Source organism: Natator depressus, chromosome 1 (genome assembly GCF_965152275.1).
Source record: "Natator depressus isolate rNatDep1 chromosome 1, rNatDep2.hap1, whole genome shotgun sequence".
Taxonomy (NCBI): Eukaryota; Metazoa; Chordata; order Testudines; family Cheloniidae; genus Natator; species Natator depressus.
In genome coordinates this window covers 90,063,669-90,135,757 of record NC_134234.1, presented here as the reverse complement: position 1 = coordinate 90,135,757, position 72,089 = coordinate 90,063,669, and the positions used below count along the sequence as shown (strand labels likewise).

The window sequence follows — 72,089 nt, the reverse complement described above, 5'->3', positions numbered from 1 at the left end:
GATAAAAGGGTTGAGTAGGAGTGAATTTAAAATGTTATAAGCTAATATTATATTATAGGCTATCACTGTATTAGAAGAGGGTTATCACTAAGGATTTGAGGAACCAAAGAAGGCAACACTTATTTTAGCATGGCAGGACATACTGATCATTGTCAGATTGGGCCAGAATAGTTTTCAATGTAAGGAGAATAAAGGCGATCATAGCCTGAATCCATATGGGAAAGGAATGCATTAAGCATAATGTAGCACTTATAAGATGTCTGAGGAAATTACCAGTTAACATACAAAAATTATAAATTTGTGCTATAAATGCAGATAAATGCCAAGTTGTATTACAGTTGTTCACAGTGTGATACAAGCATGACATTTGGCATAGACCAAGGTTTTGGAGCTGCAAAACAGGAAATAATGTTTGCCACCTGGATAGCTGCTGTTTTCCAAGATGACCAATTTATAATCTCTGTGCTGTGTTTTTCATCCTTAGCAGGGAACATTATGACTAATTTCAAATATGCAGTCATCTTAATTCGTGTGCTTGCGATATTATAAATCCACTGGTGGTATTTCTAGTTGAAGCAAGATGTTATAATATCAAATTAGACATTAAAAATATCCAAATAGGGAGATGGGGAATATAATAAAATGCAATATGAATATGTACCAATAAGAGAGTGATGTCTATGTGTTACTATGGACACACTGGTTGAATTCATTACTGCAAAATTCTGCCTAGGAGTTCAATTTCAGATAAACATGTTTTATCTCGTCTCTCAGATACTTTGGAACAGCATCACCTATACTGATGAAATATATGGCACATGAAAAGGATCTGATTGTGACAATCAGGGTGCAGACACCAAAAGGGGATAACAGTGGTCTGAACGCCAAAGAATGAGCAATTGAATCAACTGGTTTATACAATGTTATTGTGTGTAAAACTATGTCTAGTTAGGTCTTTTATGAAAGCTTGTAATATTCCAAAATTGATGGTCATTAGAAGATATGTATGGAGCCTATGTTATGAAACAATATATTTGTGTATATAAAATACTATGCTCCTGACCTGTACTACAATTTCAAATACTCTTCACAGCACAGAGGGGCTCCCCTCAATCCAGGTGTTTATGCAAAACCAGACACAAATAATAATCCATGTAAAAGAAAAATGATAGACCGTTACAGTTAACGGGAAGACACTGAGATGCCCCACCTATCAAGTCAAGAGGAATTCCCCCTCCCACACCCCGAATAACCATGAATTATCATATAGTGTTGGTGCTGCAGAGTGCTGCTACTGATGTACAATTGTTAGTGCTACTGTTTTTGGAGCTCCAGTGTTAGCTGCACAAGCAGAGAGTGCAGCATGCTGATTCAACACACCTCGAGGTTATTCATAAAGAAATATCACAGATTAGATTTTGTGGCGAGGGTGCTTGGCCAGGTATATTGTTGACAAAGCATGGTACTAGTACCCCATAGAGCTATAGGTAAACATGTGTACCCACAACAAAGTACCAACTCAATGCTGTCCCCTAGGTTAGCACAAAGATGCCCCTCCTATGATTTCTCCTTTTATACATTGATACACACAAGTTTACATATTACACTCCAGGTGTTGTTAGTTACCACCCTTTGATATTGTACTTGCTAGTTCAAACAAAACATCCTTCTCCATTTTCCTGTCATCCCCTCCTTATCTTTGTGAGGAGTCAGAGTGTTCTTGTACTATCTTTTAGGAGTTTGTTTATGTTGTTACTTGAGAGATCTGAGTGTTTTTGTTCCTTCCTCTCCAGTCAAGAATGTGCTTACTTGGTTAGATGACACCTAGTGTGTTACTATTCTGCCAAGGCAAGGCCTAGTCTGGTTCACAGCCTTTGGTTCGCATTGCCTAGGGCTCCAGTCTGAGAGAAAGAAAAAAATCCTGAAAGCCCTGTTAAAAGGGTAGGAGTTTGAAGTGAAAGGTATACAGAAATTAAGGGGCAGCCTCTAAGGGGGAAACTGTCTGTGAAATACTCGATCCCCTCTATGGCTGGGAGTACTCTGGGAAACTGTTCAGAGGCAATCGGTAATGTATTAGAAAAGGGTATTCATCAAATATAGAAGTGTAAAGCCTCATGTTGCATCTTTATGTTTATTTTCTGTGTAACATGTATGTGTTTGCTTCCCTTGCTGTTTCATCTTTGTGATTTTTCTATTAAAGAAATGTTTTGTTTATTTTTACCCCAAGCCAGGCTGTGGTGTGCAGACTATGTGGAATGTATGTCCCAAAGGGAAGTGATAACTGCGGGCTGTTTTCACACCTTCAGAGGTGACAAACCAGAGGGGAAAAGCTCTGCCTGACTGGTATTTAAAAATTCGAGATAGATAGATTTCGAGAGAGTTGGGACTGGAAAGGCTTTTAGGGGTCATCCCATAAAAAGTAATTAGGTTGGTGGAAGCGAGGGTGAGACTTTTATATTTGAGTACAGTTTTAAAATATTTGGTAGAATCTTTAACTAGCATGGATTGGCACAGCACTATTGGCCCATTATTTTGATAATTGACATGGTGCCCTATCTTGGAAAATGTCAGAAATAAGATAGCTAAAAGTTTGTTTCCATTTACAAAGCCAGCCTTTTCGAACCCCTGATTTGTTAACCAGTAATGTGTCAGTGCTATTGTCAGCTTTCTTCTTTTAACACAGAAAGGTTTCTAGCCCCTTTTCATGGACAGGTTTCAGAGTAACAGCCATGTTAGTCTGTATTCGCAAAAAGAAAAGGAGTACTTGTGGCACCTTAGAGACTAAGCAATTTATTTGAGCATAAGCTTTCGTGAGCTACAGCGTGGAGGCTGCAGTGAGCTGTAGCTCACGAAAGCTTATGCTCAAATAAATTGCTTAGTCTCTAAGGTGCCACAAGTCCTCCTTTTCTTTTTTCATGGACAGATCCTTCCAAATATAAACCCCGCAGTAGAGGTGAAACTCCATTATGATCAGCCTTTGGGATCAAATAAGGTTGTGCTTACAGACACCCTGATTTTATGGAGCTGGAAAGAAGGGAACCTTGATTGTTCTGTGACTGGGGAGGAGCCTCAGACAGTTGTGTGTATAGAGCAAAAAGGAAGAGAAGTCCCATCCACTCCTTACTATCTGAACAGCAGGAATGGCAGCAACCCCAAGTCTGAGAGAAAAGAGATAACACTAGGAAATTGTCCTTCTCACCCCCAGTAGTTGCACTCCTCAGGGATCTAGAGGAAGAATGGAGGAAGTGTGTTCCCATGTTGGAGTTTCTTGAAACAGGCAAAGAAAGGAGGGCTTCAATGGGGAATAGTGACATTTTTGGTAAAAGAAGGGAGTTCACCCCAGTCAGAATTACTACACATTGCTACTAATTCACTATAAAATATAATTCTGCCATTTATTGTTTGTCTTCATTTATACATAATGAGACAAATTCCTCCCCATAATTTTTCAGTGTCTACGATGGAGTTATGCTGGAGATGAATTTGGCACAATGTGCTTACAAACAATTTTCTTTTTTGAATCTGCAGATTCCATGACTTGGTGTAATAAATTCTCTACCTGAACACTTGTGAATCCTGGCAAGATCCCAGCCTGGCAAGGTCATTTTCAAGTTGCATAATTACAATACAAATTGGTTTGCAACTACTGTTCAGCATTGTGACATCGAGCTAAGAAAATAATGCCAATGGCTACACTTCACTTCAGCAGCATGTCAAGAGCAGTAAAATTAGTAACAATTATAAGTAAAGAGGTCTTGGTGGTGTCTAAAGCAAGAAAAGCTGGTGGAAGGCTTGATTAAAACTAACTTTTAGAGCAAATGGAAATCTTGATCAAATGACACTAATGAAAAGCAAGACTCAATCTACATAACAGTAAAAATTATTCAGAATTGTGTCAGCTCAATTTCAAAGCTCTGTAAATTCATAGTGCTAGTTCTTGTAGAGTTATGAATATTCACACTTAAACATTATCAATTTACAGACATATAAAACTGTTCTAGTTGGTATGGGTTTAATTGTATGTATTGTGTTTCATTCTAACAGCAGGTCTATTGAACCAAAGAACGTGACTAGGTCAGGGGAATATTCCCTGGTGATTAGCACTTGAACTCACTTCACTCCAGGCCATAATTCATTTACCAGAAAGCTTGCTAAAGCACAAATTTTAAATTATTTTATCAGTGAATTTCTAGATCTTGACATGTCAGAAAAGAATGCCTTGCATTGGAGCAAATGTCAGAGTGCAAAGATAATCTCATGAGTTTACCCACTGAACACAAATAAGTTCACACTAGTGAACAACAGTGTTCTGAAAGGAATTTCCACATTGAATATAGAGAGGCCTGGATAAGTTTTGAAAGGGTAGATAAAGTGTTCAATATGTGAATCTGTATGTGGGGCCTTTGGCTAGGACAGGCAAACCCTGACTTTTGGAATCCAATTTTATCACTGTTTAACCCGAAGTGACTGTGCCCTCAGTCTGGCAGTAAGTTAATATTTATTCTCCCAGTTTTGCAATCCCTTGATTTGCAAAAGTTTTGGGTGTTCTCTAAGACATTTATAAGTCTGAGTTTCTACTGTAATTGGCCACACAAAAGTGAGGTGTTATGATCAAATGCATGGCATTTCTCTGTTTGTCTAGGTATGAACTTCTGGGGTCAAATGGTATAGGGATATGAGGCAGGTTAATGAATAAATGGAAGGTAAAAGACAAAGCAATTTTGAGTACAGGGGCTGGTGTGTGTTTGTGTGTTGTACACTACCCCCTCTCCCACCAGTCCCCCTCACTGTCTCTCCCTTCTAATCCTTGTTACCCCTCCCCAACTCCTGACACATCCCAGGCACCACTACAACCTCTTTACTGATTGCTAGTGTTACTGCTATTGAAATGCTGCTGAAGTGAAGTGCAGCCATTGGGATTATTTTCTTAGCTCTACGTCAGACTCGGTCTACAGAAGCAATGCAGAGGTAACCCTCTCGTTTAATACTGTCAAAGATAGTTTCCTAACAGGTACAATAAAGGTGATACAGTTAATAGGTATGTGAAAAATACAATTTAATGTCCTCTGGAATGGTGGTTGAAGCATGAAGGGACATATGACTCTTTAGCGCATCTGGCATGTAAATACCTTGCAATGCCAGCTAGAACAGTGCCATGCTAACACCTGTTCTCATTTTCAGGTGACATTGTAAACAAAAAGCAGGCTGCATTATCTCCTGCAAATTGTAACCAACCTTGTTTGTCTGAGTGATTGGCTGACCAAAAAGTAGGACTCAGTGGACTTGTAGGCTCTAAAGTTATACATTGTTTTGCTTTTGAATGCAGTTCTTTTTCTACATAATTCTACATTTGTAAGTTCAACTTTCATGATAAAGAAAGTGCAGTACAGTACTTGTATGAGGTGAATTGAATTTTTTTTTGTTTTTTACACTGCAAATATTTGTTATCAAAAATAAATATAAAGTGAGCACTGTACACTTTGTATTCTGTGTTGTAATTGAAATTAATGTATTTGAAAATGTAGTAAACATCCAAAATATTTAAAATAAATAGTATTCTATTGTTGTTTAACAGCATGATTAATTGCACGATTAATCACAATTAATTTTTTAAGACCCTCTAATCCCTTCTAAGCCAGTTTTCAGATAACATAAAGATTGGCAGAATGGTAAAGTAATGATGAGCAATCTGGGTTGTGTGGTAAATTACTCCTGTTCAAACAAAATGTGTTTTAATACTGTCAAATGAAAAGTGATACATCTAGTACAGATCATATCTTGTTGCTGATGCCGCAAGGTCAGGATGATCTCTTTCACAGGTTTCATTTTCCATGGGTCCTCCGGTGACTGAAGAGTCCAATCCTTGAGCCACAGGCTTGTTGGCAGACATTGCAGGTGGTGTTGGAAGACAGGGTTGGGCCACGATTGCTTTGTGACCATTGTCTTTCCTTTCTTTTCTGGCATTTTTCTGAGACCAGGGAAAGGTGATTTTCCTCAAACGTGGACGTTCCCTCTCTGACAAGTCTTCACCAGTTATCCCTATCCTGAGCTGCTGTCTCCCAGTGTGAGATGTCAATGCCACATCTCTTGATGTTTATCTTCAGGGTGTCTTGAAAGTGTTTCATTTGGCCTCCCTGTTTCCTTTCTCCTTTGGTGAGTCGGGCAAACAGCAGTTGTTTTGGTAAGTGTACATCAGGCATGCGCACACCATGCCCGCTCCACTTCAGCTGGTGCTGAATAATCAGGGCCTCAACACTGAAGATGTTGGCCTTTGTGCAGACACTGACATTAGTGCGATGATCCTCCCACTTTATGTTGAGGATCTTCCGAAGAAAGTGCTGCATGGAGAACTGTATATTGGAAAACAGTTATTCTGTAAAGGTTTAAGGGTAGAACCTAGGAAATTCAGCATGAAATACTCAGCAAAACTGAGAGCATGCTATGTAATTTATTAAAATCCAGATGGGATGGAGATATTTATACACAATTGGAGGCTAGAAACATTGAATATGGTGTCAAAATCAATTTCTGACATCCTTACATTATAACCAGGATAATGGATACTGACTTACAAAGCAATTAAAGCCAAAATAATATGCATACATCCAGAATGGTTGGCCCTTATACTGTGATGAGTCTAATGTATATCAGAAAACCACAGTTGTGCCAGTGATTGTAAGCCAGTAGATTATCACCCTTCCAGCACCACTGATCTTTGAGCTGGCAGTCTACAATTACATGTAGGCTATGCTTCTTTGGCAGGAGAACACTACAGCACATGCAAAAGAATGCAGTGGTCTGCAAATGTTGGCTTTTTTTCCCTTTATTTTACTGGCTGCTGTGCAAAGTGACTGTTTAGAGGGCAAGAATAGTTCTATGCTTAATGTGTATGCAGTAAGAACTGCAATAATTTTAAAAACTTCTAAAAGGGCCAAATATTTCCAGTTATTAATAGATACAGTGATGAATGTAACAACAGTTAAAAGCACTCTAGGTATGGAAAAAGCTAGAGCCAGAAACCTCCCCTTTGGCAAATTAGAATTTCACAACAGAAGAAATTGCAGTAGTCACAAAAAGCAGCTTGTTCAAAGCAAAGGAATAAGAAAGGAACCGGATGAAACTGAAACAAGTTAATAGTTAACTGGTTTAAAAAAGAAGAAGAGATAGACAAAGAAGTGGGCATGTACAGAAAATATGTGCCTGACAACGGCAGAAGTGGAAGATATACATGAGATGTATACTTGATGCCAACTATACATATTCTCCTTCTAGTATATGCTGAAAGCCAAAAATTCCCATTATGGGACTAGCTTAACTCTGGGCACACAGCCATGTGAGTTCTAATTCCAAATCTACCATCAGCAGCTCTTGCCTTCACTAGACCAATCATTTGTACCACTGCAGCTATTTTGAATTATGAATGTGTTTGCTGAAAGAATTTAGAGTGGAATTAACCAGGATTGCCCTTGGCAATGAGTAACATAAGATTGTTACTGTATTTGATGCTTTTTGGTTGGTTCTTTTTAATATGCTGCTGTTATTTAAGTAATTAAAAATAAAACAAAGGAAGCTGCTTTTAGGATGAGTGAAGCTCTTAAGGTAAAATAAGAACCTACATAAACCTTTGACCAAAACAATGCAAATCAGACCTAGGGCCAGATTTTTAAAGGTATCTAAGTGGTGTTCTGCTCAGCATTGCAACACCTACCAGATGTAGGAACCTAAATATCATTTTTCAAAAGTGAGTTAGGCACTGTGAGCCAAAATCCCATTGGAAGTAAATGGGATTTTGGCTCCTAAGTGCCTAAATTCCTTTTGAAAATGACTTAGGCTCTTGAATCAGTTAGACACTGCAACACTGACCACAGCAACTCCTACACACTTTTAAAAATCTGGCCACAAAACATTTCCAAGGTTTGAGAATGTGCCACTAACTATATTGAAAATAATATAATAAGTCCCTCTGTATTTACAAGCTAAATATGTGGATCCATATTTTCTTCTCTCACTGCAGTATGTGATTCAGCAGGAAACAAAATTGAATGGAAAGACACAATAGGTCTGTGTGGACTGAAAAAGTAACTGCTGTTCCATTCTCTCTATCCACTCTATGAAAAATTGACACAGCCATTTAGCCTTCTGAAAAATTGGAGTGGGACACTTTGAAACTTACTTTCTTCTTCTTCTCTTGCACAACACCTTCAGAAGATTTACAAATGTGCAGTATTAACGCTGTTTGAAGCAGCATTATTTCCCTCTGTGATAGTCTCAATAGTTTTGCAGTCTAGGGGGAGATTTGGGTATCTTGAACAATCCTGGAACATGGATTTTCCCAGTATCATTCCTTTTGTGAGGTAGTTGTCCTGGGAGATCTGTAAAGGGTGCTCAATACACACTGCCAACCATCCAGTTTTCTATTGTCAGGATCATCCCTGATGTCTTGGTTTTGCATATCAGAGGTGGCAGTCTCTGACTCTCTGTACAACATACACCTCCATGTTCATCTTTATAAAATGATTGTGTGGTATCCAATGCAAAGTTTGTCATGTCGGGTGTCTTCGGAAGGCTCATGATGTACTGAGCATTGTTGTTATAGTGATGTTATAGTGATGTTAAAGGTTATAATTTCATGTATATAGTTATGAGGCTGAAAATGTACCCTCATGGCTTAAAGGAAATGTAAACAAAAACTCTCCTGAAGCAGAGGGGCAATTCACACCTCATCAGGGTGTGGACGGGAAAAACCCAGCCCAACCTCATGGGAACAAAGGGCGCTGGCCTAGGCAGCAACAAAATAATCTTTCAGAGTCTCAAGGGAGTAACCCCCCACCCTTCCTTTAGGCAGTTTGGAACTGCAATGAGGTAATGCCCACCAGCCTCTGAAGTGGGGGGGAGGGGCAAAGCCAAGAAGGAAGAAAGGACATGATAAAAGGGAGAGACATTTGCCATGCTCTCTCTCTCTCTTCCACCTACATCTATAGACACCACACCAAGCAACTGAAGCACTGATCAAAGGGGAGAGCCTGGCTGAAGAGCAACCAACCAGCCTGTGGTGAGAAACATCTAAGTTTGTAAGGATATTGAAAGTGTTAAGATCAGCTTAGAATGCGTTTTGATTTTATTTCATTTGACCAAATCTGACTTGTCATGTTTTGACTTATAATCACTTAAAATCTATCTTTATAGTTAATAAATCTGTTTGTTTATTCTACCTGAAGCAGTGTGTTTAGTTTGAAGTGTGTCAGAGGCTCCCCTTGGGATCACAAGCCTGGTACATATCAATTTCTTTGTTAAATTGACTAACTCATATAAGCTTGCAATGTCCAGTGGGCATAACTGGACACTGCAAGATGGAGGTTCCTAGGGTTGTGTCTGGGACCGGAGATACTGGCTAGTGTCATTCGGTTGCAAGTAGCTGGGAGCAGCTTACATGCCAGAGGCTGTGCTTGAACAGCCTGGGAGTGGGGGTTCTCACAGCAAAGCAGGGTAAGACTGGCTCCCAGAGTCAAGTATTGGGGTGAACTAGCAGATCACCGGTCCAGATAACACCAGAGGGGAATGTCACACAGCCCATGGGATATAGAGGGCATGTTGAACGTGAGATTCATCAGGAGGAATTCTTCCCACATCTGGCTGGAGTGAAGGGGAGGGGCAGAATTATCAGGCACCTATCTCCTATTGAGTGTGAAAAAGAAGCACTCCCTTGACGGACTGCAAAAATGTGGTCTTTAATCTTTCCTCATAAGCCAATCCCTACTTACTTTTGTTTCTCTTCTTTGAAAACCTTCTACTTTGTCAATATATTTCTGGAATTGAAAAGCCCATAACTCAATGTGTTATATTACAAGTGATTTCACCAGCATTTTACAGACTATCAGCATCTTGTTCCATGACTTCATCCCTCTACATCTCCAGCTCAAAACCCATTTTTACCTGTTATACTACATAGCAAACTCTGATTTAATTTCCTGTCAACTGGTACATTTCAGGCCACTTTTAACATTCTGAGCATTCCCCTAAACTTTGTGTTTCACTGTTTCTGATTATTTTCCCTATGGTTTTTACCCAATTGTGTAATTATACAAATAAAACAAAACATGCCAATTAGAGATTTTATTAGTGCAGCCCCACACTAACTCCTTATCTCCTTAAGTAATTTTATCCAAAAAAGGCACATTCTGATAGTGGTATATGTTGTTCATCTTAAGATTTCTCAAAGTCCTATTTTATATGTAAAAAGAAAAGGAGTACTTGTGGCACCTTAGAGACTAACAAATTTATTTGAGCATAAGCTTTCATGAGCTACAGCTCACTTCATCAGATGCCATGAAAGCTTATGCTCAAATAAATTTGTTAGTCTCTAAGGTCCACAAGTACTCCTTTTCTTTTTGCAGATACAGATTAACACGGCTGCTACTCTGAAACCTATTTTATATGTGTGGATGTGCTACTCAATTGTACATAGTTGCTAATACAGAGCTCACCCACAAGTCTGGAAATAAGTGCTTGCAATACTTTGACCACTTTATCAATACTGGTATTTTTGTCTTCTACTCTCTAATTAGTGATTAATAGAAATAAAAAACCAGAGGAGCAAAGTTAAATCTAGTCTATTGATCACTATCCCAATCAACTTAGAAATCCATCTTTAATATCTGTTCTTTTTCTGGATTTGAAATTTGTAAGTCATTTGGGTTTTGGTTTTGTTTTCCCTTGGACATTGCATGCTGACCTGCTTTTGTGTTAAATAAATAAAATTATGTGCCTGAGTTGTATACCGATGAGATGATATTAATCTAAAAGTAACAAGAAATCAATTTAGAGAAAGTAGCTCATTTTCTTGTTTCAGTAGTACATTTCTGATATTTATTGTACAGCTGCATTGTACCATAGCTCCAGTTATCTGGCCAACTTTGCCTAGATGGTCTTTTGAAATGTTAACAATTGACCTACAGTATTAGGCCATCCTGGTGGCAAAGGCAGGCTCATGCCGTAGAATGCCGATTCTGGGCCCGTGAAAAAAGCACAGACTGGTAGGACCGCATAGTGTTGCAGGTCTGGGATGATTCCCAGTGGCTGAAAAACTTTTGCATGTGTAAGGGCACTTTCATGGAACTTTGTGACCTGCTTTCACCTGCCCTGAAGTGCACAAATACCAAGAAGAGAGCAGCCCTCACAGTTCACAAACGAGTGGCGATAGCCCTCTGGAAGCCTGCAACGCCAGACAGCTACTGGTCAGTTGGGAATCAATTTGGAGTGGGCAAATCTACTGTGGGGGCTGCTGTGATCCAAGTAGCCAACACAATCACTGAGCTGCTGCTATCAAGGGTAGTGACTCTGGGAAATGTGCAGGTCATAGTGGATGGCTTTGCTGCAATGGGTTTCCCTAACTGTGGTGGGGCGATAGATGGAACGCATATCCCTATCTTGGCACCGGACCACCAAGGCAGCCAGTACATAAACTGAAAGGGATACTTTTCAGTGGTGCTGCAAGCACTGATGGATCACAAGGGACATTTCACCAACATCAACATGGGATGGCCGGGAAAGGTACATGATGCTCGCATCTTCAGGAACTCTGGTCTGTATGAACGACTGCAGCAAGGGACTTACTTTCCAGACCAGAAAATAACAGTTGGGGATGTTGAAATGCCTATAGTTATCCTTGGGGACCCAGCCTACCCCTTAATACCCTGGCTCATGAAGCCGTACACAGGCAGCCTGGACAGTAGTCAGCAGCTGTTCAACTATAGGCTGAGCAAGTGCAGAATGGTGGTAGAATGTGCATTTGGATGTTTAAAAGAGCTCTGGTGCAGTTTACTGACTCGGTTAGACCTCAGCAAAACCAATATTCCCATTGTTATTACTGCTTGCTGTGTGCTCCACAATATCTGTGAGAGTAAGGGTGAGACGTTTTTGGTGGGGTGGGAAGTTGAGACAAATCACCTGGCGGCTGATTACACACAGCCAGACACCAGGGCAGTTAGAAGAGCACAGCAGGGTGCCCTACGCATCAGAGAAGCTTTGAAAACCAGTTTCATGGCTGACCAGGCTATGGTGTGACAGTTCTCTTTGTTCCTCCTTGATGAAAACCTGCCCCCTTGGTTGACTCTACTTCCCTGTAAGCCAACCGTCCTCCCCTCCCCCCTTTGATCACCACTTGCAGAGGCAATAAAGTCATTGTTGTTTCAAATTCATGCATTCTTTGTTAATTCATCACACAAATAGGGGGATAACTGCCAAGGTAGCCAGGGAGGGGTGGGGGAGGAGGGAAGCACCGGGTGGGGTGGTGGATGAGGGGAGGAGGGAAAGACAAGGCCACACTGCACTTCAAAACTTATTGAACGCAAGCCTTCTGTTGCTTGGGCAGTCCTCTGGGGTGGAGTGGTTGGGTGCCCGGTGCTGCCTCCCCGCCAGCGTTCTTGGGTGAGGAGGCTATGGGACTTGGGGAGGAGGGCAGTTCGTTACACAGGGGCTGCAGTGGCGGTCTGTGCCTTTCCTGCACCTCAACCATACGCCGGAGCATATCAGTTTTATCCTCCAGGAGCCTCAGCATTGCATCCTGCTTCCTCTCATCATGCTGCTGCCACCTTTCCTCTTGATCCCACCACCTCTCCTGTTGCTCCAGCCATCTGTCTTCTCATGCATCCCTCCTGCCCTCACGGTCATTTTGTGCTTTCCTGGACTCTGCCATTGTCTGCCTCCACACATTCTGCTGGGCTCTTTCAGTTTGGGTGGACTGCATGAGCTCAGAGAACATTTCATCGTGAGTGTTTTTTTCGCTTTCTTATCTGCGCTAGCCTCTGGGACGGAGATGGTAGTCGCAGTGTTGAAACATTTGCAGTTTTGGGAGGAAAAAAAGGGAGATTAAAATTGAAAAAGACACACTGGCCATTTAAAAGGAGGGCTGATGTTTTCAGGTTAACATGCAGCACAAACCCAACTAAACCCCACCCCCCACACCCAATTCTCTGGGATGATCGCTTCACCCCTCCCCGCACCACATGGCTAATAGCGTGGATGATTTCTTTTCAGCCACAGGCAAACAGCCCAGCAGGAACGGCCACCTCTGATGTCCCCTTAATAAAATTCCCCTATTTCAACCAGGTGACCATGAATGATAACACTCTCCTGAGGATAACACAGAGAGATAAAAAAAGGATGTTGCTTGAATGCCAGCAAACACCGGGACCACACACTGCCATGCTTTCTTATGCAATTATTCCAGACTACGTGCTACTGGCCTGCTGTGGTAAAGTGTCCTACCATGGAGGACGCAATAAGGCTGCCCTCCCCAGAAACTTTTTGCAAAGGCTTTGGGAGTACCTCCAGGACAACTTCATTGAGATGTCCCTGGAGGATGTCTGCCCCATCCCTGGACATGTTTACAGACTTTCCCAGTAGCTGTACTGGCCATGAATGCATCCAAAGTCTTCAGGGCAAATTAATAATTAAACACACTTGCTTTTAAACCGTGTATTATATTTACAAAGGTACACTCACCAGAGCTGCCTTCTCCGCCTTCAAGGTCCAGAGCCAGGGTTGGCAGGATTGGGAGGATATTGGCTCCAGGGTGATAAACAGTTCCTAGCTGTTGGGGAGAACAGTTTCTCCGCTTGCTTGGTGTGCGTTATCTTCAACCTCCCCCTCCTCATCATCTTCCTCGTCCCCAAAATCCTCATCCCTGTTGCATGAGACTCTCCCCTTGCAGGAGTCCACATACAGGGGTAGGGCAGTGGTAGGGGCACCCCCTAGAATTGCATGCAGCTTATCATAGAAGCGGCATGCCTGGGGCTCTGACCCTGAGCGGGCGTTTGCTTCTTGGGTTTTTTGGTAGGCTTACCTAAGCTCCTTAAGTTTCACATGGCACTGCTGTGGGTCCCTGTGATAGCCTCTGTCCTTCATGCCTTTGGAGATTTTTTCAAATATTTTGGCATTTCGTCTTTTGGAACGGAGTTCTGATAGCACAGATTCATCTCCCCATACAGAAATCAGATCCAGTACCTCCCGTTCAGTCCATGCTGGAGCTCTTTTGCAATTCTGGGACTCCATGGTCACCTCTGCTGATGAGCTCGCCACACTGGCCAAACAGGAAATGAAATTCAAAAGTTCGCGGGGCTTTTCCTGCCTACCTGGCCAGTGCATCCGAGTTCAGAGTGCTGTCCAGAGCGGTCACAATAGAGCACTGTGGGGATAGCTCCTGGAGGCCAATACTGTCGAATTGCAACCACACTACCCCAAATTTGACCAGGTGATGTCGATTTCAGCACTAATCCCCTCGTGGGGGAGGAGTACAGAAATCGATTTTAAGAGCCCATTAAGTCAACAGAAATGGCTTCATTGTGTGGATGGGTGCAGGGTTACATCAATCTAATGCTGCTAAATTCAACCGAAACTCGTAGTGTAGACCAGGGCTTAGAATGTGTCTGTATAGCTCCAGCCCAAACCTTGTTCAATACTAAGGCCTCATCTACATGACAAAGGTTTTTGTGTGGGGGATTTTTTTAGTATAACCTTAGTTTTCTTTCCAAACAAACCCTCTTGTATCCACAAGGAAACTTTTTTAAAAAATTATCTGGTATTAATTTATCTGCTATAATTAATCCACTCCAGAGGCAACATAACTCTACCACATTGTGTTAAATTTGCATAAGGCTCATGTAGACACTTGTTAAACTATATTTTATAATTTCAACTATACTGCTTCAGGCTATCCTTCCACTGCTTTCCCACAATGCACTGCCTGTTAGTTAGACAAGCCTGACAATTTACCTGTGTGCCTTCCATGACTCTGGGTTCATTTTGATCAGATGTCACTTCCCTGTTTAAATGCTGGAACACAACCAGATGCACTGTTCCATGATTCCAGATTGTGTCAAAGTTCACATACATGGAGTCCATTATTGCAGCCAGATCCCATGCTTCTGCACAGACCTATGTGGAGGCCCTATACTTCCTTTCCTTCTGTGTAGGAGAGCGCTTCTAGTCCCATCTTAACAGGAGTCACTGTAATGCAAAGATCTACAGGTTTCTAGCATAACAAAGTGCAGGAGCAGAGTGAATCATGGGGCATGGTCCAGTGCTGTGCCAAATCCAAAGAGCTCCTGTGGAATTATAAAAGTGCCAAGGACAAAAACAAGATCTTCCATAATGCTTCCTGTGCACATGCATACTATGAGGAGCTGGAGAGAATTTTTGCTAGGGAGGCCTCCCCAGAACAGTTGTTCTGTTCTTTGTTGTGAACAGTTTGGAAGGCACCCAGCCCACCACAGACTCCATTGAGGAGGAGTCCTCTGGATAACCAAGATCTCTTTGATCTACCTAACTTTGAACCAGAGATCCAGCCAGAGATGGTACCAAAGATGGGACCCAAAACTCAGGCAAAGAGCCAGTTGGAAGAGGGGAATTCAACCAGTAAATATTATATGCTGTATTACAATAAACTGCTCAGATACTAACTGTACAGCGGGATTTAAACAACTTTTTTCTGGGTGCTGGACGGATGTGACTGGACAGATGTGCCTCTCTGCCTTCTTTGGCTTTTATTCCTCTCCTCATCTCCCTAGCATGCTCAAAATGGCATGAGCTCCAGAAATCTAAAGGTTTATTTCCCTGAAATATCAAAAATCTCAACCATGTGCCAACCCCCAACCTTTTTACTACCTTTATATTTACAAACATGAACTGGAATATGAAGCAAATTGCTCAAACATGTCCCTAGACACTTTTCTTAATGCACACAGATTACAAGGCATTTGGGACTACACAAAAGTTACAGAAGGACATGATTATTTACTTTCGGATTCCCAGCATTGTTGACCCCTGTGATCTTGTGCTTTGTGGGATGTAAACAGTACAGGATGCTTCTATAGTCTATAAATCTCATTATGTTGTATGTGGTATGATTAAGTGAGTGAATGTGATGCAGATAGAGTATGAAAGGTCATTTTGTCTTTTCTTCCTTCTGCTTTACATCTATCTATGCTTCAGCATTTTTTTTTGTCTGAGTTCCTTTCTCAATTTCTTTTAGGAATCAGGTGACCATCAGATAGTCTTGCCACCTGGGGTATCAGTTTTGTTGCCTTAACAACAATTGGCCAGGAAAGATAGGGGCTACATTGCCTTGGTTTAATTCTCAAAGGCCAGGTGAAGTACACTGAGGAAAGTAGACTCTGGGGCCAATCAAAAACAGAGAAGAGGCAATTCAAACACTGGGAACTACTGGTCTCTTACACCTGAATGCTGAGGTAGTTAAACTATATTGCTGGACTTAAAATTTGGAGAACTGTAGGCCGAAAACCCTGGGCAACAATAGCGTTCCCTTTTTGGCACACACATTGCACAATGCAGCCATCTTTGGCTGTCCATAGATGGAGTGTTTCCCTTCCACTCTTGCACCAGATGAGGGGTACCATCCTAGGAAATAGCAGTGCTGGAGATCTTCTTGGATGTGGGTTTCCCTTTTTAACAGGATTATTCTCTGCCTCCTAAGGATATGGCTCAGGCTAACATTCTCTAATATAAGGATAGCCCGGAAAGTTACACATGCAATTACTAACTTCCCCCTTCCCCCTATGGCTATCCTGTTCTTGCAGTTTGCATTTTGTTAAAGCTGGCAGCATTGCCAAACTCACACAGTTCAGGTTCAGTTTAACTCAGATGCAGCTCATTAAAGTAGGTTCAAAATTCCTCTTGCACCATTCACTTGTCCCTACTCTCTCTCTAAACACGCATAACAGACACCACTAGTCCTACAAGAAAAAAAAAGGTACTGTTAGAATTCTAACTAGCACCATATAAACTGAAGGCATAGATCGAGTTCTGGCTTAGTTGCTGTGACTGTGTACAATTGAAACATGACCATTTATGTCATTAATAGTGCCACTGTTAGACAATTGCAACAAATCTTTTACAAAGTGTGTGATGTAAGGTATCAATGAAAAAGGTACAATCTATCAAATATGATTATCCTGTTTCAATCCACATATCGTCACTGTATCTGAAGTTATGAATATTGGCTATATATCTGTATTTCAAATGTGTTTGTTCTTGGGGTAATACCCACAAGGTGGTTTACATCCAGTCTAGCCAGCACATTGTGAATGGGCCATTCAAGTTGATGTCCTATTAAAGAACACTTAGGTCCCACAGTGAACGATAGAAGAAGCTTTTTACCACCCAGTGAGTTTCCTGTGGACACTTTAGCCAGAATATGGGTAAAGTTAGCTCCTATGAGTCATCAAGCCATGTAAGTGCATGTGACTTGCTTGTTTGACATCTTGTGCCTGTAATTAAGACTGATTAGATTGAGCACATTCCCTCCACATAGGAGAAGTTATAAAGGACCCAGACCATTTTGCATCTTTCCTGCTCTGATATCTGGACTATGGATCTACACTAAAAGAAGCATATTGACTATGGACTGAGAACCTTTCAATCTTTTGGAAGTTACCAGAGCTAGCAGTCTGTAACATCACTGCTACAAACCTGATCCAAGAACTTTACAATAATTGTATGTATATGATTTCTTTGACCATTTTAACTCTACTCTTTTTTTTTCTTAAAAATAATCCTTTAGATATTAAAGGATTGGCAACAGTGTGATTTTTGGATAAGATCTGAGTTATATATTGACCTGGTGATGTGGCTGATCTCTTTGGATTAAAGGACCCTATACATGATGACATTGTTTTTCAGTGACCACTGATCATAGAGTCTAGTGTCTGGGTGGTGAAGCAAGGGCTGGAATGCCTAAGGAGACTGTATTTTTGACTTCTTGTTAAACAGTGGTTGAGAAAGAAGTTTACTTTTGTCCCTGGTGTGGTATCTAATGATACAATAACCACCAGTCTGGGGGTGAGTCTGCCCTATTTCTCAGCAGTTTGTATTGACTCTGGTATTCTCAGCTGTGACCCACTGAGGCATGGTGACAGTTGTACTGGGTACCAATAAGAAACTGTATTAACTCAAAGTTATCTTGACCTAAAGATCCATTTAGAGTGTGTGAGTGAGTGAGAGAGAGAGAGAGAAGACTACACACATACACACACACACGCATCTCTGATTGCTTCAGCCTTTACCCACTCCACTAACAGATCATATCTGAGGCTGTGCTAGGTACAGTACTTCTTCCACCAGTATCTGTCTACATGTGTTGCTGTTGCTTCAGTCTTTTACCTGGAATTCCTGGCCCAAACATATCAAGGATGTTACAGCTCTTTCAATCAAAACTGAAAATGTGCTTGTTTTTCCCTTTGCTTTCCATCATTATTTGGCACCACGAATTGTATAATTCAATTACTGTATATGTCTTGGAAAGAACCTTTTAATGTCTTGTTGAGATAAGGTACTGTGTTTTGTAAATTGAAAGTTGCCGTTTGATGCTCTTTCACCAGGAATGGCTCCAGAGCAAATAGTTTTAAAAAGTTTGCTTTACAGTAAACTGTGTAATATGTTTGGGTATGATATGCATTAATACTATGGGCCTCATCTTCCACTGCATACTTTGTAGCAATTTACACCTGTGCATAGGGGATATGGAAGGGTAATGGTCTGTTTTAGTAGCTTTTTATGCCACTGTGTGCTCCATCAGCACAAGTAGAAATGACTACATTAGGTATAATGCAGTGGAGAATCAGGCTTAAGGGCATGATTAGTATTCCACTGATAAATAAGTTAGACATAGTGGATTACAGATTTTGTGTGTGTGTGTGCTGGCGGTATGGAAACAAAAGAGAAACAGGATGTATAGCCTAGAGAGAAAACAGAAGCAGGAGAGTTTCTTGAAGGAATTTATTCCTTGATCTTGCTGAGGTATTTTAAACCTAAAGTTAAATACCATTGGGCTTCCAAGAGCATCACAGACATTAACATTTTTTTAAAATATGATTACCTGTAGTTTCATGGCCCTGGGCATGTGGTTTACATTTGGCACAGTGAGCAAAAGTCATCCCTAACATCACTCCGTTATGGATGTATTTAGCCTAATTTATCTTAAGTTTGGTTGTTTAGTTAATAATAAAATAATTAATAAATAAAAATAAAATAATAATTAATAATTCAACTTTCCACAGCAGGAAAGGTTTTATGGTTGTGGAAGTGCTACCAAAATTTCAAGAAATGTTTACAGTGAAACACAAAGAGTGGAAGAATCTTAAAAAGATTACAAACAGCACCACTGAAGGCAGCAGTAGTAGGCTTGGAAAGATGATATTTTTATCAGTAAATGTTGATTTCACCATGCAGACACAGACAAAAAAGATTACCATTGATGATAATCAAAATTTACACATAGGCAAAGTAACAAAATGCTGCTTGAGAACTTATTAGACTTTGATATAAAGGTATTTACTTGGTAGATTATGACATCTGGCATTGACAATTTTAATTTTAATTTGTATAAAGCTTTAACTTTTTGAATCTCAGCATCAATTATTATCTCCCCATGTTTGATCTCACATAATTTTTATCATTTTTTAAAATTTTCACAGTTGCAGGATATGCTTTAAAATATATCCTTATATTATCCATCCAAAATATAATGCAATAAAAATTGAATTCTGTCAAGTCTACATATTAGGGACCCTATGGAGATTTTTTATTGAATTTCCTTCCTATGTAATCATTTGTCCTCCTCTTCTCTATGCTCATAATAGATACCTACTTCTTACACAGTGCTTTTCAGCTGCAGATCTCAGAGCACTTTACATAACAGGGAAACTGGTGCACAGTGGTCCAATGACTTTCCCAAGGTCACATAGCTGGCAAGTGGCAGAGCCGGTAATAGATCTTAAGTTCCTGAGTCAGAGCACAGCACTCAATCTAACAGATTGCAAAGTACATTCTACTTCTTTAAAATAAAGAACTAGGGGCAGGGACTCTAATGAAGAGGCCTTAAAAAAGGCAGCAGGGCAGAAAGCATCAGGAATAATTAAGTGGCAGGGAAGTGACGGGGATTCAGGGCCCATATCCGTACCGGGGGCACTATACCCCAACAGGGGAGGGCCAACAGTAATAGGATTGAAGGATGCACCCTGACCAGGTCAGTTTGGCCTGCCAGGATTGAGGTAAACTAGGACCCAGATGAAGACCCTAAAGCAGCAGGTATTGATAATTTTGGATTCTGAAATCCTAATTCACATTGTATGGGAATAAGGTAGATTTAATTACTTGATTAAACCTGAATCTTCTTTTCTGGTACTCAGACATATTACTTGCCATCTATAGGCTTAATATCAATTTCCATGCTATTCATCACAGCACTGGCTATTGCCACCATGAATAATATACAGTGTACTGATTAAAGCTACGTTCAGGACCAAGGGCACCAGAACTTTTGTAGAAGTGGGGGAGGGGGCAATGCCAATGGCACTCCTCCCTCTCTCTGTGGCTGGCTGCTACCACTTTTAAAAGTGAGGGGCCATGGCCTCCTGTTCCCTCAATTCCAGTGCCTGTGTTCAGCACTCTTCCTTTCTCTTGGCACTTCCCCTTTGTGAATTTACATGTAAATTACCAGTGTTATACTGTGTCCTGACCTCAGGGCAGTCATGATAAATCTCTAGCAGGGCTATGGTGTGAAAATTAGTAATGTTTTAAATGGGAAAGCTCCCTTTTTTATGATAAACTGGTATATAACACCACAGAGGTAAAGATATCATCTTATGTAAGCAGGCAAAGCACATGCTATTGCCATTGATTGAGTGTGTATGTGGGAAAGGGAGTGAATCTTGCCAAACTTACAATCAAGTCAAAAAGAACACGCTCTGATATGAACACGAGTGCCCTGCTGAGCTGGAGTGCCTTAGTTTGTAACCATCATCCTCAATACAAACATTTTTCACTAAATTCATTATCTTGGACACCACCATTCCAATGTCTCATTGCTTGATACTGAGGCTACTATCAGAATAAGGTACTACACAGCACGTGTCAGAGTGGCAGACACTAGCTCTTTGTTGGTAATGGAAGATATCAGTCATCTCATTTAAACAGACCCGTAAAGTAGCCATTCTGATCAAAGGAAGAATGGAGGGGGGGAAAGGAAAAATGGGGGAAAAATATATATAGGCTGACCTGTAGAAGAGAGAATAGTGCACCCGATTCAAATTTTTTAGAAATCATCCTATGAAATTCTATAACAGGGATATAGTTTTATGCTAAGTACCATAGCACTCCATGTAGCACTGGTAAAACATTTTCAAAACAGAATGCTTTTCTGTCAGAAAATCTCAATCCATTGAAAGTGGCACAGTCCACAGGCCTGTATTGCTTTTGACAGATCTTCCAGTGGAACACAGGCAGGGTTTGGGATAGATTGCCCACCTAAAAAGATGAAAACTTCAATTTGACCTGATTTTTTTTTAAACTCAAATTATCGAGGAACTTTCCTGACCAGAGATAATGCCAATAACCATGACTGTTTTCTTCTCTGTTGTATATGTTAACCATTCATCTGTACATTATCTTTAAAGAGTGTAAGATCTTCAGGCAGTGATTGTCTCTCCAATATACCTGTACATCCCTTTGCACATTTTGACACCTCCTGTTTTTCTTTTTTTTTTATCATTCCGCACCATCGGGTGCATAGGGCATCGGCCAGCTTCCACAATACATTCAGAGCTTATGATGGCCTGTTCAGCCTTCTGAGTCGCATGATCATGGATTTGGCTTCTTTCTCTGTTATTTTGTGTAACATTTCTCTCGATGATCTTCTTTCACTTTTTCCAGGTGATGTCCACATTATTATTTTTCATGGAAGTTGTGTTGATGACATCCTTAAGCGCGTCCTAAATATGGTCACCGTCATTTTCTTACCATATTTGATGTAGATTGTTTTGTTCTACTTAGGATTTCTGATGTTGCAAGAAACTCTTTCCCATGGACTCTGAAGATCTTCCACAGGCATGTACTTTAGAAATAAGATGAACTTATCAATTTCTGGTATAGATTTCTTCAACTTTGCTCCATAAATGATAAACAGATAAATGCTCCATAAACAGACATGATGCCAGAATTAAAAACAATGTATTTTTGTATTAAGGCCAATTGTGCTACTTTTCAAAATCTTTTCAAGATTATGAAAGTTCATAGATTCATAGATATTTAGGTAAGAAAGGACCGTTATGATCATCTAGTCTGACCTCCTGCACAACGCAGGCCACAGAATTTCACCCACCACTCCTGCAAAAAACCTCACACCTATATCTGTGCTATTGAAGTCCTCAAATCGTAGTTTAAAGACTTCAAGGAGCAGAGAATCCTCCAGCAAGTGACCCATGCCCCATGCTACAGAGGAAGGTGAAAAACCTCTAGGGCCTCTTCCAATCTGCCCTGGAGGAAAATTCCTTCTCAACCCCAGATATGGCGATCAGCTAGACCCCGAGCATATGGGCAAGATTCATCAGCCATTTGTTTTCTGCTTTTGATATTTATTGCTTGACATCTACCATGGTGTCATCATCATCACTGTACATCTAACTGCCTAGATAGGTAAAATGATTGACCTCTTCTAGAGTTTCTTTGTACACTCTAATGGTTGCATTTGAGACACTGATAGCCATATAGTTTATCTTCCCCTTGGTAATAGACAAATCAGATTGTTCTGCTGTAGCTGCAAAATGCTGTCTTTTATTTCATTAAGCAATATATTGTAGTAGGCAGGACAATGTCATCAGCAAAAAACAAGGTCAGCCAATTGTGCTTTATCATTTGTCCATAAAATTCCCCAGTCATCTTCTGCAGTTACTTTTCTCAGTAGATAGTCAATGACAACTGAAAACAGCAGTGGGGACATCATACACCTTTGTCTTACTCCAGGTGTCACTGCAAACCATTGGTTGATGTTGTCACCATCTCTGACTGCACATTCAACATTATCATATAGATCCTTGGTTATTCTAATTATTTTTGCTGGTACTCCATAGTATGCCATAATTTTCCAAAGACTGTCTTTATGTACACTGTCAAAAGCCTTCTGGAAATCTATAGCATTTATCACAAGAGGTCCTTGAAACTCCACACTTTGTTCAGTAATATGTCTGAGAACAACACTACTGTTGTCACATTTTCTTGGTGTTCTAAAACCTGCTTGTTCCTACCAAAGTTGAAATTGTGTCTTGATCTGTTCCAGGATGATATTGCACATGATTTTCCCGCACACTGACAGTAATACGATTCGTTTCCAGTTATAGTTTGATACTACTGTAATATAAATAGGGAATGCTTGCAAATTCCAAGAGTTTGAGTTTTTGCACAAATAATTTTGTTTGAAAAATCATAATTGTGTGATTGTTATGCATTGTTTGCCATTCTGCATTCCTTCTTCTAAAGTTAAAACCTTTTTAACCTTAAAAAGTTTCAGGCCTGCTGTACACTGAAAATTTAGGTCAACATAGCTGCTGCGCTCAGGGGTGTGAAAATCCACATCCCTGAGCCCCATAGCCATGCTAACCTGACCCCTGGCATACATGCGGATAGTTCAACTGAAGAATTCTTCCATCCACCCAGCTACCATCGCTCAGGGAGGTGGGGTTCTTACAGCAACAGAAAAAACTCTTCCATTGCTGTATGCTGTGTCTACACTATGCCAGCATAACCAAAGCAACTTCATTATGCCTCTAGATTCCCTGTAGTGTAGACATGGACTTGGTCATCCAGCCAGTGAAAAGAAACTGTACCATTAAACTTTGTTATCCAACCAGATATTACTCATAATGAAACGCAAATAGTTAAATTTAATAGTTCATGAACAATCTATAAGCAGAAATTTCTTAGTCAAACTATTTGACAAATATTTATGAACAAAAATACATTTTAAGAAAACTAGCATTGATTTGCGAAGTATCTGGCACTAGAAAATGGCTACATCTGTAACTAGAAATTCAACTGACTTCACATATGAATGCATTGACAATCTAAAAGGGGCCATGGCAAGAAAGAGATCCCTGTACTTTATAGTTAGAGGCAAGCCTCTGGGACTGATTCAAAGCCAATTAAAGTAAATGGAAAGACTCCCATTGACTTTAGAGGGCTTTGAATCAGCTCCTTAGTTGAAACTTTATTTATAGTACTAGCAAAAGAGCTGGTCACTCAAAACAAACCACTGCATTCCGTGCCTTTCAGTCTTCTGACTAGCTTAGTCATTCTCTTTCAAGAGTAAACTGTTGTCAGTAAATGTGTAATAGGGAAAACTCTACAAATGCATTTCATATCAGTCAAAAAAGATAGGTAATTACTCGTGTTTTGCATTGCAGCCACAATAAATCTTCATTTAATTAGCAAATAATTTGTGCACTTTGCACGGATAACTATGGACAAAAAGACAAAAGAAACGCTAAAAATGAAAGCTCATTTGTGTCAATTATAGAGCAATTAAATACATTTCAATTAAGAAAAATGAGGAGTCCTGCTGAACACATTTTTCAGGCACATAAGGTGTGACAAGTTAAACAATAGAGGTGCACTAGAACTGAGTTATATTAAAGCATACAATGCACTCTGGCTATATTTTCAGCCTACTTCCCCACCTCCCTCCCATTTCATCACGGCATGTTATGTCATTGAAGGAGTTATGTAATCTCATTTGCCCATGAGGCTGATATAGTATCTCATAAAAAAAATCTATACTTCCAAAGACTCTATTTGCATAAAATTGCCTTTACGCTAAGGACATTTAAGCAGCAGAAGTTGGATGACATGTTTTCCCAAAGAGGCTTTTATGAAAGAACTAATTCACATTTATTTACATTCATTTTCTTAAAGCTGTTCCCTTTCCTCTGCTATGTGAAAATTGCAAGTAGTAGTTCAAAAGAATCTGGATATCAAAGATACTGTGTGGACTGATGACAATCTGTGTGCACTTAACAAGCCCTTGTAATGTACTTCTCTGCATACAGAGATCTCACTAGAATGTTTAGTTATATCCTTTTGATACCAGCTCCAGTTTATTTCCCATGGATTCTTGAAAGCAGATACATTTTGATGTCTTTTTACCCTGCTGATTCAAAAAGTGCTTTTGCCAATGGCATTAGTATATGACTTTCCCATAAAGACAGTGTGAAACAAGTCTTCTAGCAGCTCTCTAACTTCCAGTCTTTTTTGCTGTTTTTGGCATCTATTTTCTATCTCAACACAAGCATTAGTATGGTAGTGCAGGCAGAGCATGGCTAACTGACTGAATCTAATTTGAAAATTGAAATATACAGATCTTTTCCATGTTTTCAAATGAACTTTAATGGTTTCACTGATTGTAGATTTTTTAAAGACGTTTAGATATAAACCACACCTTTTTCGCTCTGCAACCTCTACTCAAGCTTGATTTACCAGTTAGTGCTGCTAATGGCCATCTACTTTAAAACTTATTGAGATCCAAACTATGTCTAAAATAATAAAAAAATATGAAGACCAGTTTCTTATCTCCAGAATCCACATAAATATTAGAGGAAAGAAAAGTAATATTGTGCTAGTGATATTTTTGACTCAAAGAAAATTTGTTTCTTTTATTTAAAAAAAATCTTTCCTTCCATTAAGAGTAGCATCCCGAGGGAATGCTTTATGAGGTCGCAGTGGAACTTTGTGTTTTATGTAATTCAAAACAGTGTTAAATTGTGCAGCAGTATGTATTTGAAAAAAAAATCCCGTATTTAATTCAATTTTGTTGCATTGGCTCTGTAGAAATTGATATCTCCCGAGAAATTCATCTACTGTCACTGACTCTAGTATCATCTCAATACCCTAATTCCTTAGTCAGTTTCAGGATCTGACATCTATGAATGATGGCAACACAGTGTGATGAGAATTTAGATTGTAAAGTGATCTCATCTTCATTGTATGAATTGGCTAAGTTTAAAGTGATATAACAAAATTTTAACACAGTAACCTTTTATATCAGTTAAAAAGAGGGCTGGGTAAGACAGATTTTTTTTAAAAGGGCAAGTATTAAATTAAATGCAACCCCCCTCCGCCACTGAGAAGCAAGGGAATGTCCAGACATGGCCACCTGCAACACAGTTATCATAGATATTTCTTATTCTGCACAAAGAGACAAATTGACAGAGGGTGACTTATTAATTGCACCCCATTTCTCCCTACCAACAACCCAGTGCCAGTTACAGTTTAAGATTTTTTTTCTTCTGGACATTAATTTGCTATAGACTATGTTTTCTGAATCTGTGTTCCATAACCAGGTTTGGCAGTCAAAGAATCAGGTTGTATATTGTTGAAAGATTTATTAAAATGTAGAGACTGACCTCAACAACAACAACAACAACAACATGATCCAAACACTCAGCTCTTGGGTGTGTTCAAAAATCTAACCCACATATTGTAAATACTCCAATCTTTAAAATGAATAGAACCAAAAAGAGATAAGAGGTTCCTCTAGCAGGATGTATTTTGGGAAAACCATGATAACCATTTAAAATCCGTGTATTTCCAGATTCTTCCATCAAACAGTTTCTTTCTCAATGTCTTCACCAATTGTATTTGGGAATGAAGTTAGATTAAGTGATTTATAGTTTCCTGGCTGAAATTTATTCTCCTTTCAGTACATTGCTATCACTCCTGATCCTAGTGACAAATTGGTTACATATGCTATCTTTGTTACTGGATCCTCAGAGAGCTTCCTTGAAGTGTAGCTGTAGTCTGAAAAGTGACTTTGTAAAAATAGCATGGTGATAAACCACACTTGTTGTTTTTCAGTGACTTCCATATCAAATGTATTCAGTTTTCAGATTAAAAGGAATTGTTTTCCTACTGCCAGACCTACAGATTCACTCTGGGATCTGAAAGTCAAGATGTGCTTTTTCTGCCTTGCACTCATCAGTAGTAAAAGATTCTCTAGGCCAAATACTGTCTTGTTACACCTATGCAACATCACTGCCTTCAAACTGTGCCCTCAATTACACCTGTGCATTCATATTGCCTTCAGTAGTGTTGAACAGATTAGAAGAACATTTGAAGATAAAAGAGTTACAATATGGCTCTCCAATTGGAACTTAATTCAAAATGTTGCAGGTGGTGCTTGAACCAGAAAATAAAGAGTTTCGGTCCCCCCAGAGCTTTGATTCTTCAGAAAAGACAAGAGTAACAAGAAATAAAGGCTTCCTTCTTCCCCTCCCCCACTAAAGGAAGCAGATGTGGCTCTAAATACACACAGGGAGCAGATGTACTGCATGAAAAGGTGTGATTTCTATATTGATATTTTTGTAGATAGTATTCTGGAGCACAATTTGTCAATCCCAGTGATTCATTGGAAAAAAGGTTTCTTGGTTATGCAAGACCAAGTCATTACTTTATCATCTTTGTTCACTAGCTATGTGTACTTTCGCAGGATATTAATTCTACAATTGTCACCATCCCCTTCTAAATATATCTTTGAAACATTATATAGCTTCAACCATATCTTCACATCAATCGCTACACTTCCAAGGCTCATTCATTCAGCTGCTGTTTTCTTTTAATATAACTAAAAATATTTGTTGTTCTAATGTTTTCCACTACTACGATAACCTCTTACAACTTTGATCCAATGATTATACTCTTGAATGTCCTGGATAACTCATTGAGCCATTATGACCTTCTTTTCCCTCCTGCTTATTATAGGATTTCCTTTTTGTTAACATTTTCATAATTTGTGTTGTTCCACTTCCTAAAATTACTCTAGTGTATGGCAACACCCTGGATTATGTACATGTAGGGACAAAATTAGGCTTCTCCTGTCCTTGGTCTTCCTGTTGCTTCTAATACATTTGTAGAATGTTTTCTTGTTACCCTTTATGTAGCTAGCTAGTTTTATCTTGTTTTGTGCTTTGGTCTTTCTATTACTCAATGGGGAGGGAGGGGGATGATAACAGAAAATGTTGAAATAGCAGAAATTTTTAAATTACTTTTTTGTTTCAGTTTTCATCAGAAAGTTTAGTAGCAATTAGACATCTAACAATGAATGCTTGTGAAAATGAGGTAAGATCAGATGCTAAAATAGGGAAAGAACAAGTTAACTATTACTTTTACAAGTTAGATGTTTCCAAATCAGCAGGACCTGATGAAATACATCCTAGAATACTCAAGGAGCTGAGGAGATATCTGAGACATTAGTGATTATCTTTGAAAAGTGACAGATAAGATTCCAGAGGACTGGAAAAGGGCAAATTATAGTGTCAATCTATAAAAAGGGGAATAAGGACAAACCGAGGAATTACTGACCAGTCATCTTAACTTCAGTAACTGGAAAGTGAATGGAGCAAATAATTAAGCAATCAATTTGCAGAAACCTAGAAGATTATAAGGTGATAAGTAACAGTCAGCATGGATTTGTCACGAAGAAATCTTGTTAAACCAACATAATCACTTTTTTTGACAGGGTAACAAGCCTTGTGGATGGAAGGAAGTAGTAGATGTGGTATATCTTCACATTATTAAGGCTTTTGATACTGTCTCACATGACCTTTTAATAAACAAACTAGTGAAATTCAACCTAGATGGAGCTACTATAAGGTGGGTGCATAACTGGTTGAAAAATCATTCCCAGAGAGTAGTTATCAGTGGTTCATAGTCAAGCTGGAAGGATATATCTAGTGGAGTCCTGCAGGGAACAGTTCCGGTCCGGTTCTATTCAATATATTCATCAATGATTTAGATAATGGCACACTGGACACTTATAAAGTTTGTGGATGATACCAAGCTGGGAGGGGTTGCAAGTTCTTTGGAGGATAGAATTAAAATTTAAAATTATCTGGACAAACTGGAGAAATGGTCTGAAGTAAATAGGATGAAATTCAGTAAGGACAAATGCAAAGTACTCCACTTGGGAATAATCAGTTGCACATATACAAAATGGGAAATGAGTGCCTAGAAAAGAGTACCTGGAAAGGGATGGGGGAGGGGGTCATAGTGGATCACAAGCTAAATATGAGTCAACAGTTTAACACTGTTGCAAAAAAAAAAAAAAAAAACAGCTATAATTCTGGGGTGTATTAGCAGGAGTATTGTAAGCAAGACACAAGAAATAATTCTTCCAAACTACTGCATTCTAATTAGGCCTAAACTGGAGTATTGTGTCCAGTTATGGGCAACACATTTCAGGAAAGATGTGGACAAATTGGAGAAAGTCCAGAGAAGAGCTACAAAATGATTAAATGATGTCCTTTGAGGAAAGATTGAAAAAAATGGGTTTGTTTAGTCTGGAGAGGAGAAGACTGAGAGGGGACATGATAACAGTTTTCAAGTACATAAAAGGATGTTACAAGGAAGAGGAGAGAAAAAAGTGTTCTCTTTAACCTCAGATGATGGGCTTAAATTTCAGCAAGGGGAGTTTAGGTTGGACATTAGGAAAAACTTCCTAACTGTCAGGGTGATTTAGCACTGGAATAAATTGTCTGTGGAAGTTGTAGAATCTCCATCATTGGATATTTTTAACAGAAAGTTAGACAAACACATGTCAGGGATGGTCTAAATAATACTTAGTCCTAGGCTGATTGCAGGGGACAGGACTAGAAGATCTCTTGAGGTGCCTTCCAGTCCTATGATTCTATGATTATGCTTTCACTGTTTATGGCTAAGAAACAGCATTTATTTAGCTTTGGTTGCACAAATGTAAATAGGCAACTAAATGTCCACAACACATATTTGCTATACCATAATCTTATTTTACACAGATCAACAATATCACAATAGCTTTTCATTGGCTTTCACTGTTTTAAAAATAAAAATGTAATGTATCTGAAGATCTCCTGAGACTGAATTGACTTGTGGTACTTTGATCCCCTTCTTGGAAAGTCTATTGCATCTCTACTGTTATCTCTAAAGCTGTGCACACACAGCTTGAGGAAGGAAAAATAATCCACATTAAAATTGTAGAGAGCCTTATTTAAACGAACAGAACACATTTTGAAATCTGTTTCAAAGCAGGAGATTTTTATTGCCATTAATGTATGTGTCTGTGAAAAGCTCCATGGGAACAATGGTATCTCTTTTAATTCTATATTGCTGTTGTTTAAATCACTCCTTATTTAGGCCAAACTCTCACTGAAATTAAGACATTTTAAATCAGTGGGACTTTTGTCTGAATAATTTATTATTAATTTGTTGTTACTGTTTTTGTTTGGTGATGACAGTAATGCAATACATTTTTGTTTGCAGAAATAGGAAGACAGGGGACAATAATTTCAAAGTGGGGTGTCTAAAACAAGGCTCATAACTACACATTTAATAGAGTTTGTTTTAAAATAGTTATTTTTCTCCATAAAAATCTTTGACAAAAAATGAAGTGGGTTTTCTTTGTTTGTTTTTGTACAAATTTTCATTCAAAGAACTCAACTTTTTTGGAAAATATAAAAAAATTAAATATTTCTGTCAAAACCCAAATTGTTTACATTAAAAATGGCACTACGGTGTCCCATGAGAGTTGTAGTTTCGATGCTTTTTGCTCCCATTCACATCTATGAGCCATGCTCTCTAGATGCACTATATCTCCGATGATCAACTGTGGCAAGGGAGTCCTGTGAAACACCCTCTCTCCGCATCAAGAAGTGAGAAAGTGGTACATGCTGGGAGATGTAGTCCAACTGATAACAGATAAACTCCATCTTAAGATCCCAGGATTCTATTTTATATAAGCAAGAGTCACTCCACCATTAGATGGAAGCTGCAAGTTACGTAAACTTAGCAGAAAAGCAAATTAGTGGGAAAAAGGATGGTAACAGTAGATCATAACACTGAGGAAAATTATGGTGGCAGTTAGCAAGAAGGCTAAAAATAAAACTGATCATTTGGAATATGTTGACATGCATCCAAGGAATGTTGGCAGTTAGTATGCATCCAAGAAAGATGTGACAGAAAGATATTAGCAGAAGTGTCTAGAAAATTCTGACAGAATGGTATAAAGGTCAGTCTGTCAGTAGACTTACAGACAGGTAGGCAGCTCTCAGGAAGGCAGCGGCAACAGAGCAGCAGCAGCAGGAGTCCTGTCCTATCACTAGAGGAGCAGAAGAAGCACAGATCTGAGAGGAGACAGACTGAGACACAGAGGGAGAAGAGACAGAGACAAAGTGTGCAAAGATTGCTTTTGTCAATCATTTATTGGAAGACTGTATCCATGTCCTCTGGGGGTAATGCGTCCGAGGTTTTCTGGGGAGTTTCTGAAACAAGGAACCCCTGGCAAGACGAAGATACTTCTTAGCCTGAAGGCCCATACCCCAGGAGAAGAGACAGGTGGGCTGTCTAACAGGTGGGCTGTTTTTGAGGGAACACTTGGTAAACATGGGAGGGGACAATAAGTGGTCTATTTTAGGGGGACTCATATCTGCATTCGGGATAACACAGCCAGTGAGCCCAGCCTAAAGAAGAGAATGGGAGCATAAGCCACCTGAAATAAAATTATCATATAGTACTGTTGTGCCATTTTGAATATGGCTATTTTAATTTTCAGCAAAATATTTCAGTTTTGGTATTTGCAATTTTTTCACAGAAAGTGATCACTTGTTTTGATAGAAAGTTTAATTGTCTAATTTTCCATCAAAAATAGTTCTGACAAAAAATTTTGACCAGCTGGAACATTAGGCACTCAAATTTATAAATTAGGCACTTCATTTATGTGTCTAAATTTGAATTTAAAAACCTAACTTTAAGGTGCCCATTTCTGAGAAATTTAGACAAGTTTTCCCAGTTCCAAGTCATATGTTCTAACCACTACACAGTTAGTTCCCTGACAGAGAAGAACTTCCACAAAATCTGTTCTAAATAGTTTAGGCTGAAGGAGACACAATATAAAATAAGTGGTCAAGATTTATCATATTTATTAAGCAAAACCTAAGGACCTACTTTAAAAGTAGACTTCAAAACTGATTCAAGAAAAGTCATTTTTACATTTCAAAATTACAACAGAACAATGAGGCAATGTCTGGAGTAAGAGCTGAGAAGTTTAACATCCAGCAATTATGTTAATTCCATATGTTACTAGAATAGGGGATGCATACTGAAATGTTAGTCAGACATGTAAGAAACTACTACCCCCTTGCCTCATAGCATCCATAAGCTTTTCCATTATGAGGTTATCCTATCTGAGCCAGGTGATGTTTAGCAGGGGCTGCTTTTCTTCAAATATTTTGCTTTGAGATACTAATTTTCTTAGATTTTTTACAAGTTTTTTTATATATAAATATTCATTTGGCCTGAATTCAAGAAAGCATATAAACCAGTTAAATACACTATTATTCCAGACTGCATATAAGCAGTTGCTTAACTTTTTAAAGTATTAAGTACTTTAATACTTGGTGCTTAAGACCATCAACTCCAGGGCAATTTAATGAAAGTTAAGCTTGTGCATAAGAGCTGTCCTCAGATGGGATGCTTTCCTAAATAGCCAGACATTTATCCATAAGACACTGCTGTGCAGACACTAATACAATCAAACAATGGTTACCCTATTGGGAACAAACACAAGAGAGAAAAAGGATGAATGAGAGGAGAGGGAAATGAAAAAAGAGCTTCCATTCTGTGAAGCACTAACTCCCTGAACTACACGAGACCTTTTTTTCTAGTGTGTACAAATGAGATTATCTCTCCATTATTTGTTTGCTGATTAATGTTAAATGTCATTGTTTCTTAATATTTTCTATTTGCATGGCCTACTTTACTGATGCCTTGGAAGAACAGGAAAGGAAGCCGTCATGATATATTAAAAGCTCTCCTGAGAGTTCAATAAAGGCTCTGATTTGCTGTTGCACAGCAGAGGCCATAATTACCTTGGTTGTGCTGGAATACTACTGTGCACATGGCTGAATGATTCTTAACCGATTAAGGAAAACAATCAACTACTGACAGAGTGGATGGCAGGGACTGGGCACACATTAAAATGCAATCCAGCAAATAGAAATGATCTGCAGAGAACTCTCCCCTCTTTTTTAAAAGGATCTTCTTGACTCCTACTGCTAACCTAGAGAAGCAGCTCCCTCAAATACGTTTGAGAAATGCCCCTAGAAGAAAGTGAGAACAGGAGCAATCATGAGGGACAACCACTGGTGGAAAAATTTCTCCAAGAAATTTCCATGAACCATTTCTCACAGCCAGTAATGCAATGCTTCATGATATATTTTGAGACCTAGGACCCGGGCAGCTAAGTCAGTTAGGTGCCTTTGACGGTTTTATCCAGTGTCCTTACTACTATGCCATCCTATGCCATCCACTCCCCTAAGCTTCATTTACCTGATTGGTTCATGTGTAATAAGGCAGCATATTCAGGAGTCCGCCTCATAGCACTACACTGTTCTCTCCTCACCCTCTTCTACACTTCTACATGGTGCAAGTCCTAAAAAAGTACTAGCTGTATTGCCCACAATTTCCATAGTGTTCATCTTAATGGAAAGATTTAGTATTAGGTGTGTGTAATGCGGTTTACAAACACCATACTGAGCACAGACAGAGTAGGGAGGAGAGTATATTTTGTTTATAAAGAAACAGATTGATCACACCCTCCCATAGCTGCCAGAACTGCCAGTTATGGAGACTGGCACCCACAGCTATCACCAACAGAGAAAACAAGACCTAAAAAAAGGAGAACACAGAGAAGGAAAAGGAAGCAGAAAGGCATGAGATAGAAAAGGGCTGATAGCCGTGCACAAGGCTTCCTCTAAGAATACTGCTGAGAGACTGCAAACCCTAAATTTGAAGGACTGATACACTTAATTAGAGGAGAGGGTCCAAGAACTGATCTGATTCAGAACAAACTATGGAGGGCCACTTAGGAGAAACTGAGGCCTCTAGAAAGACCACACTAAGCCGCAGTGAGTGTGCAAGGGGCAAAGGGCCTCGCCCTTCCTCTTCTCGTTCACCTCTCTCTCATTTTCATCTTCCATCTTGCTCTCCTTCCTACATTCACCGTCTTTGTTTCCTCACCTCTTTCCACTGAGAAGCTGTTTGAGCCAGTAGAAAGGGCTCTGGTTTGAACTCCGGAGACAGTAGAGCTGGACAGAAAAGAGTTTTCCTGTCCTATACAAATGTTAATTATTTCAAAAATTTTCCATTCTGTATCAGGACAAAACAGAGAACTTTCAAAAAAATTTTGCAGGAGAGATATATGCAGACACCAGGTTATCAATAGTCTGGTTGGTAGGACACTCACCTAGGTCTTCCACATCCCAAATTAGGGCCCTAACCACCAGGGTATTGACTATTCTGATGTTGGTCAGGCAATCAGTTAGTCCTGGACTTTCTAACTTCCCCTCTTTGTCCCTTACCCCCAGCTTCCCCCAAAGTCGAGATACCTGCAAAAACTTTCTCCTTCACCATAGGCCTCAGCTTCCTGTCCTCTCTGAACATCAAGAACTAAAGATCCAGCCTCCCTTCCCTGCAACACATTTACTCCCCTCAGCACTAGACCCTTTTCTCCTCACCTTAAGTATTCCATCAGCACACATTGCCCTTTTCCCATACCCTCAGATCCTCAGTCCCATATTTTCCTTCTCACCTCATCTCCCAAACCCAAGTCCCTCTTCCAGAAGCTGGAGAGTATGCTTTTGAGTCCATTTACATAAAAAAAGGGTAGTTCTTACATAAAAAGGAAGGGGTAGTTTTGTCTATAAGAAAAGGGGAGCATGCAGGAGATGAAGGCAGCAGGTGTGAGCAGACCAGAATTTTGGTTAATTATGGAATTTTGGTTGGAGAACGCTCACTTGCCCTGGACTCTCAGAGCTACTTTGCAAACTGTAGTTCTAAGAGAGGCAGAATGAGTAAAGCAACAAGGAAAAAAAAGAGTTATGGTAACCCTAACACTTCAGGACCTCTTCACAAGAGAGAAATACAATTGGAACTAGTACTGTTTTAGCTGGGTGTCAAGATTCTTGTTATAAGTGTGACAGATACAGCAATCTCCTGGACAAATCTCATTGCATTAAATTTAAGTATTATAGGACTTCATTCTATTAAAAATGTAAATGATTATGTACTCTTGTGGGATTGCAAGTAACTCCATGTAGGAGGGGAACCATAGCCCTCCAGGAACAAGGAACAGCAGGTGGTAGTGATGCAAATTCATTCAGATTGTAACACTTCCAGAGAATGACTGTCACCTTGAGAGATGTTCACATATTTTGGTTCAAACTGAATTCTTCAGAGACCAACAAAGAAAGGATTGTTGGTTAAATAGCCTGAGTTTAAATTGACTGAGCTCCTTCTTTATGATCCAACAAACAGACAAGCCCTTCTGTCTAAGGTCGGAGCGGGTGGGGGAGCAAATCCTGCCTGGGAAGCATTGGAAGGACTTGGCCCCTTGAGCTAGGTCTGAGTGAAAACATTTTTGTACTTGTGACCACAATAAAATCCCTATGTGTAGTTTGGAGGATTTAATCACCATCCAGAGCCCTTGCTGGGGGGAGAGCATGATCTTTGATAAGCTTATTAGCATAGTGGTATGCAATGCAATGTAGTTATAAGCATGTCAGTCCCAGGATATTAGAGATAAGGCAGGTGAGGTAAAATTTTTAGGTCCAATAAAATGTCTTACCTCACACACCTAGTCAAGCTTATGAGCATGCATGCTATTTTATTGTTTTAATGTGTTCTTTGTAATGCTTTCACTTTAAAAATAAATCTGGTTGCATAGAAGAACTGTATGGTAAAATGCCAGGCAATCCCAACTGTCCATATCCTCTGAAGAGAAAGCAATGCACAGCCACTGGCCTGTTGAGGTAGGCTGCTTTGCTGAGGAATGGCACAGCATAAGCAGGGAACTGTTCAGCCTGGAAATACCCTGGTTAGAAGGGAAAAAGGCGTGGGTCTCTGCCCAAGGGACGTGATGTCCAGGAGTGGGTGCTCTTGCTGGACCATAAAAGCGGATACAATTGCAGTTGCCTTGAACTGTGACAGTAAGTACTTGTGGTTTCTTTTGCCTCCAATTCCCGTCTGTGTTGCAATCCCAGTCCTGAGATATTGTTTTTAATGGAAGCTTTGTTAAACTTATTAACAAACAACAACAGAGCCTGCATAAATCCTACCCCACCTCAGTGTTCCTGGGACACAACCACTACCCTCCTGGGACCACACCTTGCAAACCCCTCCAGGTTCTGTTCACTCAGCCATCAGTGTGAGGCGGCACACCCAGCTAAACTGCATGAAGGCTCTCCCAAGCCATTCATGAACAGTATATAGGGAGACACCAGCAAATCCCTCTAGTCCTAGCGTTGCACCCCAGAAATGGGCATCTTACATTGCTCAAGAACTTTTTGATCAATGGAAGCTCATTAATTAGTTCGCCACTCCTTCAAAGGGTAGTGGATATGCCCCAGCCTCTGTGATCTGAGCAGAGCCCCCAAGCACTTGTGACAAACTCACTAGTTTAGATTAAAAATCAAAACAAGTTTATTAACTAGAAAAAGATAGATTTTAAGTGATTAAGTGAGATTGGCTTAGAAAATTAGAACTAGTTACAAAAGGAAATAAAATAGCAAAACCACAATCTAAATCCTAAACTTTACTATGCTAATAATTCTAAAAGCAAGAGGATTTTTCCCACCCAAAACTTCACAGCAGTTCATGCTAACTGAAACACCTTCCAGTTAGGTCCAGCCCCTCCCAAAGTCTCAGTGGAGATCTTTGTTTTCCATATGATCTTGCTTCCTTGTATAAGATGGGGGGAAGAGGCGGGTAAAATTATAATGTGACTATCCTTCATTTATACTTTATATATATATATATATATATATATATATATATGTTTATAGGATAGCACCAGACTGTCATGTTTTCTTTTTATAGTGATAATAGTTATTTTCTTCACTCATGTTTTCACCCTTTGAAGGTGCCCAGAGTTAAAAAAAAAATGGAAACTGCAGTTTTGTTTCTTGGCCTTAGACAATTGGAATAATGATGCAGCTATTCCTAAAACATTTTCAGTGGTAAGGTATTTGGGGTTTTTTTAGGATAATTACTTAGATGTATTTTAAAACATTAAAAACAGTTATAAAGTATATTTTCATTGTTTTTCAATGTGCCTAATGCTCAAATGGGCACTTTACTTGCTCTCCAGAGGTAGCTTTGTGAAAACAAGATAAGCCTATGCATGGGCAGAAGCATTGTGCAATAATATCTTCCATTTGCCAGAATTTCACCATTTTTAAAAATACCTTCATTTTGAAATATTATGCTGGGGCAACTTCTTGCTGGAAAAAAAAGTAAATGAAAGCCCTGATGCCTTTTATGCTACAGCTGCTGCATCACATGTATTGATTGAGATGGCACAACTAATTTCTTGCTAGAAGCAAAACAATACATCTTCATGTTACTTTGATTACCATTTTACATGATTTTGCAAATGCTTGCCACAGAAAGAAAAGTGAAATGGAATTTAACCCAATTTTACAAAAATAGATTCATAAAACGTATTATGCAAACATCACTCTAAATAGTGTTGTAGATCTAGTTCTAAGTTTGATTTTCTGCACACATACATTTTCTGGGTAGAAGGAGCACAAAGCAGTCTAAAACTTAACAGTTTATTAAGAGTGATTAAATACCATCATGTTAGTGTAGTCAAGTTGATCACAGGATATAAAAGAGACAAGGTGGGTGAGGTAACAACTTTTATTGGACCAACTTCGATTAGTCAGAGAGACAAGCTTTCAAGGTTACACAGAGCTCCTTTTCAGCGCTGGGGCACGTTCCTGAAGAAGAGCGCTGTGTAAGCTCAAAAGCTTGTCTCCCTCACAAACTGAAGTTGGTTCAATAAAAGATATCACCTCACCCACCTCTATCATCAATAAGTCTTTAAACTAATACCATGTCTGAAAAGGTGACTACATTTTTTTCTCTAATCGTTAATTTGGGGCTCTCTCAATGCATAAATAGACACAGGTTACATAGGTGAAACAGAGTTTTGTTTATTTTATCACCATTTAATAGAGCTGATTCTCCTCACACCAGTGGTATCCATTGGAACTCCACTGAAGTCAGCACAATTATTCCAGATTTATTTTGGCATATGTGAGAGAAGAATCAAGCATTTTGTATGTATTTTATAACTCCCTCCCAAGCAATAATAAATCAAATGACTAAAAAAAGTTGATGCACTTGACATTCTTCTTCTCCTCCTCCTCCTCCCATCTTGCACCTGCTTTCCCCCCAAACTTCCCCTACCAGTTACACAGACCAGATGCCTACAGTAAGATCTAAACCTTTACTTGGCTTGCTATTGCCTAGTACATGATTGCTCTCACTATAGCTCCAAATAGTACGTGACCTTAACAGCTGCATCATTGTGATGTTTATGCATCTTTGCATTAACATGATTTGTAAAATATGAAGAATGATTAACTTATATTTCCGAAAGGTACACGATGAGGGAAACCAATTAATTCCTTGTCCAAAGAGCCAAGGCATCTCTGTATCACCAAGTAGTGTCCTTAATATGAAGTATGTCATTATACAGAGGTTTTAAAATAAGACTTTTTAAAAAATATTAGCTGAGACTACATTATCTATCCTGACTCCAGCAACATCTTATTTTGATCTGGCTTTTATTTCTTTTCTAATATTTAAAGCAGTAGCATGAAACTTAAGTGTTCAAACAATGAGAGCCAAATTCATCCCTGGTATCTGTCATTCCATGGACTTGAGAGTCCCAACAGTGATGACTTAGGCCCCCAGGTTGTTGTCATTTCCTTTTGAAAGAAAGACTTACAGAGTCTGTTTTCATCATCCAATAATCTTTCACTTTGACTCAATATAGAACACCACTTCCAGCCTAAAAAGAAAGCTAATGATTCTCAGTTTTTCCCTTCTGATATGTTAACTAAATAACTCCCCTCCCCTTTTTTTATTTATATTTTGTGCGTGTGTGCACAGCCTCTGGGCTCTTTTGTGTTAATTATTTGATGATATTGCCTGCTATCTTTTTTATGTATGCTTCTATATCATAATAGTATCACTTGTTCCCCCTTTGCTTTGTTCCCCAAAGTTATACTAATTCTAAGCAACTTGGTTTAATTTCCTGTCTATTCCTTAAAAGAAGGAAGCAATCCTTTTAGAATATATTTAAGCACTGAAGAAGCAGATGTGATTCCCAATTAGAGAGTTACAAAACTCTGCATTTTCTGGTAGGCTGCAGAAGTTGCAATGGAATCTAGAGAGGTTAAATCAATTTGTGTGTGTATAGTGGGGAGGGAGAAATCATTCAGACACCAGTTAACAAGATATGAAAATAATCATTATGGTCACAATCCTGCAAAGAGACCACATTAATAGATTCTTATGCCTGTGTCAATCATTTTGTAAGGTTGGGGCCAATTAATATGGTTAAAAGTATACACTGGTAATAAGTACATGTCATTCATTGCAGTATTACTTTAAAAAACACTTTTTGAAAATGACACTACAGAATATATCCATTTGTTGGATAACTAGCTAAAAAGCCTCATGTTAGGCAAGCTATAAGGTTTAAGCGTAATACAAGTTCAATGAATTGAAGAACATTTTAATATCAGTAAAATAGGTATTAGGAAGTAAAGGTATAGGTACCTACATTATTGAAGATAGCACTTAATTATCATGCATAGATATGTGAGAGTCGCCATATAAATACTTAAATCCAAGTATGATAACATTGCATTTAAAATCAATGACCTCTCTGCATTGTCTAGGAGCAATCTGCACCTGTGATAAAAGTAAATATCCTCAGCAGTGCAAGGTATAGCACAAAGGGTACAGCACAAAAAAGACAGTTTAATAGAAGCCAGAGTTTAAAGTTAGTTTGTATTTGGTTTCCTCAATTCTATGAGCATATTATAGGGCATAGTACCTTAATTGCAATGATACTGGGATCTGAACTTCTGTATTTAGACAAAGTGTTAGCCTGAAGACAGGAGAGGTCACTGAAAAGGTGCTGTCTTGGTCAGATTTTTCCCATCTACTTTAATTTATAACACATCTCTCATTGTAGGTTCCAAAGGCAACAAAAATCAAAGCCAACAAGTCTGCCTGACAAAAGTCAAAGCCAAGTGTCTTCCAGGTTAACTCCTCAAACAGCTTGAATATTTGAATCAGAGTCCACAGTGACAGAGTCAGAAGGGGTTACATTAAGACCATCAAAGAAGGAGACAGTCAGGACTCATTTATTCTCCAGCTGGCATCTAAGCTTGCAGTAAATGGAGTTCCAGCTGATGACCTCTTGAATGGGCTGGCTCACAGCAAGACCTAAAACCTCAGCATCAGAAATAGGCCTCTTAACAGGCATCAATGCACAGAGACTGTCGTGAATTTTTGTTGCTTTTGGAGTTATATTCTATGGTATTCTTCTAGCGCCACACTCTACACTTTACAGTATCTTTGTGTGATGTTAGATTGTAATTCAGTCATTTCTGTTAATTCTTTTCTCACTATTATTTTAAGCTTCATGATACCAAGATTGACTTATTGCTGAGAGGTGGCAGCCTGGTAACATTGTATAACACAGGGAGTGTCACTGAAAAGTGAACAGATTTACCATGCCATGATATAAATATATAATTTTGGTGTAACTGTAAGATATACAACAGTAAACTCCAAGTTAGATTACTTTTTCAGTGGTGGCCAACATACATATATTAATTTGTAAGCCAAAGAGTTACTTCCTAGCATGTTGGAGTAGGCAATGTGAGAAAGAGCCCAAATTTTTTAGACTAAATGTCATCCACATCGCTGATTACAAACCATTTTCTGAGGCAACAATGTGTATCTGTGCCCTGAACTTATGCCTGTTGGTATGTATTGTATATTTTAAAGCACCAAGTTGTCTGCAGATATAGATTTTGCATACACTAATTGGTTATGTACAAAAAATGAGACTGGTTTTAAAAATGTGTCCCATTATTGTTATATTGGGAAATCAGAATTAGCTAAAAGGGCAAATATAATGAGGTTCTTGGATGTATAAACAGGATAATATAAAGCAGGAATATGGAGGATACATTACTTCTGTATTCAGCACCAGCACAACCACTACTATAATAGTTCTAGGGTCAGCACTTAAAGAAGGATATTGGAAAACTGGAGGGGGATCAGAGAAGAGCCAAGAGAATGATGAAAAGATTGAAAAAGCATCATTGTACTGTCTGACGTGAGGAGCTCAATCTATTTGTTATCAAAGAGATTAAGTGATGAGAGGGGCTAGCCACCAAAGTACGTGCCTTGGATTTCCGCTGGAATCCTGCTGGGGGATGCTAGACACTGATGCCACCATGGCTGCAATTCTGTTTTTCGTGTACTATCTCAGAAGTTGTTGTTGTTGGTTTTTTCCTGTGTGTGTGTGTGTGTGTGTGCAGGGGGTCTGCAAGAGCTGGATATTTCACCTTATAGGGGCAGTGTAGACATACCTACAGACATCTCAATGATGGTCATTTCTGTCCCCGATGCTTTTTTATTCAAAGGATGGGGGTCAATTTGCAGCTGGTGGGGTGTCCACTCCCCATCCTTCCATTTGTTCCAGGGCATGGAGATGTAGTGGGTATTACAGCACCTGCTTACTCTTGAGAGCCCAGAACCAAGATCCATTTTGCCCATACACAGTTGTAGTAATGTGAGGGGGGGCAGAGGAGGGCTCTTATTCTCATGCATTAGCACATAGTTCCTTTCTGCATTTTATCTTTCATACCAACATTATATTGTACTTCTGTAACTCCATGCCTGTTGGGTGTGGTGCTCCATCCTCCTCTAGTGGCACCTAGACCACATAGAAAATAATGAATCTGCTACAGCCTTAATAAAGAGCTACATGGTTTTTAGCTTATGCAGTAGAGGCTCATGGATTTAGCTCCAGAGGTCCTAAATTCAATCCCACCCACCAACAATGGGGGGGTGGGTCTATCATCTTTACACTTCCCCTCACTTGTCTCTCTAAGGTATTCAGACTCTGTTTAAGGCAATATAGTTACAGCTGCTTATTATATTTGGCCTTATGTTACAGAGTCTGAAAACATCACTGCTAAACCAAATCCAGACTCTTGTGAATACAGCACAGACCACCAGAGAGCAAGAGTAGTAATATTCTAAAAAGAGCTGACTGCTGTTTTAAAAGAAATACAACTTAACATACATAAGTGTTTGTCTCAACCGATTTAAAAAAAAACTTTTTGAAGCCATTTACAACAAAGACTAATGTAACTCTTTGCTAAGTATTGTAAAGTAATGATAAAATCTCACTAAATTCTGGATCCTCTATGATATTATGAGTCACCTCCTACTAATATACAATGTAGATAAGTACCAGAAATAATATGATACATTATATAATTCACTGTGTACTGCTTTAAGCCACTAGAGTTCAAATATAATAGGATATGAATAATGTAAAGAGTAATGAAGTGTTTCATTTTCCAGTTAAAGTTCAATGTAAGTCTGTCATAAATATAAAGGGAAGGGTAACCACCTTTCTGTGTACAAAACTATACAATCCCTCCTGGCCAGAGGCAAAACCCCTTCACCTGTAAAGGGTTAAGAAGCTAAGATAACCTCACTGGCACCTGACCAAAATGACCAAATAGGAGACAAGATACTTTCAAATCTGGAGCGGGGGCGGGGGGGGGGGGGAAGAGACAAAGGGTCTGTCTGTCTGTGTGATGCTTTTGCCAGGAACAGATCAGGAATGCTCTTCAGAGATGCTCCTGTAAAAGGTTAATAAGCAATCTAGCTAGAAATGCGTTAGATTTTCTTCTGGTTAAATGGCTGGTAAATAAGCTGTGCTGAATGGAACATATATTCCTGTTTGTGTGTCTTTTTGTAACTTAAGGTTTTGCCTAGAGGGATTCTCTATGTTTTGAATCTGATTACCCTGTAAGGTATTTACCATCCTGATTTTACAGAGGTGATTCTTTTACTTTTTCTTCAATTAAAATTCTTCTTTTAAGAACCTGATTGCTTTTTCCTTGTTCTTAAGATCCAAGGGTTTGGGTCTGTGTTCACCTATGCAAATTGGTGAGGATTTTTATCAAGCCTTCCCCAGGAAAGGGGGTGTAGGGCGTGGGGGGATATTTTGGGGGGAAGACATCTCCAGGTGGGCTCTTTCCCTGTTCTTTGTTTAACACGCTTGGTGGTGGCAGCATAGGGTTCAAGGACAAAGCAAAGTTTGTGCCTTGGGGAAGTTTTTAACCTAAGCTGGTAAGAATAATTTTAGGGGGTCTTTCATGCAGGTCCCCACATCTGTACCTGAGAGTTCAGAGTGGGGATGGATCCTTGACAAAGTCCATGATCAATATAGTTAAATATGAGTAAATGCATAATGAAGTATAAGTATCACCATAACTTATTCACATATATAACATATAAATAAGTGCAGTATTTGGAGATGTCATTTACTTCATAAAAAGAAAAAAGAAAAGGAGTACTTGTGGCACCTTAGAGACTAACCAGTTTATTTGAGCATGAGCTTTCGTGAGCTACAGCTCACTTCATCGGATGCATAGCATATCGTGGAAACTGCAGAAGACATTATATACACACAGAGACCATGAAACAAAACTTCCTCCCACCCCACTGTCCTGCTCGTAACAGCTTATCTAAAGTGATCATCAAGGGAGGGCCATTTCCAGCACAAATCCAGGTTTTCTCACCCTTCCCCCCGCCCCCCCCACAGACACACATACAAACTCACTCTCCTGCTGGTAATAGCCCATCCCTCTTTGAAACCTCTCATTATAATGCGCATGATAATCAAGGTGGGTCATTTCCAGCACTAATCCAGGTTTTCTCACCACCGCCACCCCCCCACACACACACACCCCTCCAAAAACCACACACACAAACTCACTCTCCTGCTGGCAATAGCTCATCTTACAATGTGCACAGCAATAATCCAAGTTTAACCAGAACGTCTTGGGGGGGGGGGGTTGAAGGAAAAAAAAAAAAAACAAGGGGAGATAGGCTACCTTGCATAATGACTTAGCCACTCCCAGTCTCTATTCAAGCCCAAATTAATAGTATCCAATTTGCAAATGAATTCCAATTCAGCAGTTTCTCGCTGGAGTCTGGATTTGAAGTTTTTTTGCTTTAAGATAGCGACCCTCATGTCTGTGATTGCGTGACCAGAGAGATTGAAGTGTTCTCCGACTGGTTTATGAATGTTATAATTCTTAACATCTGATTTGTGTCCATTTATTCTTTTACGTAGAGACTGTCCAGTTTGACCAATGTACAGGGCAGAGGGGCATTGCTGGCACATGATGGCATATATCACATTGGTGGATGTGCAGGTGAACGAGCCTCTGATAGTGTGGCTGATGTTGTTAGGCCCTGTGATGGTGTTCCCTGAATAGATATGTGGGCACAGTTGGCAACGGGCTTTGTTGCAAGGATAGGTTCCTGGGTTAGTGGTTCTGTTGTGTGGTATGTGGTTGTTGGTGAGTATTCGCTTCAGGTTGGGGGGCTGTCTGTAGGCAAGGACTGGCCTTTCACCCAAGATTTGTGAGAGTGTTGGGTCATCCTTCAGGATAGGTTGTAGATCCTTAATAATGCGTTGGAGGGGTTTTAGTTGGGGGCTGAAGGTGACGGCTAGTGGCGTTCTGTTATTTTCTTTGTTAGGCCTGTCCTGTAGTAGGTGACTTCTGGGAACTCTTCTGGCTCTATCAATCTGTTTCTTCACTTCCGCAGGTGGGTATTGTAGTTGTAAGAATGCTTGATAGAGATCTTGTAGGTGTTTGTCTCTGTCTGAGGGGTTGGAGCAAATGCGGTTGTATCGCAGAGCTTGGCTGTAGACGATGGATCATGTGGTGTGGTCAGGGTGAAAGCTGGAGGCATGTAGGTAGGAATAGCGGTCAGTAGGTTTCCGGTATAGGGTGGTGTTGATGTGACCATCGTTTATTAGCACTGTAGTGTCCAGGAAGTGGATCTCTTGTGTGGACTGGACCAGGCTGAGGTTGATGGTGGGATGGAAATTGTTGAAATCATGGTGGAATTCCTCAAGGGCTTCTTTTCCATGGGTCCAGATGATGAAGATGTCATCAATATAGCGCAAGTAAAGTAGGGGCGTTAGGGGACGAGAGCTGAGGAAGCGTTGTTCTAAATCAGCCATAAAAATGTTGGCATACTGTGGGGCCACGCGGGTACCCATAGCAGTGCCGCTGATCTGAAGGTATACATTGTCCCCAAATGTAAAATAGTTATGGGTAAGGACAAAGTCACAAAGTTCAGCCACCAGGTTAGCCATGACATTATCGGGGATAGTGTTCTTGATGGCTTGTAGTCCATCTTTGTGTGGAATGTTGGTGTAGAGGGCTTCTACATCCATAGTGGCCAGGATGGTGTTATCAGGAAGATCACCAATGGATTGTTGATAGAGCCAGAAGAGTTCCCAGAAGTCACCTACTACAGGACAGGCCTAACAAAGAAAATAACAGAACGCCACTAGCCGTCACCTTCAGCCCCCAACTAAAACCCCTCCAACGCATTATTAAGGATCTACAACCTATCCTGAAGGATGACCCAACACTCTCACAAATCTTGGGTGAAAGGCCAGTCCTTGCCTACAGACAGCCCCCAAACCTGAAGCGAATACTCACCAACAACCACATACCACACAACAGAACCACTAACCCAGGAACCTATCCTTGCAACAAAGCCCGTTGCCAACTGTGCCCACATATCTATTCAGGGAACACCATCACAGGGCCTAACAACATCAGCCACACTATCAGAGGCTCGTTCACCTGCACATCCACCAATGTGATATATGCCATCATGTGCCAGCAATGCCCCTCTGCCCTGTACATTGGTCAAACTGGACAGTCTCTACGTAAAAGAATAAATGGACACAAATCAGATGTTAAGAATTATAACATTCATAAACCAGTCGGAGAACACTTCAATCTCTCTGGTCACGCAATCACAGACATGAGGGTCGCTATCTTAAAGCAAAAAAACTTCAAATCCAGACTCCAGCGAGAAACTGCTGAATTGGAATTCATTTGCAAATTGGATACTATTAATTTGGGCTTGAATAGAGACTGGGAGTGGCTAAGTCATTATGCAAGGTAGCCTATCTCCCCTTGTTTTTTTTTTTTTTCCTTCAACCCCCCCCCCCGCAAGACGTTCTGGTTAAACTTGGATTATTGCTGTGCACATTGTAAGATGAGCTATTGCCAGCAGGAGAGTGAGTTTGTGTGTGTGGTTTTTGGAGGGGTGTGTGTGTGGGGGGGGGTGGCGGTGGTGAGAAAACCTGGATTAGTGCTGGAAATGACCTACCTTGATTATCATGCGCATTATAATGAGAGGTTTCAAAGAGGGATGGGCTATTACCAGCAGGAGAGTGAATTTGTATTTGTGTCTGTGGGGGGGGGCGGGGGGAAGGGTGAGAAAACCTGGATTTGTGCTGGAAATGGCCCTCCCTTGATGATCACTTTAGATAAGCTGTTACGAGCAGGACAGTGGGGTGGGAGGAAGTTTTGTTTCATGGTCTCTGTGTGTATATAATGTCTTCTGCAGTTTCCACGATATGCTATGCATCCGATGAAGTGAGCTGTAGCTCACGAAAGCTCATGCTCAAATAAACTGGTTAGTCTCTAAGGTGCCACAAGTACTCCTTTTCTTTTTTCTTTTTACGAATACAGACTAACACGGCTGTTACTCTGAAACCTGTCATTTACTTCATATAGGCTACTGTAATTACTTGTCATTTAGCTTAAGTACTAACTAAAATTGTTTTAATGCACTTAATGATCAGTGAAACTACCAATTGCTTGTGGATATCAGTAACCAAGTATATGTTCAGGGTAAGATTTAAGAAAAAAAGAAATAATCAAAATGTACCGTATTAAGTTAATCAGTACTTACTATCCCTTCCAAGAAGAATATGGATCACTTGATTCACTTTACTGGTAAGTAGTAAGTTCTAGTCTGTGACTCACTGTACTACAAAGAAATAACAACCATCCTCACCAATTTCCATAGGTGAACACAGACCCAAAGCCTTGGATCTTAAGAACAATGAAAAAGCAATCAGGTTCTTAAAAGAAGAATTTTAATTAAAGAAAAATTAAAAGAATCACCTCTGTAAAATCAGGATGGTAAATACCTTACAGGGTAATCAGATTAAAACATAGAGAATCCCTCTAGGCTAAACCTTAAGTTACAAAAAGACATAAAAACAGGAATATACAATGTTAGGGGGCTTATTCCCTCACCCACTTACTTCCCTGGTCCTTCTCACATGAACAGAGAGCAACAATACCCGAAGTCCAAAGATGCAAACAATTCGATGTTTATTGGGGTGAACTTCCAGAAAGCATGATTCCAGTTTCCTTCCTTAGTATCCTCCTGTCCTTCCCAGCTCTGACACCACAGAGCCTTACACCTGTGTCCCTGTTCCCATTCCTGCCCTTAGCCAAACATGATTCCAATTTCCTTACCCCCATTCCGTGTTCCCATTTCCCCCTTAGCCAAACATGATTCCAATTTCCTTACCCCCATTCCCTGTTCCCATCTCCCCCTTTAACAAAACATGATTCCAATTTCCTTACCCACATTCCCTGTTCCCATCTCCCCCACCCATACATATATTCCATTCAGCACAATTTATTTGATCAGCCATTTAAATAAAACAGAATCTAACGCATATCTAACTAGATTGCTTACTGACTGTTTACAGGAGTTCTGACCTGCATTCCTGCTCTGGTCCTGGCAAAAACCAACACACACACAGACAGAGAGAACCCTTTGTTCCCCCCCCCCCAGCTTTGAAAGTATCTTGTCTCCGCATTGGTCATTTTGGTCAGGTGCCAGCGAGGTTGTCTTAGCTTCTTAACCCTTTACAGGTAAAAGGGTTTTGGCCTCTGGCCAGGAGGGTTTTAAAGGTGTTTACCCTTCCCTTTATATTTATGACAATCTCCAATCCTAGATTCTTCTCGTCCATCAGCTCTATCAGGTGGCACTTTATGCAGACAAAATTCTTTTCAGGTACCCCCTCCGGGATCATGTACATGCCACAGCTTCTACATCCAGTCACCTTCATTGTGTCTTCCACTACTTGAGTCACTCCCACTGCTGCCTCTGTGTCTGTCATAACCTTCCCACCTAAATCCTGATAGTCTGGGAAACACAAACCAAACCAAAACACCCACCCATAGCAAAACAAGCCCCCCAACGAGCACGAAAACACTGCCAGAACACCACACACTCCCTTCACTAGCCTGTCTATTCCTCTGCCTGGTTCTTCTAGTCTTCCCCCACAAACTCCCCTTGCAAACTCTCACTCAAACCCCCCTGTTTACAGGTCTGTTTGCTGGCTCCTGTGCCTCTGCAGCTGTCTGTCCACTTTGCATGTTCAGAATCTGAATTGTCAAATGCTTAGAGAATCATATATAGCCAATTTCCTCTAGATTAAGGCTGTGCACTTTTATTCAGTTAGGACTACATCCATGACAGGTTTTCAACTTTCAGATATCAAAGTGTAGGTGTTTTATTTATTTATAACTCAGTGCAGTTTTTTGGGAGGAGAGTGGTTTCAGAAGTCCCTTTCTCCTACAGTGTTTGTTCTCACACAATCAAGCCAACTCCAATTTCAGCAAGAGATACAATTTTCAGAAATGTATGCACTCTTGAAAGTTGAGACTGTGTGATGTGGTGGGGATGGGGATGGGAAGAGAAGAGTAGAGAACCAGGACTCCATAGACCTGCTGTCTGGACAAAGAGAGGAAAACATGTCTTGCATGACCGATACTCTCTATCTTGATCAGGTGTGTAAGGAATGGTCAGAGGCTTGGCTTTCTTCCTCTATACTGTTTCAAGACAGTTCATGGAGGTGGGAAAGTAGAGAATGAGCACATTATACTTAATAAAGGGCTGTAACAAATGACTTCTTCTTTGTTTAGAACTTTCAGGACAATTCCTTGGAAGTGCTGAGTACACCATTTCCTACTGAGGTCACCTAAAATTGTATTCCTTTAAAAAAAAGACTGGACAATATAGATACACAAAAGTAAGAGAACTCACATCCGTTTTGATTTAAGACAGAATCTGAAGTCAATTGGAAATTAACATGGTTTAGCAAATGCTCAGTGGCTCTCAGGATTTGGTCTTTGTCTTGTCTAAGTCATAACAAAACATGGGGCAATATTTCAGGAGAGAGAGAGGGTGTGCAAGTTACTGGTGAAAATAAGAAGAGTTCTTTGAAAAAGTAGGGTTAACAGATGTGTGTTCAAGCTTTGTTAATAAAATAGTTCATTAAACCTATACCTTGATATATCTAAATAACATTTTAGGGTCAAGGTTACTGAACCTCTGCTGAGAAAAAAGAATCAGTAGTAAATGAAAATAAAGCTCTTACACTCATTAAATTGAAGTGAGACTGCTTACTGGAACTTCCTCCAGCTACAAATTTGAAAGTGCAAGAACCATCTTCGATGGAGGCATATGATCCTAATAGGAAATCGTGGTAGCCATGTTGGAGTTTTACAACAGCCCATATCTTAAGCTACTGAAAATATCTGAATGGGTCATAGTTCACTGAATCTACAATGGAAAGGCACATAGAAGAGCCAGCAGGGCTTAAACAGTTTGAAAGAACACAAAATAGAAAGGCACAACCTGAAACAGCTTTAAAACAAACAAAGTTCATTTGTTTTGGGGAGGGGGGGTATCTGGCATTTTTATTGCCTTTTCAACTGCTTTCCAAGCTTCTAATACCCATGACAACTGCACAGTTGCTCAATTATGACAGAACTGGAGAAGCACAAGAACATTCAAACCCATTAAATGTTCTTGAAAATCAAAGTCTAAAGCTAAGAAGTTGCACTTCTGCTATACTTAGCGGAGTAAGTGGAGGAATAAATGATATTTGTGATTCACTGCCCAACCACACACCTGGCAGCCATAAAGATCACCTTGTGAAAAGCCATTAATGTTCCAATTGACCTCTCTTCTCTGTCTCTGAGAAAAGTGGTATATGAAACATTTGATTTCAGGCAAACAAGACAAGAGCAAGGCAAGACACTGGCCAATAGTTATGCAAACTACACTTGCATGACAGTTACTGATCTGGATAATGAAATCAGGATGCAATGCTGTGTGTCAATTAAATTTCTCAGAACAGTTTTTAGAGAACCACAGAACTTCATAAAGAGAGAGATGGAGAAACTGGACAGTTGGGATAATAGCTACATATGCTACTTTTAAGCCAACCGACAACTCCCCTATGATAGGCAAATTCTCAGTTGGCCAGTTAAGACCAGAGTTCAGTTACTTTATATGGCCTGAGCAATACAATATGATCAAAACAAAAGGGAGTAAAAATAACCTAGTTGTATGTCTACACTAGTGGCTTTAAATCTAAAGCATCTCAAAGTTCTTCACAAGTTACATACGTCTAGCTGAATCTTACACCTTCCCATACAGCTTTTTAATAGCAGAAAGGAACATGACAAAATAGTCACACAACAGTCCTCCCCACATATCTAAGGATAATACACTCATTCACTTTGACTCATTGATTTGACTGATTGATTTAATTGATGATATTTAGAGCAAAATTTGTCAGGGGGCTCCAACTGATTTCAGGATGAGTAGGTAGCTTTGCCCTGTATCTCAGGGTAGAATTAGGAATGTAGGTTTTACCATGGTAATAGCTTTTTATTTTGGGGCAGTTTAAAAAGAGCTCTGTGAAAGCTCAGAAGCTTGTCTCTCTCACCAACAGAATTTGGTCCAATAAAAGATATTACCTCATTCACCTTTCTCTTTTAAAAAATCCTGGAACTTCCTGGTTTTGTCTATCATCCCCTGTCTAGCCATTTCAGAATGGATCTTGTCTCTACTTCATGGGGGATGGGAAGATGCTTTTCTTCCATTTTCTCCTGAGCTCCATCACTTTTGTTGCTAACTTTTGCCTTATCATTTTCACTTCAGCCAGAAGCATAATTTCTACTGAAGATCCCAAAAATACTTCTTCATAGATTGAGGGGATGCTGAGTAGGCAAGCGATAAGGACTCATTTCTCCACTCCCCCTCCATTCGCCCCCAGAAAAGCAAGTATGTTACCTCCTTATTTCTGATGTCTGCCAGCCCCTTTAGTGGGAGTTCCAGGGTTACTTCCAAGTCCATGTCCAGTGTGATAAAACAGACACACTGCTGCAGCCTCTCTAGACCAAAGAGGGTTTCTTTGTTCTGTGCTCCAGGTCGGATGAAAGTCAGCTCCACATCCCTTTCATTCAGTCTAAGCTCTGTACAAAACTGTACTGTGGTGTCTGGTAGATAATAAAACAATGAGAATCTATCCATGAGAACAAACATTTGCTGCACATTGCAAATATAATCCATCTGTGACTAGATTAACCCATATTCCCAATAGTCTGTATAGGTTCATAAATTATGAACAGATTTTTTTAAAAGTCTCATTTTTTCCCATTCTTAGCAATGATTTGAATCCTTTTCCAACAAGATTTTAAAGATGTTCAAAACAACAAGAACAAATAATAATGGATGGCCTTCTCTAATGAGAGCTGCCAGAGAAAGCAGGTCATGAAGGAAGTTTTCTCAGTTTTAATGTGAGGTAAAAGCACTGTTAGGAAATGTAGGTAGTCTGCATTTTTATCTTTTAACTGAAAGCAGCAATAACATTTAGTAACAGGATATGAAGTATGGCATGGGAGAGAAACCAAATTCTTCTGCCAGAAGTCACTGTAGTTTAAGGAAAGAGCACATCATTTATCTGTTTGTTTCCTCATCTTTAAAATGGGGATAATGATTCTTATAGGATCATATCTGCTGGACAGGGTTGTTGTCGGAATAGATGTTTGCACGGTCAAGTGCTATTTGTTATTAGCAAAGGGAGAACTTTCCCTACTCTCAGTCCTCTTGACCCGAGGGAGCTATGCCCCTCAGGAGCACCCAATGTAGCCCTTCCTCAATATACCCCACCAGTCAGTGATACGAGGAGCCCACAAAAGGAGGACAAGGAAGAGTTCTCTCTCCATTGACTCCCTTTCCCCAAGTAAGAGTGGAGGGAGCAAAATAAAAGCATTTTCTTCTTCCATGGAAAAGGAGCTCAGGAAAGAGCTGAAATAAGGGGAAAGAGGTGGAAACAGATAATATGGCAAGCAAAAGAAAGAATTATGGAGAGAAGGAGGAATGGGGGAAGAGAAAAAAACAGTATAGAAATGGGAGAATAAGGAAGAGAAAGATCAGAGGGAATATTGAGAAAAAATAAGAGGCCAAATTTTCCAGTAGCAGAACCTGAGCAATTTCCATTTGCTTCAATGACAATTGCTTGTCTGCAGTGATTAGAGAATTGAGCCTAGGAGTGAGGAAGAGGAGCTCCACAAGGTAGGAAGATTTGACAAAGGAGAGAGAAAATACAAAAAGAAACAAAAAGCTGGAAACATGAAATTGAATACATTAAGAATTAGAAAAGGCAAGTTAGAAAGATGAAAAAAGAATGTTCATGTATATTTCAAGTTTTAAAATTGAAGCAAAAGAAAATAGAGGAGAAACTGAATAGAAGTTACTAAAGAGGGACAGAGAAGAAGGGAAGACAGAAAGAAAGAAAACTAGATTAATATGTTAAATTAAAATAACTATTGCCAGCCGTTGGCATTGCGAGGCTTAGCAATGCTTAGCAGTGGTTATGAACTTCATTTCTACCACTAAACTATTCTACTGTTTTAGTAAAAAATGCAATAGCATACTGATCTACTGAACTGGAGAGCCTGAGATTTAATGGAAGAATTGGGAAAAAAAATCAATCAAAATCAAGGTATTTTGCAGAAGTGTATCCACTATGATAACATTTGATGGAAAACGATGAAATTATTCATTTCAGCTTTCTCATTTTGTTTTGAAAACTTGTTGGAATTATGATTTCATACAATTTTGGATTTATTTTTTATATTTCATTATGAAGTTTTGAAAATGTCACAACATTTTCTGTTTCCATTTCACTCACACACACACATACACACACACACACACAATCCCCAACATTTTAACATTTCCCCAAACCAGGAGAAAAAGTTTCATAATACTGGAATTTCCCGAGGAACAGAAATTCTGTCCCTTATACTCTAATATGTATCAAACTTCCTTCTGACAGGAATGCTAAACTTCCAGAGACTATTTTTACATTATTCCCAAAAGGACTGGACCTGGAAAGTGGCGTATCTCAGAAGGATTGCCCAACTTAATGTTATTATCTTGGAACAACAGTGTTTTGCTAAACCTGGAATTCTTTGTGAAGAGATCTTCATAACCTCTCTGAAAACTCCCTAAGGTGTAATCTCCAGGACAAACCTACTGTGTTCCTCTCTAGATATGATCAAAACTTGGAATTTCCATTCCATGGGAAATTGAAACATTTTGGGATTTCTTTCCTGTTTCAAAATATTTGAGAATGTTTTGATTTCAATTATTCAGGATTTTAAAAAGAAGGAATTCTGCTGGAAAAGAAATTGAACAGTTCTATTCCTCTAATAAACTCCAATAAGTTTTTTTTTTAAATGAAACTATTACAAAGCCAAAACTTTTATGTTAGCTGCAACTCTTTTCACATAGTTCTGCTGAACTGTATTATTTTACGAAGTGTAATTGGTTGAAGATTAAGTCAAATATTTACTTTTCTTCTCCTTAAACTGAGTCTTGTATTATATGTTATTTATTTTTACCTTTAGAGCATTAAGTACAAATCAAATCTATTAGAATGCTAACATCTGAAATATTCAAATGGCATTCAGGACACCTATTCAATTTTGCAGAAACTTGATAAAACTCTGAAGTGAGAACACAATTACAGGGCTAGCTTTGATTATTTAAATTCCTCAACACTTTTGCCAAATGCACTGTCAGTAAGCCACAGGCATGTACATCAGGAGCAGGTGAAAATTCAGTGGCAGTATATTGTGATGGCTCTCACTAGGAGTTTCTTGACAAGTGAACCTGTGCAACTGTTAGATGGTGCATATTATGTAATTTTGTGTCATACCTCATAATGTCTACAGTTATAGCTACACAAGGAAAGGCTACATTTGTAATTTCTATTAAAGTCTGCTCTTTTATTCTAAGGGCTATGGGCTGGTCACTCATTTAGGCTGAGATAATGTTACAGTTTTTGACAGGAAAAGGAAAGTTGTCAGAAACAAATAGTTTCAGAGAAGACTATTGAACTTCCAACATTCTACTGCTAGCCCATGGAGTTGAGCTCCACAGGAGTTGCAAAGAGAGCTCGATGCCTGCTATCAGCTGAAGTGCTCAAACAGTGGGGGATAGGGCAATATCAAAACAATAGATTTGTGCTATGGCTAGATTAGTTCATATAAGCAATGCCTTGCATTCCCTGCAGGATAGCACACTATCTTAAAAGATTCCACTGTATTGTTTATCTCCAGATGGTGTGACTTACCATATCTCAGCAACAGCCACCTACTTTATGAAAAACCCACCACCACATTTAAGCAATCTGAAGGAGCTAAAGAATACTTGAGCTGAAAAAAACAGGTATTGATTTATTCAGAGGCTTTCCCAGGAGGAAAAAAAGCACAAAGTGTACACAACCAACTGGTCAGTGTTGTGACTAGAATATGGATGTTGTGTGAAGATTTTATTTACTGATTGGGTTTAATGCGGGTCTCACTGGTTTCCAAAAACAAAATAATATACAGTACCAGAGAAAGATGTATGAAGTGAAGACAAAGACCCTCTGTAAATATATACAGAATACTATCTCACTGTGTTGATTCATGAGAATAGCAAAGAGTTCTCCGTTCTTCTGTCAGATGGTAGAAACAGAGAAGTGCCATGCAGGTTTGTGCCATGCAGCATTACGTCGACAGGAGAGTGCTGTCCCATCAACATAATTACTCCACCTTAGTGAGAAGTGGCAGCTATGTTGGTGGGAGGGTGTGTTCCACTGACATAGCACAGTGTAGACACTGCTTTAAGTCGATGTAAGTTACGTCACTCAGCGGGGTTGCTTTTTCATACCCCAAGTAATGTAACTTACATCGACTTAAGCGGTATTATAGACAAGCCCTTAGATACCATTTGATCTTTCTCTTTCCAGTGTTTAGTGACAGAGCTGATTAGAATCAATTAAAAGCCCTTGCTCCCAGTTTGTGATTCCCAGAGCAGTCCTCACTGCTGAGCAAGATGTAGTGCCTGTGTGGGAACAGTGACAAGAAACTGGACTGAAGTCAGAGCGAGCTTGGTTAAATGGTTGAATCTCAGAACGTGACCTGGCAGCAAGTGGCAGCAGCAGTAGCATGGTGCGGTGGTAGAGAGTCAGTGGTGGCAGAGAGAAAGAGGCAGCTGTGAGTCAGTTGCAAGGCAGCAGCAGCAAACACATTGCTGAATTGCCACAACAAGGGGTGGAAGGTGAAGCGTGCACCTCTGAACTCTGATTCTTCACTAACCAAGGACCACTGTGGTGCAGTGGAGGGAAAATAGATTGGTGTGTAAAGGGACCCTTTTTGATAGACTTTCACACCATAAAGTGAGAACCTGAGACAAAGGACACTGCCCAACACAACGTGAGGTTGGATTTGCTTATTGTCACATGCTTTTCAATTGTGGCCGTGGTGTTTTCCCAAAAGAATGCTGGGTGCCCATTTTCCCTTTTAATAAAAGTTTGATTTTGTTGGGTCCCCTTGTGCTTGCACGAGGAGAAGTATTGCTCTTAGAAGAGACCCGGGTGCTGTTCAATTTTACCAGATTGCTGGGTGGAGGCTCAAGCCAGTTCTAGTTTATATAGTTAAGAGAAACCTCTAGACATTAAACCCATCCCTTGTTGCTGCGACTCCACATGGCAGAAAGGTTACATAGACATGCCCTGAGACTTGAAGGAGGAAAGGGGGATGAGCCAGAGCAAGCTGGAGTGTGTCTGGGAGCAAGCAGGTTGCAGTCAAAAAGAAACGGGAGAAGAAGACTGCATGAAGGTTCAATAGGAGGGTTGTATTTTGAGGCACTTTGCAAGGTATACTGTGGCAGGTGAGGCTCTACATTTTTTGCCGCCCCAAGCAGGAAAAAAACCCCAAACCTGCTGAATACCCCACTGCCCGAGAGAACAGGAACATCGGAGGGAGCTTCCACCAAATTGCCGCCAACGGGCTGCTGCTGGAGTGCCACCCCAGGAACAGCCGGAGTGCCGCCCCTTTAGCAGCTCCGCCCTAGGCACCAGCTTGCTTAGCTGGTGCCTAGAGCCAGCCCTGTACTGTGGGAGGAGAAGGGAGCTAAAAAGGTCAAGAAGATGGTGCAGAGAGAGAGTTCAGATGTTGGAGATGTTTGGGTTAGTTGAGTGGTGAAAAGTGGGATAAAGTTCTGCCTCCGTTTCTTTGTGCAATGTGCTGCGTTGCAAATAAAGCTGGTTAGGAATTTTTCATCTGCTTTTTTTTCAATATAATATGCATTTCCACAAAAGTGAAATTTTCATCAGGCTTGCTTTTTTTTTTTTTTCCAGTTTTTCATTGAGAAAATTGGAACAAAAGATTTCATTTTGTCAGGCTGACCCAAATTAAAACATTTCATTTTTGTCAAATTGATTCAAAGTTTGGGATCTGTTGGCCATTAATTTGCATCCACCTGAGTTGCCATGCTGCCCTATGGGAGCTGTAGTTTGAGTTCCTCATGCCCCCATTCTCTGCTATGGACTCCCCAACTGGACTACATCTCTCAAGATGCACTACCATCTCCGCTCTGGCTGAACTGCCACAATGCACCATTTGTTCCTTCTTAAACAAAGTCAAAACAAATTGTTTGATTTGGTTCCACAAACCAAAATGAAATATTTTGTTTCAGGAATGTAGAAACAAAGTGATTTTTTTAAGCATTATGTTCTACACCATCTTCTGAGATTTCAACATTTTGTGCCAATGCAGGATCAAAACAAATTTCAAAATACTGGAATTTCCTACAGGATGAAAATTTGGATTTTCATCCAGCTCTAGCTATCAGGTTTAAACTAATTTTAATCTGGGGGATACTGTTTCTGCTTGAAACTTCTCAGTTTGAACCTTGCTTTGGACACACATCATAGCTCCCATTGTTTCAAATAAGAAACACTAGAGCAAATCATTGTTCCTCTTAAGTGGTCAAAATCTTCATTATCTGTCCATCCTCTCCTAGAATCCATCCAAAAGACTTCAGGGGGGAAAAAAACCCTTCAGAGCAACTAAAGATAGAGACATCTTTTCTTATTAATCTGGCACTGTCTGTGACATGTGTCATCATTAGTCAAGTGTCCCATAACAGAACAGGCATCACATGCTTCATATCCTTCCCTCTTTCCAGTGCATGTTATCAAGGCTGTCAAATACTTTTAAAATGAAATATGATATCTTAATGGAAACTAAAAGCTGTCACTTATAATACAAAATGTATTGACAAAGTAACATACAACCATACCAGCTCTGGGTAGCCCAAAGGGAGCATGGGATTTGATGGAGTCAAAGTAGGTCACTTTACTTCTCGAGTAGTACATTCTACTCAAAATATACAGTGAAACTCTTTTGGGTATAAAAAAGGCAGATCCTTTGATGTGATGTTTACTCCTGGGATGCCATGTCTGAATTTCTTCCTTTTCCATTAGTTTTATTTTTCCTTGTCACCTTAATCAGCCCTCTGACACTGATCCCCAACCATAAACATCTGAGGTCTAATTCCAGAGAGTGCTGATTTAGTAAACTGGAATCATCTGATCAAGTACAATCTAGAGTAATTTGCTTTACTTCCCTTTAATAAACAAATACTCAGCTGCTCCCATTTGCTCACTTTTGTTCAGACCACACAGAAGAACAGAGGAGAGGGGAAAAAATAAAATAGGTCAGAGACATGCAAATACAGGAAAAGTGCCTATATACAGAATCAACTGCACAGCCACGATCTACAACTTGCAACTTGCAAACTCCAAGCATAATTCCCACTCTATACTTTTCCCACTCTATACGCTATACTTTTAAGCAACAACCAAGCAGATAGAAGGATTTACCTGGCAAATAGTCAGCCAAATGGCAACACAGCACGGAAAAGACTGGCTGTAAGCATCTGGAGTGAGTTAGGAGGCGAAGGAGATCACCATATTGAAATGGAGTGCCAAAAAGTCTTCTGTTTTCCTGTAGATTTCAACCCAATGGAGGTTTCACTGGCCCTGCCTATGTCCCCTCCTCAGTACCAACTACTGTTCTTTTCTAGGGAGAAAAGGCAATGCAGGAGCAGGCCTAAGAAATCTATGGAAATCCATTCTATGGAAATGTTCTGCTTCCCCCTAGAATTTGCAAAGGAGATATACCGTCTTTGGTGATTGCTTCCTGCTCTATTTTTGAATGATAAAGGAAAATGTTATAGCTGATTTTTTTCATGCCATAAGATTTACTCCACACCTTGATATATCCATTTTCAATAAATTTCTCAATTCCAGTTAGGTCCAATTAATTATCTAAACAGAGAGAATTCTTTCTGAAAGAATCTGTTCCTAAATTTTGATTACAAAATATAAGAATTAATCTTCAGATATACAACATTAATGACAAGGGGTTGGATTTTCCACACTAAGGCCCCAACCATAGAAAGCATTTACACAGGTGCTTAACTTTCCTCCCATGTGGACCAGTGACATACTAACCAAACTTTAAGCAAAGTATTTTAATTTTAGCAGTGGGCAGGGCCAGCTCTAGGCACCAGCAAAACAAGCAGGTGCTTAGGGCGGCACATTTCTAGGGGCGGCATTCCGGCGCCGGCCATGCTGCCCCTAGAAATGTGCCCCCGCCGCCCCAGCTCGCCTCCGCTCCGCCTGCTCCCCTGAGTGTGCCGCCACCGCTCCGCTTCTCCCCCCTCCCTGGCTTACTGTGCAAACCAGCTGTTTGGTGCGCGGCAAGCCTGGGAAGGAGGGAGGAGAAGCCGAACGGCAGCGCGGTCGGAGGAGGCAGCGGTGGTGGAGCGGAGGTGAGCTGGGGCGGGGAGCGGTTCCTCTACCCCCCCCCCCCCACACACACACACACACACACACCCTCGCTCACCTCCGCTCCGCCTGCTCCCCTGAACGCGCTGCCTCTCCCTCGCCTGAGAGGGAGTGGGGAGAAGCGGACCGGCGGTATGTTCAGGGGAGCAGGCAAAGCGGACGTGAGCTAGATTGTGGGGTAGCTGCAGGAAGAAATCGGGGGGAAATGCGGCACGCCCTGGGGAGGAGGCGGGGGTGGGGATTTGCGGAAGGGGTTGGGAAGGGGCGGAGTTGGGGCGGAGCCGGAGGCGGGGGGGGGAGAGCACGAAAGAGAAAGTGGGGGCGGCCAACATTTTTTTGCTTGAGGTGGCAAAAGTCCTAGAGCCAGCCTTGGCAGTGGGAACAAAGCTTTGGGCCCCAGGGGAGTGAAGGGGAAGGATTTTAAAACAAATAGCTGGTATGAATGTGTATTTTACCTAAAATACTGGGACTACCCATGGTAGTAAAGCACCAGTGTAAGATGTGCAGGATTGGGGCCTAAGTGGTTAAGGAGCTCAAGGGCCATTAAAAGTCCCTTGCGTTAAAGTCATTCAGGAATTTTTGGAAATCTCACCCAATGCCTTCTCAAAGTAAATTAACTGATCGAAAATGTAGGAACCAATCCTGCACATTTTTCTCAGTTAAGTATTACCACTGAAGCTATAGACATTACTTGTGTTAGCAAGGATAACTTACATGACTAGTACTGGTTGCAGGATTGGGTCCTTAGAATGCAGGGCTCAGCATACAAAAGTAATGTAATTACATGGAAAATAATAAATTATATGACCGATGCTTTAAAGATGTGCATTAGTATGTCATCATTCACCGAAAGGAAAAGGAGAGCAAGAGACAGAATTTTCATTAAACTAGGTATACAAAATGACACCTTAAAAAAATGTAAACAAAACCAGAATGGTATTAAAGACATAAATCTTACTACGTTATCTGGCCAGTCAGAATGGTCATCATAATTCTTAGCAAAGAAAGGGAAAAAAGCTAGAAAGACAAAGCTTAGTGAACTCTGAACTGCATGTTTTCCATATGCTGAATGATTTATACAGCTAGCAATCACTATCCTGCAATGATCTCTAATCATACAGATTTGGCTTTAGTTGAAGTTACTAGGCAATCTGAATTACTGTTTATGCAACTTCGGAATGACTAAACAAACAACTATGCTTCCGTGCATTTTTTTTCCTCACAGAAAAAAAGCTTACCACAGTTTATTATCATTCAAGAAGGAAAACTGGACAAATATTGAGTTACATCTTTACACAGAATCATAGAATCATAGAATATCAGGGTTGAAAGGGACCTCAAGAGGTCATCCAGTCCAACCCCCTGCTCAAAGCAGGACAAATCCCAACTAAATCATCCCAGCCAGGGCTTTCTCAAGCCTGACCTTAAAAACTTCTAAGGAAGGAGATTCCACCACCTCCCTAGGTAATCCATTCCAGTGTTTCACCACCCTGTTAGTGAAAAAGGTTTTCCTAATATCCAACCTAAACCTTCCCCATTGCAACTTGAGACCATAACTCCTCGTTCTGTCATCGGTACCACTGAGAACAGTCTAGATCCATCCTCTTTAGAACCCCCTTTCAGGTAGTTGAAAGCAGCTATCAAATCCCCCCTCATTCTTCTCTTCTGAAGACTAAACAATCCCAGTTCCCTCAGCCTCTCCTCATAAATCATGTGTTCCAGTCCCCTAATCATTTTTGTTGCCCTCCGCTGGATGTTTTCCAATTTTTCCACATCCTTCTTGCAGTGTGGGGCCCAAAACTGGACACAGTACTCCAGATGAGGCCTCACCAATCTTGAATAGAGGGAAACAATCACATCCCTCGATCTACTGGCAATGCCCATACTTATACATCCCAAAATGCCATTGGCCTTCTTGGCAACAACGGCACACTGTTGACTCATATCCAGTTTCTCATCCACTGTAACTCCTAGGTCATTTTCTGCAGAACTGCTGCCTAGCCATTCGGTCCCTAGTCTGTAGCGGTGCATGGGATTCTTCCTCCTAAGTGCAGGACTCTGCACTTGTCCTTGTTGAACCTCATCAGATTTCTTTTGGCCCAATCCTCCAATTTGCCTACGTCCCTCTGTATGCTATCCCTACCCTCCAGTGTATCTACCACTCCTCCCAGTTTAGTGTCATCTGCAAACTTGCTGAGGGTGCAATCCACACCATCCTGCAGATCATTAATGAAGATATTGAAAAAAACCGGCCCCAGGACCGACTCTTGGGGCACTCCACTTGATACTGGCTGCCAACTAGACATGGAGCCATTGATCACTACCTGTTGAGCCCGGCAATCTAGCCAGCTTTCTATCCACCTTATAGTCCATTCATTCAGCCCATACTTCTTTAACTTGCTGGCAAGAATCCTGTGGGAGACCATGTCAAAAGCTTTGCTAAAGTGAAGGAACAACAGGTCCATTGCTTTCCCTTCATCCACAGAGCCGGTTATCTCGTCATAGAGGGTAATTAGATTAGTCAGGCATGACTTGCCCTTGGTGAATCCATGCTGACTGTTCCTGATCACTTTCCTCTCCTCTAAGTGCTTCAGAATTGATTCCTTGAGGACCTGCTCCATGATTTTTCCAGGGACTGAGATGAGGCTAACTGGCCTGTAGTTCCCTGGATCCTCCTTCTTCCCTTTTTTAAAGATGGGCACTACATTAGCCTTTTTCCAGTCGCCCGGGACCTTCAACGATTGCCATGAGTTTTCAAAGATAATGGCCAATGGCTCTGCAATCACATCCGCCAACTCCTTTAGTACTCTCGGTTGCAGCGCATCCGGCCCCATGGACTTGTGCTCGTCCAGCTTTTCTAAATAGTCCCGAACCACTTCTTTCTCCACAGAGAGCTGGTCACCTCCTCCCCATGCTGTGCTGCCCAGTGCAGTAGTCTGGGAGCTGACCTTGTTTGTGAAGACCGAGGCAAAAAAAATCATTGAGTACATTAGCTTTTTCCACATCCTCTGTCACTAGGTTGCCTCCCTCATTCAGTAAGGGGCCCACACTTTTCTTGACTTTCTTCTTGTTGCTAACATACCTGAAGAAACCCTTCTTGTTACTCTTAACATCTCTTGCTAGCTGCAACTCCAGGTGTGATTTGGCCTTCCTAATTTCACTCCTGCATGCCCGAGTAATATTTTTATACTCTTCCCTTGTCATTTGTCCAGTCTTCCATTTCTTGTAAGCTTCTTTTTTGTGTTTAAGATCAGCAAGGATTTCACTGTTAAGCCAAGCTAGTCGCCTGCCATATTTACTATTCTTTCTACACATTGGGATGGTTTGTCCCTGTACCCTCAATAAGGATTCTTTAAAATACAGCCAGCTCTCCTGGACTTCTTTCCCCCTCATGTTATTCTCCCAGGGGATCTTGCCCATCAGTTTCCTGAAGGAGTCAAAGTCTGCTTTTCTGAAGTCCAGGGTCCATATTCTGCTGCTCTCCTTTCTTCCTTGTGTCAGGATCCTGAACTCGACTATCTCATGGTCACTGCCTCCCAGGTTCCCATCCACTTTTGCTTCCCCTACTAATTCTTCCCGGTTTGTGAGCAGCAGGTCAAGAAGAGCTCTGCCCCTAGTTGGTTCCTCCAGCACTTGCACCAGGAAATTGTCCCCTACACTTTCCAAAAACTTCCTGGATTGTCTGTGCCCTGCTGTATTGCTCTCCCAGCAGATATCAGGGTGATTGAAGTCTCCCATGAGAACTAGGGCCTGCCATCTAGTAACTTCTGCAAGTTGCTGGAAGAAAGCCTCATCCACCTCATCCCCCTGGTCCAGTGGTCTATAGCAGACTCCCACCACGACATCACCCTTGTTGCTCACACTTCTAAACTTAATCCAGAGACTCTCAGGTTTTTCTGCAGTTTCATACTGGAGCTCTGAGCAATCATACTGCTCTCTTACATACAATGCAACTCCCACACCTTTTCTGCCCTGCCTGTCCTTTCTGAACAGTTTATATCCATCCATGACAGTACTCCAGTCATGTGAGTTATCCCACCAAGTCTCTGTTATTCCAATCACATCATAATTCCTTGACTGTGCCAAGACTTCCAGTTCTCCCTGCTTGTTTCCCAGGCTTCTTGCATTCGTGTATAGGCACTTGAGATAACTTGCTGTTTTTCCTTCTTTCTTAGTATGAGGCAGGAGCCCTGCCCTCTCACGCTCTCCTGCTCGTGCTTCCTCCTGGTATCCCATGTCCCCACTTACCTCAGGGCTTTGGTCTCCTTCCCCTGGTGAACCTAGTTTAAAGCCCTCCTCGCTAGGTTAGCCAGCCTGCTTGCGAAGATGCTTTTCCCTCTCTTCGTTAGGTGGAGCCCGTCTCTGCCTAGCACTCCTCCTTCTTGGAACACCATCCCATGGTCAAAGAATCCACAGCCTTCTCTCCGACACCACCTGCATAGCCATTCATTGACTTCCACGATTTGACGGTCTCTACCTGGGCCTTTTCCTTCCATGGGGAGGATGGACGAGAACACCACTTGCTCCTCAAACTCCACCGATGCTTCAATAGGTAATACAGAAATAAGGAAAAGAGATCTGAGGCAGAAGGGACCTTATCAAGAGCCCTTTCAAGGCAATTTATGTAATCAACGGGCTTTGAACTAGATGTAATAATCCTTACAGTTTAGTAAGGAAAAATATTAAAATACAAATGTGTATAATTTTTTTGGTGTTTAACAGATATGGCTCAAACCTGGAACTTCAGTGCAAACTATTAAAATTTTGAGAGCAAAGGCTTTGGATTCAAGTGTCAGAATCTGTAAACAGCCATCAAAAAACAGAAGAGGCCTATTTTAGTTCTTCTTTGGCTACAACTAAAATCCTGTAAGAATACTCATTCCTGTGGGATTTCAGCCCCTTACAGAGTAAATCTCACATAAGAAAAGGATTTTATGAGATTTTTCCACAATTCAAGATGGCAGAGATCTCACACAACAATATTGTGGAAGATTCCTGCATTCCTGAAATTTTGTCACAAAAGCTCCTCAGCTACCATCCAATCACAAACTGAGATTTGTCCTTGAATCAGCTTTAGATCCTGAGCCTTTAGCCTAGACCAGCGGTTCTCAAACTGTAGGCAGTGACCCTGTTTTAATGAGGTCACCAGGGCTGATGTTAGACTTGCTGGGGCCAGAGGCTGAAGCCAAAGTCAGAGCCCCACCACCCAAGGCTGAAGCCCTCAAGCTTCGGCTGGCGCCCCTCCCCTCCCCGGGAAGCAGAACTCAGACTTTGGGTTTGGCCCCCCCTGCCCGGGACAGTGAGGCTCAGGCTTCAGTCTCCCTGCCCTAGGTCATGTAGTCATTTTTGTTGTCAGAAGGCGGTCATGGTGCAATGAAGTTTAAGAAAACTTGGCCTAGTCTAAAGCTATTTCCCAGTTCTAGTTTATACAGTTCTTAATGACAGAAAAATTGAAATGATTTAAATACTATATTGTTATTTATAATTATGGTGACAATTTGCCTCTGCCTTCAGAGCTGGGCTGCCAGAATGGTGGCTGCCAACCAAGAGCCCAGCTCTGAAGGCAGCAATGCAGAAATAAGGGTGCAATACCATACCATGACATCCTTACTTCTACTGCTGCTGGCAGTGGTGCTGCTGTCAGAGCTGGGTGGCCAGAGAGCAGTGGCTGCTGGCCAGATTTAAGAGTAGCAGTACCACAACCTCCCCTATAATAAATTTGTGACCCCCCCACCCCACCCCCGCACAACTCCTTTTTGGGTCAGGACCCCTACAATTACAACACTGTGACATTTCAGATTTAAATATCTGAAATAATAAAATTTAAAATCCTGTGACAGTGAAATTGACCAAAATGGACCATGAATTTGGTAGGGCCCTATGTGTAAGGGCAATAAAAGTGGAACATGTTTTCCAGTTTCCAGATTAATTGCAGGAGGACTTTCCACGCATAAAGAGGAGGCATTGAAGAAAGCATGAAGTGCTTGTGGGAGAAGCAGACAAGTGAGTGATAAAGTCCAGCATAATTGTCAGAGCACAGAGGATTTGTGAGGAGAGGCAAACATGATAAAAGACAAGACTTGATAAGTTGGAAACGGTCTTAAAGATTAGAAGAAGCTAATATTTGATGAAGTGAGGAAGAGGGAACCAGTGGAAGGATTCAAAGAAAGGGGGTGACAATCATAGAAATGAGTAAGAAATATTTTCTTTATTTAGAGCAGCTGTACAATATATTTAAACACTTATAAAGTATAGTTTTCAGCTATGTATGTCAGCGATTATGAACTATTTGCTGCTCCAAACTTGTTACTCACATATAGCTGCTACTCTTAATGAAACTTTTAAAATGTTCACTAAAATTAACCTCACAGAACCTAATTTTTCAATAATTTTCAATGTTACTACCGTATAAGTTATTGCAGGGGTGTAAATCAGAACAGAGTTTAACTGATAGACTTTTCAGTAATCTTCATTATTGCTGATTACCAAAACTGTCTGTGTGTGTGTGTGTGTGTGTGTTTTAAATAGAAGCTCTCTCCTTGGCACTACCACACCAACTTGGAATAAATTTACAAACCTACCACTTTGTAGTACATTAGGTGCTATATAAATTGGGAGGGAGGGGGAGAAGGGGAGGAGCACAAAGGGGCTGGGGGGAGGCATAAGAAATACTAAAAAACAAGAGAGAAATGGTGACCCTGACCAATATATAACCTCACTCTTTACCCCTCCCATGGTGTACAAAAGAGTTGGTATCAGACTCAGGACTCTCCAAAATGGAACATGACCATAAATTATAAGGGGTGGGACTAGGGGCGGGACCAGGGATGAGGACTACAGGTATAATTATCCCTGCTAAGAAAGAGCGGGGTTGGGGGGACACAGGACAAAGCTTTATGGCATACAGAGCTACGGATATGCTTGCTTGATTATAACCCGAATAAGCATGGCATTCCCTGCATTTTGGACTCTGGTCTTCTGCTTTCTGTCTGTGTGACAAGAACCAAAGGATGGGCGAGGTAAAGCCCTAATAAAAGACATTAGGAATTTGTCATACCTGCTCTAAATCCATTGGCATAAAAATGAGATGACACAAAAGTCAGCCTGAAAATTAACTGGGATAAAACCCAAGTTCTTCCAGTGAATGATTTTGAGCAGGGTGGGGGCTCTATCATCTTAGTGAGCAACACCCCATCAAGATTGTTGGTGATTTGAACTGATCCAGTTCTGTTGACTATGACATGGATGGCACTGAAAAAAAAACAGTAATGGGGTGCCTCAGTAAAACCATCCTTCGCAAGCAAAACACACTGATAAGTAGAAAGATGAAGCTGAAGATTAATGCCTCAGTGTCAGTATTTTGACCTATGGGACTGAAAGATGGCTCCTCTCTGTCAAGATTTGGACATCATTCTAATGAATCATCTTCAAATGACTGAAAATGTCAAATGGTACAAATTCAAGACAAATGAAAAGATCCATTTCCTAACTAAAACAGGTTCCGTTCTCTCAAAGGTCGCCCAACACTCCACTGCTCTGAACACCTACCAACTTCCTAAGGGCATGTCTACACTATAAACGTAAGTCGACTTACAGCCACCACAGTAATTACTGCCGTGTTTCATGTCCACGCTGCCCTTCTTTTGTCGGTGGTGCGTGTCCTTACCAGGAGCGCTTCCACTGACTTAAGAAGGGCAGTGTGGGGGACAGAGAATCAGGGCTTTCAGCTCTGCACACAGTCTCTCACTGGTAGCCCATCTCCCCACAGGGAGCCCAGCTGCCCCCCCTCCATTCCCCACTACTCACCAGGAATGGGGCAGCTGCCCTGGGCTTCCCGCTCCTTGTTCCCCACCAGGAATGGGGCCCCAGGTACAGGACACCAAGTACAAATTGCTCTGCCAAAAGCCCGGCTGCCCCTCCAGGCTCTCAACTTCTTAATCCCCATTGTAAAAAGTGGGTGAGGTAATAATATATTTTATTGGACCAACTTCTATTGCTGAGAGAGACAAGCTCAATGTGGCTTGAACAAGTGTTCTATGTGGCTCAAAAGCTCATCTTTCTCACCAATAAAAGTTGGTCCAATAAAATATATTACCTCACCCATTTTGTCTCTCTAATATACTGGGACCAACATGGCTACAACTTCACTGAATAATAACTTGGCTTGTGAGAATCATCTTTGACCCAATGAAAGAGGGATGCAAAAGGTCACTGAGAAGACCAAAACATGACAGCTGAATGGCTTCAGACACCTGACCCTCACATGCATCCTGCCCTATAATTCACCAGATTTGGATGAGGATAAAACATCCAGGAAGCACATAATGTGTTCAGTGGCCTCTATGTTGTCCAATTGATAGCATGAGAACTAACCTAATCCATACACTATAATATTTTTACATGTCAATTACAAGGTTATTATTAGATTGCTTCTTAGGAAAAAAGGAACAAAAATATCTGAGTAGCTGTGCTTAATTGTGGGTGTTTCACAAATGTTACATATTTAATAGTGATTCTTTTATATTTCAGCATGGCTCCTCAGCATGGGTCTCAATCTGAATTTCATACTTCAAGGGTTACATCAGCTGTTATGTGAAGATTGAACATGTATTCATTAAAATAGATTTCAACTGGTTTAACCTGCAGCTCTCAACGCAAACCATTTAATCAGTGCAGCTATTTTTTTGTAATGGAAAATACAGTTCTTATGACTGTTGGTTTTATAGAAGAATTCTGTACAAACAAGGTTTTGTGGTTCCATTGCAAAATCATGCAACCATGTTATATAGTTTTGCAATGGAAATGTGGATACATGCTGCAGTATGGTACAGCATACTAAACCTAAAACAGAGTGGTACTAATTTCTTGGTACTAGTATGTTTGAGACAGTGAGAATGTCTTATGGGTTCATTTGTGAACTTGACAAAACGTAAGATGTCACTTTATTAGGATTACTACATGAGAGAGACTTCATTATTGACTCAAATTTTGCAAAAGTTTTGAAAATAATGGGACAGATCCTAAGCTGATGTAAACTAAGTCAGTGGAACAAGGATGATTTACACCAGCGAAATATCTGGTCTAATGGAATGAGGAGGCAGCAGGGCTTTTATTATAAGACCAATAGACAACGCATGCAGCATTACAGTAAAGAAAGGGAACTTATTTTACAGAAGAAATGATCCCATACTCCCAACTACTCCACAGCAAAATTAATCAGACTCATAGAAGTGTAGGTCTGGAAGGGACCTCAATAGGTCATCTAGTCCAGTCCCTTGCTCTCAATTTGTTCCAGTGCTTAACTACCCTGACAATTAGGAAGTTTTTTTCTAATGTCTAACCTAACCTTCCTTGCTTCTATTTAAGCCCATTCCTTCTTATCCTGTCCTCAGAGGTTAAGGAGAACATTTTTCTTCCTCCTCCTTGTAACAGACTTGAAAACTTGAAAACAGTCACCTCTTCTCTTCTCTTCTCCAGATTAAACAAAAACATTTTTTTAAAAAATCTTTCCCAATAGGTCATGTTTTCTAGACCTTTGATCATTTTTGTTGCTCTTCTCTGGACTTTCTCCACTTTGTCCACATCTTTCCTGAAATGTGGTATTCTGAACTGAACACAATACTCAAGCTGAGGCCTTATCAGCCTTTTTGTGTCTTCAAAAAGAAAAGGAGGACTTGTGGCACCTTAGAGACTAACAAATTTATTTGAGTATAAGCTTTCGTGAGCTACAGCTCACTTCATCGGATGCATTCAGTGGAAAATACAGTGGGGAGATTTATATACACAGAGAACATGAAACAATGGGTGTTACCATACACACTGTAACAAGAGTGATCAGGTAAGGTGAGCTATTACCAACAGGAGAGCGGGGGGAATAAAATATAAAACCTTTTGTAGTGATAATCAAGGTGGGCCATTTCCAGCAGTTGACAAGAACGTCTGAGGAACAGCGGGGGGCAAGGGGAGGGGGAAGGGGGAGGAATGAACATGGGGAAATAGTTTTACTTTGTGTAATGACCCATCCACTCCCAGTCTTTATTCAAGCTTAAGTTAATTGTATCCAGTTTGCAAATTAATTCCAATTCAGCAGTCTCTCGTTGGAGTCTGTTTTTGAAGTGTTTTTGTTTGAGAATTGCCACTTTTAGGTCTGTAATCGAGTGACCAAAGAGATTGAAGTGTTCTCCGACTGGTTTTTATAACATTCAACATTTTATAACTTTCATGTTCTCTGTGTATATAAATCTCCCCACTGTATTTTCCACTGAATGCATCCGATGAAGTGAGCTGTAGCTCATGAAAGCTTATGCTCAAATAAATTTGTTAGTCTCTAAGGTGCCACAAGTCCTCCTTTTCTTTTTGCTGATACAGACTAACACGGCTGCTACTCTGAAACCTGTTCTTGTGTCTTGCTTACAACACTCCTGCTAATACATCCCAGCATGATGTTTGCTTTTTTTGCAACAGTGTTACACTGTTGACTCATATTTAGTTTGTGATCCACTATAACCCCAAAACCCTTTCTGTAGTTCTCCTGCCTAGGCAGTCATTTCCCATTTGGTATGTGTGCAATTTATTACTCCACTCAGGAAGGAACACTTTGCATTGTCCTTATTGAATTTCATCTTATTTGCTTCAAACCATTTCTCCAGCTTGTCCTGATGATTTTGAATTTTAATTCTATCCTCCAATGCACTTGCAATCATTCCCATCTTAGTATCATTCACAAATGTTATATGCAAACTCTCTGTGCCATTATCTAAATAATGTATGAAGATATTGAACAGCGTCAGACTTAGGACCAATACTTGTGGGACCTCACGTGATATGTCCTCCCAATTTGACTGTGAACCACTGATAACTACTCAGCTGGAACTGTTTTCCAACCACTTATGCACCCACCTTACAGTAGCTCCAGCTAGACTATATTTCCCTAGTTTGTTTATGGGAAGGCTGTGCAAGAGAGTATCAAAAGCATTAGTAAAGTCTAGATATACCATATCTACGGCTTTCTCCCTATCCACAAGGCTTGTTACCCTGCCAAAAAAAGCAATTTGTTCCTGACTAATCTATGTTGATGTTTACTTATCACCTTATTATCTTCTACATTTTTGCAAATTGGTTACCTTTACGGGGTAGGTCTTAGGCTGCATACTTTTTTTTTTTGCCTTTCCTTCTTCTTAGCGTACGAGCAATGTGCTTCAGGTGGGACGTGACCAGGATTCCCCACCAGATTTGGTATACTGATTGGACCATTAGATTCCCTGTCCTGGGAGGCAGCACAACATAAACACTAATCCATGCTTCCCTTGTTGTTCCTACTGTTAGCTTAGGTGGCTCATCCCTTAGTGTGCTTTGTTTTGTGGTCCTCATTCTTGGGTGCCTAACTCTCCCCATGTATTGTACAGGGAGCCAGGGTATTTAATCTGGGGCTGTGGATTCCACTGCATGGCAGGGACATAGGAGTTAGGCATTGCAATGCTCAGTCTAAGTCCGCTTTGTGGATTTAGTCCAAAGAATATGGAAAATTGAATCTTTTGAATCTCTCTTTTGTTTTAATTACTTGATTTATTTAGGGGACTAGAGTAGGCAAAAGGTGACATGCTAAAAGCTTCTTAAATTGGATGCATTGAAATAGGGGGAGCCAAGGGAAAGATTTAAAAGGTTATGATGTTGTCTGAACCACAGGCAAAGAAGACAATCTGAGAAGCTGTGATTTGAATGGACTGGAGGGGTTGAATGTGAGCATCAGGGAGGCTAGTAAAGAGACTAAAATGTTCAAAGATTGGTGCCTAAAGTTCTGCACCTCAATTCATAGTTAAGCATATAAACAATTGGGCTGATTCAGAGGTACTGAGCACTTAGTGGGAACTCCAAGTGCTGGGCACCTGTGACAATAAGGCCGCTTAGGGGCATGAAAATGAACATATATGAGGAACTTTAGACATCTATATTTGGAAAGTCTGGCCAACATATCTTACCTAATGTTACACATGTAGAACTCAGGATTTCAGTATCCCAGAAATTATCTTGCCACACCACACTAATTTAATTTCTACTGATTCTAAGAGTGTGTTTTGTTTGTTGGGACAGGCAGACTAAAAGTTCCAAAATATTTTTAGTTAAACACTGAAAACACTGATTACCAGTGAACAGATTCACAACTGTAGCAAAAATTTTGCTTTTTTTTTTTAAAGAAGCAGTGGGGTGGGGGGCAAAAATTGAATTTAACAGGGGTCAGTATAACTCAGCCATATTTTACATCAGCTTATGTCTATTACATTTTTTCATTGAAAGATTATACAAGCAATAAGAGTTGCATGCTTAGTATTCTAACTTACTTTTATTATCTCGCAGTTTTTGATTTTTTCCTCCTCCACACAAACTGCTTTCAAAGTGGCAGCTTCATCAACTCTCAAGGAATGCCATCTAGGTCATAATTTGTTAGTGATAAATTAACAGTTTAGGAGTCTCCTGCTGGTTTCTGTGTATTATTGTTCTACTTTCTGTCTTTTATGTGCTAATAACTGAAATGAGTAAACTGAGTTTCTTGGGTTTTCAATAGAAAGTTTGTTATTAATTTCACTGACATGAAGTTTTATATTCAGTTAGTCTTTTGAAGCAATTGTTAGGCAAGTATTGTAAATGCACGGACACATCTTCATGAATGTTGTTAGGGAAATATTTTTTTTCAAAGCTATATATAACATGCACAGTACCTAGGAGAAAAGCTAATTATTATAATGTAAATGTGTAATTAGCATTTTTCATAATCAATTACATTGTACATAGACAGGCATGTTATTCCAAAACCATCAAGGCACTGATGTAGTTTAAAGAATTTTTTCCAGTGGAGTGTCACGTTCGTTTTAATTCTAAAATTTGCCTCCAAACTATCAGCTGAAGCCTAACATTCATGCAAGCAGCATATTCACAGTTGAGAGGCAGGAATGCCCGTTACCTCTCTGCGAGGGATTGCAGTGTGTCAATGCAAACTATTGATCCAGTAATATCCATTTTATTCATGCAAGGTAGTATTCCCTTTCTCCCAGTGCTTCCTCCCTGCTGGACAAGTTCTATGAGTACTGAATGGTGAGAATGCATAAATTACTGCTAATGGAATGGTTGACCTCTGTATGCCACTCATGGTTCTTTGTATCTATCAGCACTGAAAGTTAGCAGAGTATGAAATGGGAAACATTTGTGGATCTATACT

General features: G+C 40.3%; 1 long non-coding RNA gene across 2 annotated transcripts; it reads right to left on the bottom strand.

Moving 5' to 3' along the window:
- Positions 1–12,267: 12,267 nt before the first annotated feature.
- Positions 12,268–58,426, bottom strand: LOC141982418 (uncharacterized). 2 transcript variants are annotated; one of them, XR_012638068.1, is made up of 6 exons: positions 57,908–58,426; positions 50,977–51,182; positions 14,773–15,006; positions 13,844–14,080; positions 13,504–13,591; positions 12,268–12,803 (listed from the first exon to the last, which is right to left on the bottom strand). It is a non-coding gene; the product is annotated as an uncharacterized LOC141982418 (long non-coding RNA). The 2 variants fall into 2 exon arrangements; XR_012638069.1 differs by lacking the exon at positions 14,773–15,006.
- Between the last annotated feature and the right edge of the window lie 13,663 nt (positions 58,427–72,089).